Here is a 60,948-nt window from a genome sequence, read left to right on the forward strand (position 1 = left end):
TATAAAACTTTGTTTTCTAGAAAGGTATCTCTTAACTCTTTCATCTTCTTTTCCTGGGACAGTGAGCTCCAGCCCATTTTAGGCTTTTAGCAAAGTCCTGACATCATTGCATGGAGTATGGGTAGAACCATGGTAGGAAATATAAAGGATATTTGCAGAATTTATGGGAGCAGTTTGAAACATGTGATTCTTAAGGTTCTCACAGTCAGTAGAAACCAGATATGTTGAAAATGCATAAAAGGTAGAGTTAAATATTGGTCAGTGTTAAAACTTATTTCAAGAACATGAGTGATCATATTAAAAAGGTGATACTTAGAATTTGATGGTCAAAACTTGTTTGCTTTTGAAAACCACTAACATAAACTGAAGTACCAGAGTTAGGAGAGAGCCTTGAATCCAATCTAGGTAGAAAGATGGCTTTTCCTCCAGTCATTTTTTACACTTTCTCTTGGGCTTTTGTGTTCCTAAGAATGACAACCAGGAGGATTAGAGCTTGGGCTTTAGGACTACTTCTTTAAACATGAAGAAATTTGTGCCAATATAAACTTATTTTTGTGTTGATGTGTAGAATGAAAAAGGGGAACCTCCAAATGGAAGCAGGTAGACTGATAAGTAGTCTACCATTTTAATCTATGTTTGATAGTTTAAGAACCTAGATTCTGATTATCTCCTTAATCCAAACCCTTTTTCTGTTAGAATTCCTAAAACCGTTATTCAAAATTTTTTTGTTTTTTGTTTTTGGTGTTGAATTCATACCATTCTCTGATTTTCTTAATATGAGGACCCAACTCTTCTAAAACACTTACAGTCCCAGTTCACCATTCCTTTCCTTTATACCCACTTCTCTTCCCAAGTTTGGAAATTATATTTTAAGATACTAAATATATATGACATTAATTTTTTGGTTCCATTCCCTTTTTTTCACTACAGGAAGTCCTCCCCACCAAGGAAAGCAAATGTAATGAATATATACTTCGAACTACCATATTGTTGGGAGATTTAGCAAGAAAAAAGTCAACTATATAGTAGGGCATATGTATATAAGCCTTTGAGCATTAAAAAAAGTTGTTTTATATGGAATTTTAAGCTTTCTTCTTTTTAGAAGACTGCCAACTTGATCTTTTAGAGAAGAGCCAAGAAACCTAAGACAAGTATTTCTGTCATCATTTATTCACCAACAACAGAGCATTGACTACAGGTCAAGAGAAAGTTTCAGGAAAATCATTTAATCTAGGCACAGAAATTTTTCCTTCAAGAAAAATAACCTCTAAATGTGATACTGTGGGGCATACATACATGGATCTCTATCCATTGGTCCCATATCGTTACCCAAAAAAAGAAGACTGATGAGTTTAATGCAGCTCATTTCAGTACTAGAAATGAGAGAACCAGTACTGGAAAGAAATCTTTTGATTTCAATCAAAATTTACAACGTTTTAATTATGCAGTGGAACTAATCCAACATCAGATTGTTCAGATTTTGGAGCAGTCTTTTGAATATAGTGTATAGTGAACATGGTAATATGTTCCATGATAAGGTTGCTTTCATTACATGTAAGATTGTCCACACAAAAGAGGGATCTTGTTATAAACTTGGAAAAAACCCTATGTGATAAATCAACCCTTAAGTCTCTCCAGGTATGCACAAAGAGAGGAGTCACTCTGAGTTTAACGAAGATCAGTATAATGAAATTGAGAACAACAGGGTTACTGAACTTCAGAGAACTGATATAAGAAAGAAAACTATTGGTCAAAAAGCACATTTTAGAGAATATCTGAGAACTCACACAGGAGTGAAACCTCTTGAATGCGGAAAAAACTTCAGCTACAATTCAGCCATTACACTACAACAGAGAACTCACAAAATAGAGGTGTCTTATGATAGTAACACATGTAAGGAAACTTTCAGTTCTCCATCAGCCTTCAGTATACATCAGAGAACTCATGGAAGGAAAAAACACTATGAGTTTAATGAATATCAAAATCCTTCTCTAGGAGGTTTTCCCCCACTGTACATCAAAGAACTCACAAAGGTGAGAAACCTTTTGAATGTAGTGAATGTGGGAGAGCTTCTTCCTAGAAATCACCCCTAGCCATACATCAGAGAATTCACACAGATAAGAGACCCTATGAATGTAATGAATGTGGTAAAACTTTCAGCTAGAAGACAAACCTTGGAATACATTGGAAAACTCACAAAGGGGAGAAACCCTATCAATGTAATGAGTCTGGGAGAGCTTTCACCTACAGGTCACAACTCAGAGCACATCAGGGAATTCACACAAAGGAGAATCCCTATGAATGTATTGAATGTGGGAAAACTTTCCTCTGTAAGTCAGCCCTGAAAATACATTGGAGAAGACATACAAGGGAGAAGCCCTATGAATGTAATGAGTGAGGGAGAGCTTTCACCTACAAATCACACCTTAGAGTACATCAGAGAAGTCACACAGGTGAGAAAACCTATGAATGTAATGAATGTGGGAAAACTTTCACCCAGAAGTCAAGCCTTGGAATACATCAGAGAACTCACACAGGGGAGAAACCCCATGAATGTAATGGATGTGGGAAAGTTTTACCTACAAGTCACACCTTAGACTACATCAGAGAAGTCATACAGGGGAGAAACCCTATCAATGTAATGAGTGTGGGAGAGGTTTCACCTATGTGTCACACCTCAGAATACATCAGAGAATTCACAAGGGAGAAAACCCTATGAATGTACTGAATGTGGGAAAACTTTCAGCCAGAAGACAAACCTTGGAATACGTCAGAGAAGTCACACAGGGGAGAAACCCTATCAATGTAATGAGTGTGGGAGAGATTTCACCTATGTGTCACACCTCAGAATACATCAGAGAATTCACAAGGGAGAAAACCCTATGAATGTACTGAATGTGGGAAAACTTTCTTTTGGAAATCAGGCCTCATAGTACATCAGAGAATGCATGCAGGGAAGAAACACTATGAATGTAACTAATGTGAAAAAGCAATTTAACTTTCTAAACTTATGAGACAATTCACATAGGGGATTGTATGTAATGAATTACACTTTCTGCAATGAGTATCACCTACAAAAACATCAGAAAATTCACAAAGATAAGAAATTCTATAAATTTGCTAATGTGGAAAAATTATCAGAGTGTTGTCAGATATAAAAAGCCAAGGGGGGAAAAAATAACTTTTTCTCTACTCTCCTAGGTTCAGTGGTTGAAGCCCTGCAAATTGCAAGTCATTAACAGGGTGAAAATGTTTATTTTTTATGCATATGGAGGAGCTGCACAGAAATGAAATGAAAACCTCAAAGAGGTGGTCAGTCCTGGAGGCTTATATACCATTTTAACAAAGGACAATAAATTTGTGGAGAAGTGACCAAAAAAAGTAAAAGGGTTTTGTGGGTTGTGTTTTTTGTTTTTGTTTCTAGAGGTGGAAAATTGTGGCAAGATAAATATATGGGAAACCAATGGAAGATAAGGGCAGATAAGCGTTATTTCAGTAAGATTTGTTTATACAGCTATTAGTTGGTGCCATCTCCAGTGATAGGAGTTGTCTTCTCTCTCCTCACATGGGAGTGGGGATGGGGAACACCTTCACAAAGTGAGATTTATGTTCTACCTTTAGGCAGATACAGAGAGAGTGGAGAGATTTTTCTGTCTACTGTTTTTCAACGCTTTTAGCTCAAACAAATTCTTATGCCAAATGATATATTTGGGGGGTGGCATATTCTGATCCCTTTTATCACACAAGAGAGAAACTTTATAAATGTGATAAATGGAGGGAAGATTTTCAGCAGAAGTTGAACCTCAGCATCACAGGGAATAAAACATAAGAACGTAATGAATATGGAAAAACTTACATCCAGACATCATATCTTGCATTACATCAGATAATTTACATGAACAGCTCTGCAAATGTCATGGATCTTGGAATGTTTTGAGCCAGAAATCACATCTTTGAGAATATTGGAGAGCTCACAGGAGAGAAAATATGAAGATGAAGAATGTAGGGAAACTTCCAGCCACAAGTCAAGGCTAAGAAAAGATTGTAGAACTTAGAGAAGGGACTAAAGCCTATTAAGCTAATGAGCACAGAAGTTCCTCACTAAACATATGAGAACTGCCATAGTCTGTTCAGGCTGCTCTAACAAAGATACCATAGAGTGGGTGGCTTAAATAACCGACATTTATTTTTCACAGTTGTGGAAAATGGGAAGTCCAAGATCAAGGCACTGGCAGATTCAGTGTCTGGTGAGGATCCACTTGTTGGTTTGTAGATGGCTGTCTTCTTGCCTTGTCCTCACATGGAGGAAGGGTCAAGGGAGCTCTTTGGGGCTTTTTAAAATATAAGGGCACTGATTCCACTTATGAGTCTCTGCCCTCATGACTTAATCACCTCCTAAAGTCCTCCACCTCCAAATAACAGCACACTGGGGATTCAACATATGAATATTGGGAGAACACAAACATTCAGTCTATAGCAAGAACTTAAACTGGAATGAAAACCTTTAAAATATGTATAGACAGTCTTTCAGCCATGAAGGATAAGTTTAGTCCTTATTGGACATTAGAGAATTCTCTGGGTAAAGAAATGCTGTGAAGGTAATGAATATAGGAAATAATCTTTATGAACTCAACCTTCAGTACACTTCCACTGTGGAAAAACACTGAGAAAGAAATGTGAAAATGTGAAAGCTTTTGGTCAAAGACTGAATCTCATTGAGTTAAATACTCATACATGAAGAAAATCTAGAATGCAATAAATGTGTGATAACTTCAGCCAAACCTGCCTTTCTCCATAAAGTAGAAAATGCACAGAGCAGTAGAGACCTCATAATATTTCAGCCAGATGGAAGAAACCTTATGAAGGTAATGAATTTGGGAAAGCATTCCACAAGTCAATCCACAATATATATAAATGATAAATATAATTTAAAAAAGACCCCCTTCATTCCATATACTGCATGTTCACTAATAACCATTTCCTTTTGTACCTAGGTCCACTACTAGTCTAAATTTCCCAACCATTCTTTCATGTACATGAGGTAATGTCACCACCTTCTAGGTAGTGGAGTGTGGGTGCTGGCGTTAAAACAAGCCCCATGAAGGACATTTTTATCCTATATATTATCTGCTGTCCCTGTTCCTACACTGAAGTTGGAAGAGTACCACACAGAGTCAGGGTTCAAGAATTACTATGCAGAACAATTTGCTCCTCTGACAGTTTGACTTTCGTGAGGGAGAAGAAAACATGTTCTCTGCCAAACTCTTACAGTTTTGGGTCTATCTTTTATTGATGTATCCTAGGCATCCCTCAGCTAACACAAGCTATGACTAGGAGCTCTGTGAAAAGTGCCATGTTGGTATATATCAGAAAAGTCACATGAGAGGAACCCCTGATAACATCATAAATGATCATTAGCTGTTAACCACAACTCTTCTTTATTATTAATCATGTAAATAACAGGACTTCTCTGATGTTTCCTTAGATTATATTTAGGTTATGTACCTTTTGTAGCAGTGCTGAGGATTTTTCAATACATCATACCTGCAAGCACATGTTGTTAATTATTCCCGTTAATAGTGATACTAAATTGAATTATTTGGTTAATGTGATTTCTTTCATGCTTCTTCGACCCAAAAGTTGTCATGTAACCCTTTATATTAGTATCTTGGAGTAGATATATTCAGGCTATATATATGTGTCCTCTTAGTCCTCAAGATTTCACCCTCTAATTTTAGCATTTACTTCTGATCATTGCTCAAAGCAATTACCATATTTGGGAAAACTTTCTTTTGGTTCCATTATTCTTCCTGTGCTTATCATGGTATGGAAGAGTTTTCTTTGCTCCAGAATTTTTCATTTATGTCTGTATAGACTAAGAGTCTTTCTTCATTCAGTAGGTCATAATCCTTAGCTACTGGGTTTTGTTTTGCTTTGCTTTGTTTTCATGCTCAAATCATCTGAGATAAGGCCAGTGGAAGTTCACTCAAACTGGCTCCTGTGTCCTTTTATTATGCTTCTGATATCTTTCTGCTTTTACCAAACCATTTTTTTACTTGTTCTGATCATGATAATGTTTAATATGCTTTTGTAATAGTTTTCATTATAGAGCAAGTCCTTTATTCACTTTTTCTCCCAAATTTTAACTTTTCCTTAAAATATTTAGACTTTTAAACCCCCTTAAGTATTTTCAAATTCTGGTTGGAATAACGCTTAATTTGGTCTCAGGAACCCACAAGGTATAAACCAACTCAACCAACTGGCTTAGATTCATTTCTGGGAAACTCAGAGACATAGTCCTAGAGATATAGGACTCAGACATTTCCTTCTTTGCTGGCACATGTCCAGAGGACACTCCCCAACACCACTTAATCCACTTGAGAATGTTATCTGAGCCTTAATCATTAATGTTTCTTTCTGCTCCCTGTCTTTGTTACTTGTCTCTAAACGGTTATTCCAACAAAGGGTAGGATCATCTGGGGACCCTGGAGAAATTAGATTTTCTGTATACCTCTTCTTCGTGCTCTTCATGGTACTACAGGCACATAAGAAGCCTATTTACAGAGGGGTTTTGCACTGTTGTGTGCAGTAATACACTTGATGATGAGCATTTTTATCTTTTCAGAGCTCACCCCAGGTCGCCTTTTCCTTACCTGAATGGTGGTTTGACAGAATGACAATGGATCTATGCTGGTTACCTAACTGCACATGACTAAACTTAATTATTCTATCTCTTAATTACTCTGACTTCTCTGCCTGCTTAGTTAACTAAGTGACAGTCTGTTGCTACCATCAGCCGTTTCTGACCTGATAGCCAGAATGACACGTAATCCAGCTGTATAACCCACCTAGAAGGAAAGAATCCGGGAACTGTTGCCATGGTAGTTGGCTGCCTGCGTCTTTCTCAGACTTAGTCTCCTCTGTATTCTAGGGCCTTGTCCTCCCATCTTGAGCACTTAGTCTTTGTTTTTTGGTAACTAGGAAATGAACATTATGAGCCACTTCCAACCCATTCCTGAGTTCCACAGATGGGTTGCAGGGAGTTCATTAGCTGTCTGAGGTGCATTCAAATTTATGGTTTATGTGGGTTTGCATATTTCTAATATGAGGATTCATGGCTTTTGTTAGATTTTCAAAATGGTGACTATCTTGAACCACTGCTCAGGGAATGCCCCCCCGTGTAGCTCATGAATATGTTTCTGTTATATGTGCATGACTCTAGGAAGAGTGTATAGCTTCCAACAAATTTTCAAAATGTTTAATAATTTAATTACCTATAATTTTCAACTGGTGCTCAGAAGTGACCCCCAGGAAGCTCGTGACTCACGGTCAACCCTCAAGTCACATTTCACAGTCACTCTAGTATTTGATACTGCCATCTTAGAGGTCAAGTGTGTGTGTCGGGGTGTGGCGGGGTAGGAGCAGGGGACGACAGGTTAGGGGTCTGGGCTGCTTATCAGCACCACCAGTCTTGTTCTCATATGCATACTCTGATTCCAGTGATTTCTCTCAGTGTCTGTGAGGGGGAAGTCTGGATTGAAGTCTTCTAGAGACAGACCCAGAGGGGTCTACCAGCTACTTTCTTGTTGGTGGCCTTCCTTACTGCAGGCTGACAGCTTCAGGGTAGAGGCTTTTCACTCTCAGTTATATGGATCTTGGTATAAACACTGTTCTGTGTGGAGCTAAGAAAAAGTGCACCTTTGAAAATGATCTGTGAGAAGGTTACTTAAGTAGATACTGGTCTATGTCTTAGTTAATAAATAAGCTCAATTGTGTATAAAATTGCATTCTGGATGTGCATGCATGGGAATATTTTGTATAGGTGTGTTTTTATCCCATGTGTATATGTATGTAGGGACAGCATATAGTACAGTGTTTGAGAGCAGTTGGATACATTGAATGTACTTAAGCCCTTTATCATTGGGGTTTGTTTTAAAATATGCAATGTTATTTTGTAAAAGAAAAATTGTAAATATATATATATATATATAAAAAACCTTACCTGTATCTGGTTAGCACCAACATGCCTTAGGATACTCAGACAAGAACCACTGAATCTCTGCTCTGTGTGTGTGTGTGTGTGTTTGTGTGTGTGTGAAGAATGCAAGCAATGATGCCAGGGACTTGTTCACAAATAAACATGGGTCCTTGGCCAAGGGTTGGGGTGGATATATGCAGGCCAAGGCATCATGAGGTTTAGCAAACATCACCTCCTGTCTGGCTGAGAGCTAATTGGTTATATCAGATATGCAGTGCTGAGATGTAGGCATTCTTGGCCATCCATAATTGAGAAAACTTGATAAGCATCTCTAGCATTAAGGGAAAATCATGCCTTAGGAGTAAAGACTGTACTCTAGAGCAAGGCTCAACAAATTATGGTCTGTGGGTCACATCTAGCCCATTGCAATTTTTGTACAACTTACAGGCTGAAATGGTTTTTAAATTGTTAAATGATTGAAAAAAATCAAATGAATATTTTTACACATGAAAGTGATATAAAAATTCAGAGTTTTTGTCTTTAATATTTTATTGGAACACAGCTATCTTCATTTGCTTAGTTATTGTCTATGGCTGCTTTAACATTTAACAGCAGACTTTAGTAGTTGCAACACTTTCTTTGTGGCCTTCACATTGTTACAAATATCAAATTACAAATTTCAGTGATATAGTAATAGCTTGACTATTGAGTTTCATTCAAAGTGCCATATGGCAGAATTTTTTAAAAAGTTACTAGTGAATGTCATGTCAAAACAAGAAAGGAAAAATAGACTTTTAAAGTACAATGGGGTGTGGATTTTGTTGAATTAGTTAGTACTTACAGAAATGAAAATAGTGACATTATAGATGTGCCTAAAGTGTACTATATATGTAGACATCATAGTAAGTCCACATTAGAATACTCTCATCTCACAGGTAGGCAATTGCCAGAAAAATTTAAATGGAATATCATCACAGAATTACTTCACAAAATAAAAAAAATTGGCTGCTATCAAACCAAGTTTTCAAATGGCTCATTTGTTAACCAAGCAAGGAAAGCTGTTTAGTAATGTTGAGTTAATTATACTGTGTTTGATTGTAGCAGCTCAAGACATATGTTAAAAAAAAACATGTTATTTAAGATTCTTATTCTTTTGGTGAGAACACTTGCCTTAGGAGTTGAGGCGTTGTGAAAACACAGTATAGCAATATAACTTGAAGTGGAATTTAAGATGTTTTATAACTGATGGTGGTAAAAATATAAAGAGGGCAGAAAAAGGCTTAGTTGGACAAATTTAGAAACCTTGTTATTCGTTGTATTGTTCTTCAAAAGGAACATTACTAAAAATATTTTAATCATGTGTTACTGAATGAATAGTGTGAACAGTAAAACTTCACTTACTCTCATAGACTTAACTACCAGGAGATCCAAAACTTTTTTTTTTAATTTTTATAAATAGAAACAATATTTTGACTTAATCTAAGACTGTTGTTCACACAGGTAGCATCTGGGACCAAGGAAGGAACCTAGGCACCACCACAGTCCTTGGAGAAGAGAGGGGCAAGGACTCTGGGACAACGGTTCTCTCAGCTTTGTCTTCCAAAGTCACGAGATGTGGGCAGGTCTCCCTTGTACATCCCCAGAAGGTGGCCCTGTCACTGTCTCCTGGCCCCAGAAAGGAAATGGGCCTGGAGGACGCTGGCTCCCACTCCCGAGCAGGTTCTGCGACTGCCTTGGCGCAGAAGGGGGTCAGCCCTCACCGCCTTAGCTCAGACTACCGCCCCACAGAAGGCCCTGGGCCCAGGCCAAAGCCAGCCTGGGGCGCTGGGCGTAGACTGGGAGGGGTGGACAGAGATTTCAGGGCGTGAGCTCAGTGAGTGGCTCACGTGACTTGCAGCCGCAGTGGGCGGGACCACTGGGCCTGGTGGGCCTGCACCTACCCAAGCCCGCCTTCGCCCAGGCGAGGTCCCACCACTAATAGGTAAACCGTGTTCTGGTCCTGAGGATACCAAGACACCGGAAGCTTGCGCTTGGCTTCTCCAGCAGAATTGCCATTAGACATTCCGCTCCGGGAGGCTGCCAGACTCGTTTGTTAAGTGATCCTGGCAGATACGCAGGGACCAAGCATCTCCGGAGCGGGGCTTTGCCGGGAGGATCTGCTTCACCCATGAATGAGGTGGGGAGAAGCCAAGGGGTGAAGGATGTAACATGGCGGGGCCCTCTATCACCATCGACAGAACAGCCCCTCAGGAATCCCCCAGCAACAGGCCGCAGTGATTGTGATTGCCGTCAGTATGTGACACTTTTCTCCTTTTGGGGACAATTTATTAAGTAATGGAGCGTCATTGGCCTCAGGCCGAGTAGCCTTCACCGACTCTGCTGCCCCACTCCGCAGGCCGGGAGCCCCGAGAGAAGGCTGGAGACCCTGGGTCAGTCACTGCCTCTGCACAGGAAAGCGTCGTGGGCACTCGATTTGTGGCAGGGCCATGCTAGGCAGGACGTTCTAACGCGGTCGCCCTGGGTCTGTCCCAACACAGAGGGATGATGAGACATGGAAACTGGGACGTGGGCCCCAGCCCTTCATACAACCTGAGGAGAGGCAAGAACTAGGGGCTGTACCCTGACTGGAGATGTTGGGAAGGCCCTGTGAATTCCATCTGGGAGTGTGTGAAAAGCTGCAAGGAAACTAATTTTGATCAATTAAAATGAGTTAAGTCAGTTAATGAGTTAACAAGGTATGAAATTTCATTCTGTTCCTTGGCTCAGAAATTCTGAACCTTGCTGCTTTGACACACACACGTCAAAGCTTATATTATATAAACTAAAAGGAAGAGAGGAACAATGAGAAAATTGCCCAGGGGATTCCTTTCCAACATTTCTGCTCACCCCTTCCCTGTTCCTCTCCCAATTAAAAAACCTGCAGAGACTTAGGGTTTTATTCGTGAATTATTGAGATAAATCTTTGAATTGTTTGCAAGATCCATTTATGAATAATAATAAGTCCCACTGATAGGGCCAGTTAGCTTTTATTTTTTAAGCCTTTTATTTTGAAATAAGTATAGATTCCCAGGCAGTTCTGAGTTAGTACAGAGAGGTCCTTGTACTCTTTACACAGCTTCCCACTTGTTACCTAATGTAACCTAATTGTACAATATGAAAACCAGGAAAATTACATTGGCACAATTCTACAGTCTATAGACTTTTGATTTCAACAGTTATTACATTATGCAATTTTTCCCCATTGATTTTAAAATAGTTTTTTATTGGTATATAGTTGACATATATCATTAGTTTCAGGTGTATAACATGACACATATATTGTGACATCACCACAATGAGTTTGGTTAACATCCATCATCATACAGTTACAATTTTTTTCTTGTAATGAGAAATTTTAAGATGTCTCTTTAAGATCTCTCTCTACTTTCAAATATACAATACAGTATTATTAAGTATAGACACTACACTATTTATTAATTTAACCTTTTGACTCCCATTTCTCCCATCCCTCATCACCTGTCTCTGGCAACCACCAATCTGTTTTCCATATCTACAAGCTTGGGTTTTTTTGTTTTGTTTTGTTTTTTAGATTCCACATATAAGAGAGATCGTATGGTATTTGTCTTTGTCTCTCTGATTTATTTTGCTTAGCATAATGCCCTGAGGTCCATGGCTTTTACCAAAAAGGACAAAAATAACAAGTGTTGGCAAGGATGTAGAGAAAAGAGAACACTTGTGCACTGTTGGTGAGATGTAAATTGGTGCCACCACTGTGGATAGATAGAGCTGCAATGAACATTTTGGTACATGACTCTTTTTGAATTATGGTTTTCTCAGGGTATATGCCCAGTAGTGGGATTGCTGGGTTGTATGGTAGTTCTATTTTTAGTTTTTTAAGGAACCTCCATACTGTTCTCCATAGTGGCTGTATCAATTTACATTCCCACCAACAGTGCAAGAGGGTTCCCTTTTCTCCACAGCCTCTCCTGCATTTATTCTGTGTAGATTTTTTGATGATGGCCATTCTGACTGGTGTGAGATGATACCTCATTGTAGCTTTGATTTGCATTTCTCTAATGATTAATGATGTTGAGCATTCTTTCATGTGTCTGTTGGCAATCTGTATATCTTCTTTGGAGAACTGTCTATTTAGGTCTTCTGCCCATTTTTGGATTGGGTTGTTTGTTTTTTTGTTATTGAGCTGCATGAGCTGCTTGTAAATCTTGGAGATTAATCCTTTGTCAGTTGCTTCATTTGCAAATATTTTCTCCCATTCTGAGGGTTGTCTTTTGGTCTTGTTTATGGTTTCCTTTGCTGTGCAAAAGCTTTGAAGTTTCATTAGGTCCCATTTGTTTATTTGTGTTTTTATTTCCATTTCTCTAGGAGCTGGGTCAAAAAGGATCTTGCTGTGATTTATGTCATAGAGTGTTCTGCCTATGTTTTCTTCTAAGAGTTTGATAGTGTCTGGCCTTACACTTATGTCTTTAATCCATTTTGAGTTTATTTTTGTGTATGGTGTCAGGGAGTGTTCTAATTTCATACTTTTACATGTACCTGTCCAATTTTCCCAGCACCACTTACTGAAGAGGCTGTCTTTTCTCCACTGTATATGCTTGCCTCCTTTATCAAAGGTAAGGCGACCATATGTGTGTGGGTTTATCTCTGGGCTTTCTATCCTGTTCCATTGATCTATATTTCTGTTTTTGTACCAAAACTGTCTTGATTACTGTAGCTTTGTAATATAGGCTGAAGTCAGGGAGCCTGATTCCTCCAGCTCCATTTTTCGTTCTCAAGATTGTTTTGGCTATTCGGGGTCTTTTGTGTCTCCATAAAAACTGTGAAATTTTTTGTTCTAGTTCTGTGAAAAATGCCAGTGGTAGTTTGATAGGGATTGCATTGAATCTGTAGATTGCTTTGGGTAGTAGAGTCATTTTCACAATGTTGATTCTTCCAATCCAAGAATATGGTATATCTCTCCATCTATTTGTATCATCTTTAATTTCTTTCATCAGTGTCCTATAATTTTCTGCATACAGGTCTTTTGTCTCCTTAGGTAGGTTTATTCCTAGATATTTTATTCTTTTTGTTGCAATAGTAAACAGGAGTGTTTTCTTAATTTCACTTTCAGATTTTTCATCATTAGTGTATAGGAATGCAAGAGATTTCTGTGCATTAATTTTGTATCCTGCTACTTTACCAAATTAATTGAATAGCTCCAGTAGCTTTCTGGTAGCATCTTTAGGATTCTCTATGTATAGTATCATGTCATCTGCAAACAGTGACAGCTTTACTTCTTCTTTTCCGATTTGGATTCATTTTATTTCTTTTTCTTCTCTGATTGCTGTGGCTAACACTTCCAAAACTATGTTGAATAATAGTGGTGAGAGTGGGCAACCTTGTCTTGTTCCTGATCTTAGTGGAAATGGTTTCAGTTTTTCACCATTGAGGACAATGTTGGCTGTGGGTTTGTCATATATGGCCTTTATTATGTTGAGGAAAGTTCCCTCTATGCCTACTTTCTGCAGGGTTTTTATCATAAATGGGTCTTGAATTTTGTTGAAAGCTTTCTCTGCATCTATTGAGATGATCATATGGTTTTTCTCCTTCAATTTGTTAATATGGTGTATCACGTTGATTGATTTGCGTATATTGAAGAATCCTTGCATTCCTGGAATAAACCCCACTTGATCATGGTGTATGATCCTTTTAATGTGCTGTTGGATTCTGTTTGCTAGTATTTTGTTGAGGATTTTTGCATCTATGTTCATCAGTGATATTGGCCTGTAGTTTTCTTTCTTTGTGACATCTTTGTCTGGTTTTGGTATCAGGGTGATGGTGGCCTCGTAGAATGAGTTGGGGAGCGTTCCTCCCTCTGCAATATTTTGGAAGAGTTTGAGAAGTATAGGTGTTAGCTCTTCTCTAAATGTTTGATAGAATTCTCCTGTGAAGCCATCTGGTCCTGGGCTTTTGTGTGTTGGAAGATTTTTAATCACAGTTTCAATTTCAGTGCTTGTGATTGGTCTGTTCATATTTTCTATTTCTTCCTGGTTCAGTCTTGGCAGGTTGTGCATTTCTAAGAATTTGTCCATTTCTTCCAGGTTGTCCATTGTATTGGCATAGAGTTGCTTGTAGTAATCTCTCATGATCGTTTGTATTTCTGCAGTGTCAGTGGTTACTTCTCCTTTTTCATTTCTAATTCTATTGATTTAAGTCTTCTCCCATTTTCTCTTGATGAGTCTGGCTAATGGTTTATCAATTTTGTTTATCTTCTGAAAGAACCAGCTTTTAGTTTCATTGATTCTTGCTATTGTTTCCCTCATTTCTTTTTCATTTATTTCTGATCTGATCTTTATGATTTCTTTCCTTCTGCTAACTTTGGGGTTTTTTTCTTCTTCTTTCTCTAATTGCTTTAGGTGCAAGGTTAGGTTGTTTATTCGAGATGTTTCCTGTTTCTTGAGGTAGGCTTGTAATGCTATAAACTTCCCTCTTAGCACTGCTTTTGCTGTATCCCATAGGTTTTGGGTCGTCGTGTCTCCATTGTCATTTGTTTCTAGGTATTTTTTGATTTCCCCTTTGATTTCTTCAGTGATCACTTCGTTATTAAGTAGTGTATTGTGTAGCCTCCATGTGTTTGTATTTTTTACAGATCATTTCCTGTAATTGATATCTAGTCTCATAGCGTTGTGGTCAGAAAAGATACTTGATACGATTTCAGTTTTCTTAAATTTACCAAGGCTTGATTTGTGACCCAAGGTATGATCTATCCTGGAGAATGTTCCATGAGCACTTGAGAAAAATGTGTATTCTGTTGTTTTTGGGTGGAATGCCCTATAAATATCAATTAAGTCCATCTTGTTTAATGTATCATTTAAAGCTTGTGTTTCCTTATTTATTTTCATTTTGGATGATCTGTCCATTGGTGAAAGTGGGGTGTTAAAGTCCTCTACTATGATTGTGTTGCTGTCGATTTCCCCTTTTATGGCTGTTAGTATTTGCCTTATGTATTGAGGTGCTCCTATGTTGGGTGCATAAATATTTACAATTGTTATATCTTCTTCTTGGATCGGTCCCTTGATCATTATATAGTGTCCTTCTTTGTCTCTTGTAATAGTCTTTGTTTTAAAGTCTATTTTGTCTGATATGAGAATTGCTACTCCAGCTTTCTTTTTTTTTTTTTTTTTTTTTTAACATCTTTATTCAAGTATAATTGCTTTACAATGGTGTGCTAGCTTCTGCTTTACAACAAAGTGAATCAGTTACACATATACATATGTTGCCATATCTCTTCCCTCTTGCTTCTCCCTCCCTCCCACCCTCCCTATCCCACCCCTCTAGGTGGTCACAAAGCACCGAGCTGATCTCCCTGTGCTATGCGGCTGCTTCCCACTAGTTATCTATTTTACATTTGGTAGTGTATATATGTCCATGACACTCTCTCACCCTGTCACATCTCACCCCTCCCCCTCCCCATATCCTCAAGTCCATTCTCTAGTAGGTCTGTGTCTTTATTCCCATCTTGCCACTAGGTTCTTCATGACCTCTTTTTTTTTTTTTTTTTTTTTTTCCCTTAGATTCCATATATATGTGTTAGCATACTGTATTTGTTTTTCTCTTTCTGACTTACTTCACTCTGTATGACAGACTCTAACTCCATCCACCTCATTACAAACACCTCCATTTCATTTCTTTTTATGGCTGAGTAATATTCCATTGTATATATGTGCCACATCTTCTTTATCCATTCATCCGATGATGGACACCTAGGTTGCTTCCATGTCCTGGCTATTGTAAACAGAGCTGCAATGAATATTTTGGTACATGACTCTTTCTGAATTATGGTTTTCTCAGGGTATATGCCCAGTAGTGGGATTGCTGGGTCATATGGTAGTTCTATTTTTAGTTTTTTAAGGAACCTCCATACTGTTCTCCATAGTGGCTGTATCAATTTACATTCCCACCAACAGTGCAAGAGTGTTCCCTTTTCTCCACACCCTCTCCAGCATTTATTGTTTCTAGATTTTTTGATGATGGCCATTCTGACCGGTGTGAGATGATACCTCATTGTAGTTTTGATTTGCATTTCTCTAATGATTAATGATGTTGAGCATTCTTTCATGTGTCTGTTGGCAATCTGTATCTCTTCTTTGGAGAAATGTCTATTTAGGTCTTCTGCCCATTTTTGGATTGGGTTGTTTGTTTTTTTGTTATTGAGCTGCATGAGCTGCTTGTAAATCTTGGAGATTAATCCTTTGTCAGTTGCTTCATTTGCAAATATTTTCTCCCATTCTGAGGGTTGTCTTTTGGTCTTGTTTATGGTTTCCTTTGCTGTGCAAAAGCTTTTAAGTTTCATTAGGTCCCATTTGTTTATTTGTGTTTTTATTTCCATTTCTCTAGGACCTGGGTCAAAAAGGATCTTGCTGTGACTTATGTCATACAGTGTTCTGCCTATGTTTTCCTCTAAGAGTTTGATAGTGTCTGGCCTTACACTTAGGTCTTTAATCCATTTTGAGTTTATTTTTGTGTATGGTGTTAGGGAGTGTTCTAATTTCATACTTTTACATGTACCTGTCCAATTTTCCCAGCACCACTTATTGAAGAGGCTGTCTTTTCTCCACTGTATATGCTTGCCTCCTTTATCAAAGATAAGGTGACCATATGTGCGTGGGCTTATCTTTGGGCTTTCTATCCTGTTCCATTGATCTATATTTCTGTTTTTGTGCCAGTACCAAACTGTCTTGATTACTGTAGCTTTGTAATATAGTCTGAAGTCAGGGAGCCTGATTCCTCCAGCTCCATTTTTCGTTCTCAAGATTGCTTTGGCTATTCAGGGTCTTTTGTGTTTCCATACAAATTGTGAAATTTTTTGTTCTAGTTCTGTGAAAAATGCCAGTGGTAGTTTGATAGGGATTGCATTGAATCTGTAGATTGCTTTGGGTAGCAGAGTCATTTTCACAATGTTGATTCTTCCAATCCAAGAACATGGTATATCTCTCCATCTATTTGTATCATCTTTAATTTCTTTCATCAGTGTCCTATAATTTTCTGCATACAGGTCTTTGTCTCCTTAGGTAGGTTTATTCCTAGGTATTTTATTCTTTTTGTTGCAATGGTAAACGGGAGTGTTTTCTTAATTTCACTTTCAGATTTTTCATCATTAGTATACAGGAATGCAAGAGATTTCTGTGCATTAATTTTGTATCCTGCTACTTTACCAAATTCATTGATTAGCTCTAGTAGTTTTCTGGTAGCATCTTTTGGATTCTCTATGTATAGTATCATGTCATCTGCAAACAGTGACAGCTTTACTTCTTCTTTTCTGATTTGGATTCCTTTTATTTCTTTTTCGTCTCTGATTGCTGTGGCTAACACTTCCAAAACTATGTTGAATAATAGTGGTGAGAGTGGGCAACCTTGTCTTGTTCCTGATCTTAGTGGAAATGGTTTCAGTTTTTCACCATTGAGGACAATGTTGGCTGTGGGTTTGTCATATACGGCCTTTATTGTGTTGAGGAAAGTTCCCTCTATGCCTACTTTCTGCAGGACTTTTATCATAAATGGGTGTTGAATTTTGTCGAAAGCTTTCTCTGCATCTATTGAGATGATCATATGGTTTTTCTCCTTCAATTTGTTAATATGATGTATCACGTTGATTGATTTGCGTATATTGAAGAATCCTTGCATTCCTGGAATAAACCCCACTTGATCATGGTGTATGATCCTTTTAATGTGCTGTTGGATTCTGTTTGCTAGTATTTTGTTGAGGATTTTTGCATCTATGTTCATCAGTGATATTGGCCTGTAGTTTTCTTTCTTTGTGACATCTTTGCCTGGTTTTGGTATCAGGGTGATGGTGGCCTCGTAGAATGAGTTGGGGAGTGTTCCTCCCTCTGCAATATTTTGGAAGAGTTTGAGAAGGATAGGTGTTAGCTCTTCTCTAAATGTTTGATAGAATTCTCCTGTGAAGCCATCTGGTCCTGGGCTTTTGTGTGTTGGAAGATTTTTAATCACAGTTTCAATTTCAGTGCTTGTGATTGGTCTGTTCATATTTTCTATTTCTTCCTGGTTCAGTCTCGGCAGGTTGTGCATTTCTAAGAATCTGTCCATTTCTTCCAGGTTGTCCATTTTATTAGCATAGAGTTGCTTGTAGTAATCTCTTATGATCGTTTGTATTTCTGCAGTGTCAGTGGTTACTTCTCCTTTTTCATTTCTAATTCTATTAATTTGAGTCTTCTCCTTTTTTCTCTTGATGAGTCTGGCTAATGGTTTATCAATTTTGTTTATCTTCTCAAAGAACCAGCTTTTAGTTTCATTGATTTTTGCTATTGTTTCCTTCATTTCTTTTTCATTTATTTCTGATCTGATCTTTATGATTTCTTTCCTTCTGCTAGCTTTGGGGTTTTTTTGTTCTTCTTTCTCTAATTGCTTTAGGTGCAAGGTTAGGTTGTTTATTCGAGATGTTTCCTGTTTCTTGATGTAGGCTTGTATTGCTATAAACTTCCCTCTTAGAACTGCTTTTGCTGCATCCCATAGGTTTTGGGTCGTCGTGTCTCCATTGTCATTTGTTTCTAGGTATTTTTTGATTTCCCCTTTGATTTCTTCAGTGATCACTTCGTTATTAAGTAGTGTATTGTGTAGCCTCCATGTGTTTGTATTTTTTACAGATCATTTCCTGTAATTGATATCTAGTCTCATAGCGTTGTGGTCGGAAAAGATACTTGATACGATTTCAGTTTTCTTAAATTTACCAAGGCTTGATTTGTGACCCAAGGTATGATCTATCCTGGAGAATGTTCCATGAGCACTTGAGAAAAATGTGTATTCTGTTGTTTTTGGGTGGAATGCCCTATAAATATCAATTAAGTCCATCTTGTTTAATGTATCATTTAAAGCTTGTGTTTCCTTATTTATTTTCATTTTGGATGATCTGTCCATTGGTGAAAGTGGGGTGTTAAAGTCCTCTACTATGATTGTGTTGCTGTCGATTTCCCCTTTTATGGCTGTTAGTATTTGCCTTATGTATTGAGGTGCTCCTATGTTGGGTGCATAAATATTTACAATTGTTATATCTTCTTCTTGGATCGGTCCCTTGATCATTATATAGTGTCCTTCTTTGTCTCTTGTAATAGTCTTTGTTTTAAAGTCTATTTTGTCTGATATGAGAATTGCTACTCCAGCTTTCTTTTGACTTCCATTTGCATGGAATATCTTTTTCCATCCCCTCACTTTCAGTCTGTATGTGTCTCTAGGTCTGAAGTGGGTCTCTTGTAGACAGCATATATACTGGTCTTGTTTTTGTATCCATTCAGCCAGTCTGTGTCTTTTGGTGGGACCATTTAATCCATTTACATTTAAGGTAATTATCGATATGTATGTTCCTATTCCCATTTTCTTAAATGTTTTGGGTTTGTTATTGTAGGTGTTTTCCTTCTCTTGTGTTTCTTGCCTAGAGAAGTTCCTTTATCGTTTGTTGTAAAGCTGGTTTGGTGGTGCTGAACTCTCTCAGCTTTTGCTTGTCTGTAAAGGTTTTAATTTCTCCATCAAATCTGAATGAGATCCTTGCTGGGTAGAGTAATCTTGGTTGTAGGTTTTTCTCCTTCATCACTTTAAGTATATCCTGCCACTCCCTTCTGGCTTGCACAGTTTCTGCTGAAAGATCAGCTGTTAACCTTATGGGGATTCCCTTGTGTGTTATTTGTTGTTTTTCCCTTGCTGCTTTTAATATGTTTTCTTTATATTTAATTTTTGATAGTTTGATTAATATGTGTCTTGGCGTGTTTCTCCTTGGATTTATCCTGTATGGGACTCTCTGTTCTTCCAGGACTTGATTAACTATTTCCTTTCCCATATTAGGGAAGTTTTCAACTATAATCTCTTCAAATATTTTCTCAGTCCCTTTCTTTTTCTCTTCTTCTTCTGGGACCCCTATAATTCGAATGTTGGTCCATTTAATGTTGTCCCAGAGGTCTCTGAGACTGTCCTCAGTTCTTTTCATTCTTTTTTCTTTATTCTGCTCTGCAGTAGTTATTTCCACCATTTTATCTTCCAGGTCACTTATCCGTTCTTCTGCCTCAGTTATTCTGCTATTGATCTAATCTAGAGTATTTTTAATTTCATTTATTGTGTTTTTCATCGTTGCTTGGTTCCTGTTTAGTTCTTCTACGTCCTTGTTAAATGTTTCTTGCATTTTGTCTATTCTATTTCCAAGACTTTGGATCATCCTTACTATCATTATTCTGAATTCTTTTTCAGGTAGACTGCCTATTTCCTCTTCATTTGTTAGGTCTGGTGTGTTTTGACCCTGCTCCTTCATCTGCTGTGTGTTTTTCTGTCTTCTCATTCTGCTTATCTTACTGTGTTTGGGGTCTCCTTTTCACAGGCTGCAGGTTCGTAGTTCCCGTTGTTTTTGGTATCTGTCCCCAGTGGCTAAGGTTGGTTCAGTGGGTTGTGTAGGCTTCCTGGTGGAGGGGAATAGTGTCTGTGTTCTGGTGGATGAGGCTGGATCTTGTCTTTCTGGTGGGCATGTCCACGTCTGGTGGTGTGTTTTGGGGTGTCTGTGGCCTTATTATGATTTTAGGCAGCCTTCTGCTAATGGATGGGGCTGTGTTCCTGTCTTGCTAGTTGTTTGGCATAGGGTGTCCAGCACTGTAGTTTGCTGGTCGTTGAGTGAAGCTGGGTCTTGATGTTGAGATGGACATCTCTGAAAGATTTTCACCGTTTGGTATTACGTGGAGCTGGGAGGTCTCTTGTGGACCAGTGTCCTGAAGTTGGCTCTCCCACCTCAGAGGCACAGCCCTGACACCTGGCTGGAGCACCAAGAGCCTTTCATCCACACGGCTCAGAGTAAAAGGGAGAAAAAATAGAAAGAAAGAAAGAGGATAAAATAAAATGAAATAAAATAAAGCTATTATAAAGCAAAGCTATACAGACAAAATCTCACCCAGGAGCATACACATATACACTCACAAAAAAAGGAAAAGGGGAAAAATTAATATATCCTCCTCCCAAATTCCACCTCCTGAATTTGGGATGATTCGTTGTCTATTCAGGTATTCAACAGATGCAGGCTCATCAAGTTGTTTGTGGAGTTTTAATCCACTGCTTCTGAGGCTGCTGGGAGAGATTTCCCTTTCTCTTCTTTGTTCGCACAGCTCCCGGGGTTCATCTTTGGATTTGGACCCGCCTCTGCGTGTAGGTCGCCTGAGGGCGTCTGTTCCCCGCCCAGACAGGACGGGGTTAAAGGAGCAGCTGATTCGGGGGCTCTGGCTCGCTCAGGCCGCGGTGAGGGAGGGGTACGGATGCGGGGTGAGCCTGCGGCGTCAGAGGCCGGCGTGACATTGCACCAGCCTGAGGCGCGCCGTGCGTTCTCCCGGGGAAGTTGTCCCCGGATCACGGGAGCCTGGCCGTGGCGGGCTGCACCGGCTCCCGGGAGGGGAGGTGTGGATAGTGACCTGTGCTTGCACACAGGCTTTTTGGTGGCAGCAGCAGCAGTCAGCGCCTCATGCCCGTCTCTGGGGTCCACACTGATAGCCGCGGCTCGCGCCCGTCTCTGGAGTTCGTTTAGGCGGCGCTCTGAATCCCCTCTCCTTGCGCGCCGTGAAACAAAGAGGGAAGAAAAAGTCTCTTGCCTCTTCGGCTGCTGCAGACTTTTTCCCAGACTCCCTCCCGGCTAGCTGTGGTGTGCTAACCCCTTCAGGCTGTGTTCATGCACCAACCCCAGTCCGCTCCCTGAGATCCGACTGAAGCCCGAGACTCAGCTCCCAGCCCCCGCCAGCCCCGGCGGGTGAGCAGACAGGCCTCTGGGGCTGGTGAGTGCTGCTCGGCGCCGAGCCTCTGTGCGGGAATCTCTCCGCTTTGCCCTCCGCACCCCTGTTGCTGCGCTCTCCTCCATGGCTCCGAAGCTTCCCCCCTCTGCCACCTGCAGTCTCCGCCCGCGAAGGGGCTTCCTAGTGTGTGGAAACCTTTTCTCCTTCACGGCTCCCTCTCACTGGTGCAGGTCCCGTCCCTATTCTTTTGTCTCTGTTATTTCTTTGTTTTTTTGCCCTACCCAAGTACGTGGGGAGTTTCTTGCCTTTTGGGAGGTCTGACGTCTTCTGCCAGTGTTCAGTGGGTGTTCTGTAGGAGCAGTTCCACGTGTAGATGTATTTCTAATGTATCTGTGGGAAGGAAGTTGATCTCCGCGTCTTACTCTTCTGCCATCTTGCCCTATCTCCACCTTAGGTTGTTTTTTGAGTTATTTTTTTGTGTATGTTGTAAGAGAGTGGTTGAGTTTCATTCTTTTGCATGTGACTGTCCAGTTTTCCCCAAACCATTTATTGAAGAGACTCTCCTTACCCCATTGTTTATTCTTGGCTCCTTTGTCATAAACTAATTGACCATATATGCATGGGTTTATTTCTGGGTCTCTATTCTGTTTCATTGATATACAGGTCTATGTTTATGGCAATACCATACTGTTTTAGTCACTATAGCTTTGCAATATACTTTGAAATCAGGGAGTGTGATGCCTCCAGCTTTGTGCTTCTTCCTCAAGATTGCTTTGGCTATTTGGGGTCTTAAGTGTTTCCATGCAAATTTAAGATTATTTGTTTTATTTCTGTGAAAAATGCCATTGGACTTTTGATAGGGATTTCATTGAATCTGTAGATTCCTTTGGGTAGTATGGTCATTTTGATAATACTGATTCTTCCAATCCAGGAGCACAGAATATTTTTCCATTTATTTGTGCCTCTTTCAATTTCTTTCATTAATATCATGTAGTTTTCAATATACAGGTCTTTAACTTCCTTGGCTATGCTTATTCCAGGTATTTTATTCATTTTGATGCAATTGTAAATGAGATTGTCTTCTTAATTCACAATAATGATTAGTCTATAGAAATGCAACACATTTTTGTGTATTGATTTTGTATCCTGCAACTTCACTGAATTTATTAGTTCTGCTAAAAAATAGACAATAGGCCAATAATGGAGTCACTTACGCTAAGCTGCATGTCTCCAAACCAAAACTTAATATTGATATGTAAGTTAAGTACAGTTTCAGCCTCTCTTAGGAACAGAATCTTAAACTAGTCAATCTGGAATTACCTGGTCAACACTAGTGAGGTAATCTGTCTGATAGACCTGTGCTGTCTCCCAAAGGAAGGTGGCCTTGCCACAAATGATCCACTTTTTGCTAGAATAACCCTTGTCCTGCTCATTTCTGCCTATAAAAGTCATTTTTTCCAGCTCCTCAGGGCTCCCTTCTGTTAGATGGGATGCAGCCTGATTCATGAATCATTGAATAAAGCCAATAAGTTCTTTAAAACGTATTCAGTTTTGCTTTTTAACAGTTCTAACGGATTTTTCTTTTGGATGGAGTCTTTAGAGTTTTCTATATTTAATACCATGTCATCTGCAAATAGTGATAGTGTTATTTCTTCCTTTCCAATTTGGATGCGTTTTCTTTTTCTTGTCTAAGTTCTCTGGCTAGGACTTCCAATATTACGCTGAATAAAAGTGGTGAGAGTGGGCATCTTTGTCTTGTTCCTGATCTTAGAGGAAAAGCTTTCAGCTTTTTACTTTGAGTATGATGTTAGATGTGGGTTTGTCATATATAGATTTTATTATGTTGAGGTACATTTCTTCTTTGCCTGCTTTGCTGAGAGTTTTTATTATAAATGGATGTTGAATTTTGTCAAATAATTTTTTCACATCTGTTGAGATGATCATTTGATTTTTTTCCTTCATTTTGTTAATGTGGTGTATCACATTGATTAATTTGTGGCTGTTGAACCATCCTTAGATCCCTGAATAAATCCCACTTCATCATGGTGCATAATTCTTTTACTATATTGTTGAATTCAGTTTGTTAATATTTTTTAAAGCTTTTAAAAATTGAAGTATAGTTGAAGTACAATATTGAAATACAATAAGTTAGAGATGTACAACATAGTGATTCCAGTTTGCTAATATTTTGTTGTGGATTTTTGTATCTATGTATGTTAGGGATATTTGCCTGTGATTTTCTTTTCTTGTAGTATCTTTGTCTGGTTTTGGTATCAGGGTAATGTTAACCTTATAAAATGAGTTTTTAAGATTTCCCTCCTCTTCATTTTTTTGGAAGAGTTTGAGAAGGATTGATAATTCTTTGTTAAGTGTTTGGTAGAATTCACCAGTGTAGCTGTCTGGTCCTGGACTTTTGTTTGTTGGGAGGTTTTTGATTACAAATTCAATTTCCTTAATAGTAATCAGTCTGTTCAGATTTTCTATTTCTTCATGATTCAGTCTGGGTAGGTTGTATTTTCCTAGGAATTTATCCACCTCTTCTAGGTTGTCCAATTTGTTGGTGTATAATTGTTCAAAGTAATCTCTTATGATCTTTTGAATTTTTGTGGTATCACTTGTAACATCTCCTCCTTTAATTCTGATTTTATTTGAGCCCTCTCTCTCTTTTTCCCCCTGGTGAGTGTAGCTAAAGTTTTATCTATTTTGCTTATCTTGTCAATTTTAACACGTTTAGATTCATGTAACCACCACCACAATCAAGATACAGCACTCTTCCATCAGGTATCCATTCCTATAATTTTGTCATTTCATATAAGTAGAAACATATGGCATATAACTTTTCCAGACTGGTCTCTTTCAGCATAATTCCCTTGAGATTCATTAAAGTTGTTGTATATATTAATATTTCATTCTTTTTTTTATTACTGCAGAGTATTCACAATACATAATATGGATGTACTACAATTTGTTTAAACATTCACCCATTGAAGGACATTTGAGTTTCTGGTTTTAATTGTAACAAATCTGATATGAACAATATGTACAGGTTTTCGTGTGAACATAATTTTTCATTTTTTCTATGATGAATTCCCAGGAGTGAGAATGCTTGGTTGTATGCTAAGTTTATGTTTAATTTTGTAAGAAGCTTCAAAAGTATTTCCAGAGTGACTTTCCCATTTTTCATTGCCATCACCAATATATGAGAGATCTACTCGTTCTGTATCCTTATTTGTACATGTTATTGTAAGTATTTTAAAGTTTAGCCATTTTAACAGGTACCTCATTGTAGTTTTAACTTGCCGTTCCCTAATTTCGTATAATGCCTTGAATATATTTTCATTTGTTTATGTGCCACTGTGTTCTGTGCCTAGATCTTAACTTTATGGAGGTGGCTGAGTGACGACATGGAAAGGTCAATGCCATTGAGAGAAAAGTTTAATAGTACCCACAGTTCCCCTAGAAATGAGAGGTGCAGCACACCACAAAGGACCATGGGAGAAATGCCAAATTTGGTAAGGTAGCAGAAGATAGGAGCAAGGGGGAAAGACTAGGTCAGAGACTTTATTGGAGTTTCCATGGGAAAGGCAAGGCTGGGCAGAGTAAACAGCTTAGCATTGCCTAATTTGAATAATCTGGTAGTCTTTATAGGGGAGGTTCCAAGTTGCCTGGTTCCTGGCCCTGTGATTATTAAGGGTGAGGAATACTGCCTACTGGGGTGTACTTAACAGAGAGAGGTATAACTCTAGATACTTTGCATATCAAACGCATGCTCCCAGTTGAATCATTCGCTATTTAAGAATTGGCTTGTCCCAGGAAGAGCAGTGTCTCCCCATCCAGAAAGCATTTTTTAAGATGTCAAGACATCATTATATACAGAAATTTTAAAGTTATGCAGTACACATGAGCATATTCTCATTGGTAGAAATTCTTTTCATGCCTTTTGTCCTCTTTTTTATGGGGGGAACACTCTTTATTCTTTTTTTTTTTTTTAACATCTTTATTGGAGTATAATTGCTTTACAATGGTGTTAGTTTCTGCTTTATAACAAAGTGAATCAGTTAAACATATACATATGTTCATATATCTCTTCCTCTTGCGTCTCCCTCCCTCCCACCCTCCCTATCCCACCCCTCTAGGTGGACACAACGCACCGAGCTGATCTCCCTGTGCTATGCGGCTGCTTCCCACTAGCTATCTATTTTACATTTGGTAGTGTATATATGTCCATGCCACTCTCTCACTTTGTCACAGATTACCCTTCCTCCTCCCCATATCCTCAAGTCCATTCTCAAGTAGGACTGTGTCTTTATTCCCATCTTACCCCTAGGTTCTTCATGACCTTTTTTTTTTCTTCTTAGATTCCATATATATGTGTTAGCATACAGTATTTGTTTTTCTCCTTCTGACTTACTTCACGCTGTATGACAGACTCTAGGCCCATCCACCTCACTACAAATAACTCAATTTCGTTTCCTTTTATGGCTGAGTAATATTCCATTGTATATATGTGCCACATCTTCTTTATCCATTCATCTGTTGACAGACACTTAGGTTGCTTCCATGTCCTGGCTATTGTAAATAGAGCTGCAATGAACATTTTGATACATGACTCTTTTTGAATTATGGTTTTCTCAGGGTATATGCCCAGTAGTGGGATGGCTGGGTCGTATGGTAGTTCTATTTTTAGTTTTTTAAGGAACCTCCATACTGTTCTCCATAGTGGCTGTATCAATTTACATTCCCACCAACAGTGCAAGAGTGTTCCCTTTTCTCCACACCCTCTCCAGCATTTATTGTTTGTAGATTTTTTGATGATGGCCATTCTGACTGGTGTGAGATGATATCTCATTGTAGTTTTGATTTACATTTCTCTAATGATTAATGATGTTGAGCATTCTTTCATGTGTTTGTTGGCAATCTGTATATCTTCTTTGGAGAAATGTCTCTTTAGGTCTTCTGCCCATTTTCAGATTGGGTTGTTTGTTTTTTTGTTATTGAGCTGCATGAGCTGCTTGTAAATCTTGGAGATTAATTCTTTGTGAGTTGCTTCATTGGCAAATATTTTCTCCCATTCTGAGGGTTGTCTTTTGGTCTTGTTTATGGTTTCCTTTGCTGTGCAAAAGCTTTTAAGTTTCATTAGGTACCATTTGTGTATTTTTGTTTTTATTTCCATTTCTCTAGGAGGTGGGTCAAAAAGGATCTTGCTGTGATTTATGTCATAGAGTGTTCTGCCTATGTTTTCCTCTAAGAGTTTGATAGTGTCTGGCCTTACATTTAGGTCTTTAATCCATTTTGAGTTTATTTTTGTGTATGGTGTTAGGGAGTGTTCTAATTTCATACTTTTACATATACCTGTCCAATTTTCCCAGCACCAGTTATTGAAGAGGCTGTCTATTCTCCACTGTATATTCTTGCCTCCTTTATCAAAGATAAGGTGACCATATGTGCGTGGGTTTATCTCTGGGCTTTCTATCCTGTTCCATTGATCTATATTTCTGTTTTTGTGCCAGTACCATACTGTCTTGATTACTGTAGCTTTGTAATATAGTCTGAAGTCAGGGAGCCTGATTCCTCCAGCTCCATTTTTCGTTCTCAAGATTGCTTTGGCTATTCAGGGTCTTTTGCATTTCCATACAAATTGTGAAATTTTTGTTCTAGTTCTGTGAAAAATGCCAGTGGTAGTTTGATAGGGATTGCATTGAATCAGTAGATTGCTTTGGGTAGTAGAGTCATTTCACAATGTTGATTCTTCTAATCCAAGAACATGGTATATCTCTCCATCTATTTGTATCATCTTTAATTTCTTTCATCAGTATCTTATAATTTTCTGCATACAGGTCTTTTGTCTCCTTAGGTAGGTTTATTCCTAGATATTTTATTCTTTTTGTTGCAATGGTAAATGGGAGTGTTTTCTTAATTTCACTTTCAGATTTTTCATCATTAGTGTATAGGAATGCAAGAGATTTCTGTGCATTAATTTTGTATCCTGCTACTTTACCAAATTAATTGAATAGCTCCAGTAGCTTTCTGGTAGCATCTTTAGGATTCTCTATGTATAGTATCATGTCATCTGCAAACAATGACAGCTTTACTTCTTCTTTTCCGATTTGGATTCCTTTTATTTCATTTTCTTCTCTGATTGCAGTGGCTAAAACTTTCAAAACTATTTTGAATAATAGTGGTTAGAGTGGGCAACCTTGTCTTTTTCCTGATCTTAGTGGAAATGGTTTCAGTTTTTCACCATTGAGGACGATGTTGGCTGTGGGTTTGTCATATATGGCCTTTATTATGTTGAGGAAAGTTTCGTCTATGCCTACTTTCTGCAGGGTTTATATCATAAATGGGTGTTGAATTTTGTCGAAAGCTTTCTCTGCATCTATTGAGATGATCATATGGTTTTTCTCCTTCAATTTGTTAATATGGTGTATCACGTTCATTGATTTGCATATATTGAAGAATCCTTGCATTCCTGGAATAAACCCCACTTGATCATGGTGTATGATCCTTTTAATGTGCTGTTGGATTCTGCTTGCTAGTATTTTGTTGAGGATTTTTGCATCTGTGTTCATCAGTGATATTGGCTTGTAGTTTTCTTTCTTTGGGACATCTTTGTCTGGTTTTGGTATCAGGGTGATGGTGGCCTCGTAGAATGAGTTGGGGAGTGTTCCTCCCTCTGCTATATTTTGGAAGAGTTTGAGAAGGATAGGTGTTAGCTCTTCTCTAAATGTTTGATAGAATTCGCCTGTGAAGCCATCTGGTCCTGGGCTTTTGTTTGTTGGAAGATTTTTAATCACAGTTTCAATTTCAGTGCTTGTGATTGGTCCATTCATATTTTCTATTTCTTCCTGGTTCAGTATCGGAAGGTTGTGCTTTTCTAAGAATTTGTCCATTTCTTCCAGGTTGTCCATTTTATTGGCATAGAGTTGCTTGTAGTAATCTCTCATGATCGTTTGTATTTCTGCAGTGTCAGTGGTTACTTCTCCTTTTTCATTTCTAATTCTATTGATTTAAGTCTTCTCCCTTTTTCTCTTGATGAGTCTGGCTAATGGTTTATCAATTTTGTTTATCTTCTCAAAAACCAGCTTCTAGTTTTATTGATCTTTGCTATCGTTTCCTTCATTTCTTTTTTATTTATTTCTGATCTGATCTTTATGATTTCTTTCCTTCTGCTAACTTTGGGGTTTTTTATTCTTCTTTCTCTAATTGCTTTAGGTGTAAGGTTAGATTGTTTATTTGAGATGTTTCTTGTTTTTTGAGGTAGGATTGTATTGCTATAAACTTCCCTCTTAGCACTGCTTTTGCTGCATCCCATAGGTTTTGGGTCGTTGTGTTTTCATTGTCATTTGTTTCTAGGTATTTTTTGATTTCCTCTTTGATTTCTTCAGTGATCTCTTGGTCATTAAGTAGAGTATTGTTTAGCCTCCATGTGCTTGTATTTTTTACAGATTTTTTTCCTGTAATTGATATCTAGTCTCATAACATTGTGGTCAGAAAAGGTACTTGATACAATTTCAGTTTTCTTAAATTTACGAAGGCTTGATTTGTGACCCAAGATATGATCTATTCTGGAGAATATTCCATGAGCACTTGAGAAGAATGTGTATTCTGTTGTTTTTGGATGGAATGTCCTATAAATATCAATTAAGTCCATCTTGTTTAATGTATCATTTAAAGCTTGTGTTTCCCTGTTTATTTTCATTTTGGATGATGTGTCCATTGGTGAAAGTGGGGTGTTAAAGTCCCCTACTATGATTCTGTTACTGTCGATTTCCTCTTTTATGGCTGTTAGTATTTGCCTCATGTATTGAGGTGCTCCTATGTTGGGTGCATAAATATTTACAATTGTTATAACTTCTTCTTGGATCGGTCCCTTGATCATTATATAGTGTCCTTTTTGGTCTCTTGTAATAGTCTTTATTTTAAAGTCTATTTTGTCTGATATGAGAATTGCTACTCCAGCTTTCTTTTGATTTCCATTTGCATGGAATATCTTTTTCCATCCCCTCACTTTCAGTCTGTATGTGTCCCTAGGTCTGAAGTGGGTCTCTTGTAGACAGCATATATATGGGTCTTGTTTTTGTATCCATTCAGCCAGTCTGTGTCTTTTGGTGGGAGCATTTAATCCATTTACATTTAAAGGAATTATCGATATGTATGTTCCTATTCCCATTTTCTTAATTGTTTTGGGTTTGTTATTGTAGGTCTTTTCCTTCTCTTTTGTTTCCTGCCTAAAGCAGTTCCTTTAGCATTTGTTATAAAGCTGGTTTGGGGTTGCTGAATTCTCTTAGCTTTTGATTGTCTGTAAAGGTTTTAATTTCTCCGTCAAATCTGAATGAGATCCTTGCTGGGTAGAGTAATCTTGGTTGTAGGTTTTTCTCCTTCATCACTTTAAATATGTCCTGACACTTCCTTCTGGCTTGCAGAGTTTCTGCTGAAAGATCATCTGTTAACCTTCTGGGGATTCCCTTATGTGTTATTTGTTGTTTTTCCTTGCTCTTTTAATATTTTCTCTTTGTATTTAATTTTTGATAGTTTGATTAGTATGTGTCTTGGCGTGTTTCTCCTTGGATTTATCCAATATGGGACTCCCTGTGCTTCCAGGACCTGATTAACTATTTCCTTTCCTATATTAGGGAAGTTTTCAACTATAATCTCTTCAAATATTTTCTCAGTCCCTTTCTTTTTCTCTTCTTCTTCTGGGACCCCTATAATTCGAATGTTGGTGCATTTAATGTTGTCCCAGAGGTCTCTGAGACTGTCCTCAGTTCTTTTCATTCTTTTTTCTTTATTCTGCGCTACAGTAGTTATTTCCACTATTTTATCTTCCAGTTCACTTATCCGTTCTTCTGCCTCAGTTATTCTGCTATTGATCCCTTCTAGAGGATTTTTAATATCATTTATTGTGTTGTTCATCATTGTTTGTTTTCTCTTTAGTTCTTCTAGGTCCTTGTTAAACTTTTCTTGTATTTTCTCTATCCTATTTCCTAGATTTTGGATCATCTTTACTATCATTAGTCTGAATTCTTTTTCAGCTAGACTGCCTATTTCATCTTCATTTGTTAGGTCTGGTGGTTTTTACCTTGCTCCTTCATCTGCTCTGTGTTTTTCTGTCTTCTCATTTTGCTTAACTTACTGAGTTTGGTGTCTCCTTATCGCAAGCTGGAGGTTCGTAGTTCCCATTGTTTTTGGTGTCTGTCCCCAGTGGCTAAGGTTGGTTCAGTGGGTTGTGTAGGGTTCCTGGTGGAGGGGAATAGTGCCTGTGTTCTGGTGGATGAGGCTGGATCTTCTCTTTCTGGTGGCCAGGTCCACGTCTGGTGGTGTGTTTTGGGGTGTCTGTGGCCTTATTATGATTTTAGGCAGCCTCTGTGCTAACGGATGGGGCTGTGTTCCTCTCTTGCTAGTTGTTTGGCATAGGTTGTCCAGCACTGTAGCTTGCTGGTCATTGAGTGAAGCTGGGTCTTGGCGTTGAGATGGAGTTCTCTGGGAGATTTTCACTGTTTGATATTATGTGGAGCTGGGAGGTCTCTTGTGGACCAGTGTCCTGAAGTTGGCTCTCCCACCTCAGAGGCACAGCCCTGACACCTGGCTGGAGCACCAAGAGCCTTCCATCCACACGGCACTGTAGATCCTGGTGTCCTCAGCCAGGGAAGGACACAGCATCTGATAAGATGGAATTAGCACTTGGGCGAAGAAAGCAGTGTATGAGGGGTGGTCAACAGTCCATCAAATTCATGGCATCATTACATTTGAGCAGTGAAAGTACTCCATTGCTTAATCTCCTTGAGTCTCAATATTCTCACCTCCCAGGCAAATGAAGAGACACTGTAGAATAATGAAGCTTACACTGAAGATAAATTCTTCTCATTCCTGCTGGGCCAGTCACCTGAAACTGCTTATATCACAATCATTGGTCAGTCAAATCCACAGGGCAATTCTCCTCAAACAGCAATCGGGGATCCATGGAAGCTGCTAGTGTTGGAGGGTCTCCTGCAGAGGTGGGGGGTGGCTGTGGCTCACTGTGAGTACAAGGACACTGGCAGCAGTTCTGGGAAGTACTCCCTAGTGTGAGCCCTCCCAGAGTCCTCCTGTCCATTTTTAAATTGAGTTGTTTTGTTACTGTTTAAAAAATTCTTTGTATAGTTGGGATACAAGTGCTCTGTCAGATATATAGTTTGCAAATTGTTTTCTGTCTGTAGATTGTATTTATTTTTATCTTATTTATTTATTTATTTATATTTATTTATTTGGCTGTGCCAGGTCTTAGTGCAGCACGTGGGATCTTTGTTGCGGCATGTCGACTCCTTAGCTGTGGCATGTGGACTCCTTAGTTGCAGCATGCGGACTTCTTAGTTGTGGCATGCATGTGGGATTTAGTTTCCTGACCAGCGATTGAACCCAGGCCCCTTGCATTGGGAGCACAGAGTCTTACCCACTGGACCACCACGGAAGTTCCTATTTCCATCTTCTTGCTTTTGTGTTTCTCAGAGTAAGTGTTTTATTTTGATGTTCAATTTATTAGTTTTCTATTCTATATTTATCTTCTATTTATTATGAGTATCCTGTCAAGACTAAGTTCTGGAAGAATATTTTCCCTTTTTCTTCTAAAATTTTATAGTTTTACATTTTATATTGAAATCTCCGATCCATTTTGAATTAAATTTTGCATAGGGTTTTAGGTTTAGATATGTGTGTGTGTGTGTGTGTGTGTGTGTGTGTGTGTGTGTGTGTGTATGGTAGATAGATATATAATTTATTTTTTGTGTTGATCTTGTAACCTGCAAACTTGAATTAATTTATTAATTCTAGGAAGTTTTTATTTTTTTCTGGATTCTTTGGGATTTTTGTACATACATAGACAATTATGTCATATGTAAATAGGTATAAATTTATGTTTTTCTTTTGTAATCTATATGCCTCCTTTTCTTTCTTTCTTTTTTTTTTTTTTGCCTTATTGTGCTGGCTAGACTTCCAGTACTATGTTGAATAACAGTGATGAAGGTGGGCATCTTTGCCTTGGTCCGAATTTTGAGGAAGATATTCAGTCTTCCATTATTAAGTACAATTTTAGCTGTGTTTTCAATTAATTATCAGGTTGGTGACATTCTCTATTCCTAGTTTGCTGACTTTAAAGAAAAAATCATAAAACGGAAATGATTTTGTCAAATGCTTTTTTGCATTAATATGATCATGTCATTTTTCTTCTTAGTTTAATATGTTGGATTACATTAATTTATTTTCAAATGTTGAATGAGCCTGGCATTCCTGGAATAAATTCCACTTTGTTGCGATGTTAGTTTTTATATATTGCTGGATTTGATTTGCTAATAGGCTTTTGAGGATTTTTTAATGGAAATTCATGAGAGATATAAATATTTAGTTTTTTTTTCTTATTGTCTTTGTCATGTTTTTGTGTACAGGCCTCATAAAATGAGTTGTAAAGTATTCCCTCCTATTCTGGAGGAAGTTGGGTAGAACTGGTGTTAATTCTTTAAATGTAGAAGAATTCTTCATTGCAATCAACTGAGCCTGAACATTTCTTTTCGGGAATGCTTTTTGCTATGAATTCTATGTATTTAATAGTTATAGAAAAATTTAGATTTTGTTTTATCTTGAGTTTTCACAATTTGTGGCTTTGTGATATTGACGTCAGTATTGGTTGGTTTCACATAAAGTGTCAAAGTGACACACACAGAGTTTTTGTAGTGTTCCTTGATTATCCTTTTAGTATTTGTGTAGTGATATCATCTTTCTCATTCCTGAATTAATTTGTATCATTTTTCTTCAGTCATAGTAGAGTTTTATCAATTTTATTTCTCTCTTCAAAGGATTAAGTTCAGGTTTCTTAGATTTTCTCTTCTCAACATGATTGAATCTTGCTCTTACATTATTTCTTTGCTTCTGATTGCTTTGGGTTTTTTTACTCTGCTCTTTTTTGTTTCTTGAGATGAGAGATTAGACTATTGATTTGAGATCTTTCTTTTTTTCTAATGTAAGTTTTTGGTGGTATGAATTTCTTGCTCAGCACTGCTTTAGCTCCAGTGCACCAATTTTGACAAGTTTTTTCCTTTTTGTTCACTTCAAATTATTTTCTCATTCCCTTTGTAACTTCCTCTGTCCCATGAAACATTTAAAAGTGTGTTGTTTAATTTCCAAGTGTTTGAAGATTTTCTTTTTCTTTTATTTTGTAAAATTTTTATTGGAGTAGAGTTGATTTACAATGTCATGTTAGTTTCTTGTGTACAGCAAAGTGAATCAGTTATACATATACATATAAGCACTCTCTTTTAGATTCTTTTTCCATATAGTTCATTACAGAGTATAGAGTTCTGTGTGCTATACACTAGGCCCTTATTAGTTATCTATTTTACATATAGTAGTGCATGTATGTCAATCCCAATCTTCCAATTGATCCCTCCCCCACTCTTTCCCCACTGGTAACCATAAGTTTGTTTTCTACATCTATGACTCTGTTTTGTAAATAAGTTCATTTGTACCATTTTTTAAGATTCCACATATAAGCAATATCATATGATATTTGTCTTTCTCTTACTTCACTCAGTATGACAATCTCTAGGTCCATCCACGTTGCTGCAAATGGCATTATTTTGTTCTTTTTTATGGCTAATATTCCAAGTAGTTTCTCAGTTTATTGTGTATCAAGCTAGTCAGCTGATAATAAGCTAATTATGCTTTTGTCAGTTGGCAGTCAGTTCCTTAGAAAACTGGAAGATCACTAAAATAGCCAGTTGGTCAGGCAGGTTAATGGTACTTGGAGACTGTGCAGTCTCCACAAAACAAATTTGTTTCACCCCCATTATAGTGTGAAGTTGCCTTGGTAGAAGGACAGAGTATACTATTTCTGCTTGGCTTCTAGGGAGACCTTTAATGTGAGAGAAGAGGTATTATATACCTGGCAAGGAAAAACAAAACATGGAGGTAGGTCAGAGCAGATGTTATACCTGTTCTTTTGGGGTCAGACATGTCTCCTAGGAGATAGATTCTTGGACCTGAGAAAATAAAAAACTTTTCCTTGTAACAGTCAGGAAGTTGATTGGGAAGTAAAAATGAGCAGAAATAATGGTATGATGAATTAAAGACATGACCCCAAGAACTAATTATTTTGCCTTCCCATTTGGTTGATCCTGAAAATCTGATTTATCATTGTTATTGTTATGCACAATTTTTTGGATTGGTACTTACAATATATTTGTGTGGAAGCACCCCCCCCAAAATAGCCTGTACTCTCCAATGCTAATAAAAAACCGATAGCTATGCAGACATAATTTTGAACTGGGAATACTAGCTTATTGAAAATAAATTTCGTTTTGACTGAAAGAGATCTGAAGAACACTTCTGAATATTAAGAATGAGTTTTCTCTTAGTAATTTTAGAAAATATCCAAAAGAGAAGAGTCTGAGTGGGCGCTTAGAGCAATAATTTCCTTAACTATTTATAATAATGAATAATCTCAAAATATAATTTGAAGCATCAAAAGGAAAAATTTTCAGATATTCAGATTTTCTACCTTCAACAAGTATTTTTTAGTGCCCAATATGTAGAGGGACTCTTCGTAATTTTTTAATGCCCAATACATAGAGGGACACGTTATGAACAAAACAGATAAAAATTCCTGCCTTCATGGAGGCTTCTTTTATTAGCTCGAAGACCCTTAGTAGGCAGGCAGACAGAAAATTGACTCTGCCAGTGTCTCTAGATAAGGCACCCATCTGTTGGAATAAAAGTTAATACTTGGAAAGGAGATAAACCAGGCAGGGAGAATGGAGCGTTCGTGACTACAGCATAGACCATGGTCTCCAGTTGATAATGTATTATCTGGAGAGGCTTCCCCACCACGGGGACAGCAGATAAAGCCTGAGTGCCATCAGGGGACTTTGTCACCTGGCCTCCCATTCAGGCCACTTGGGTGAATTGGTTCCATCTTGGAGGGTAGATGGTCCTGCACTTAATAGCAAATCCAATCATAATCCTAAAAGATGATATATGAAAGGGGGTGTAAAGGAGATGATTCTACATATCTTAAGAAACAGAGAAATTTTATGAAAGAATGACTTTCTTTATATTACCAACAATTATAAAAACAGAGTAAACAGTAATCTCTTGATTTTCAGGGAATATAGTACTAACTGGACATTATTTTCTCTTATTGCAGTTGAATCTTCTTCACAATGCTGCTGGCAGCTCTGGAGTAACAATGTAACTGGTCTGTGATGTTTCATTTCCAAAGTCCTAGGAGGTATTCTCCTTTTCTAAACTTGATTCAAATACCCTTCAGTGAAACATTCAGTATCAGGCCAGAAAGACAGGGTATTTTGGCACATATGAGGTATGTGCCATCCCTGTTCATAAAAGGAGAATCTGTTACTAATATGGTCACGAGTAGTCAGTCATATGCAATATGTTTACAAATGACAAGTTAGTATATGAAGATATTTAAAATCAGTAGGAAAAGGATGAATTAATCAAATGGCATATGGAGCACTGGCTACTAATCCAGAAGAAAAAAACTACATTCTTGTATCAAATGACATCAAAGGAAACATTGGATATATACACAGACCTTTACTTTGTATCCAGGGTAAGATGGTAAATGTTTTGCCATCAGTATGATATGGATTCAGGTAGCAATGCTGGCAATCATGGTAGTGGGGGCTTGATCAGCAACTTGATTCCAGTCAGTCTTATCAGAGAATAGTCTCTTACCATATGAATCTAGTTGAACAACCCAGACGTTGTGCTCAGCAGCTGTGATTTCCCTCCCACAGTTCACAGTGCCAAACAGGGGTGCTTTTATAAGCCTATAGTTTTACAACAGGCATGTCAGATAGCTAGGTACAGTAAGAACCCAAGAGTCCATCAGAACGCACCAAGTTTCATCAGAAGGAATACTGGCTAGAGTTGAGAACATCTTTGTGTTCTGCCCAGTGACAGGAGCAGCCACATTAGTTTTGTGGTCTGCATAATGGCACTGAGGTTCAACAGTCACAGTGTCCAAGTGGTTTCAACTAGCAAAACCATCAGTGAAACAGGCCCAATTAGAGTACCTATGAGTTGAGGGTCCTACTGAGCCAGCAGCTTTGCTTCAGGCAGCAAAGTGGGGGATACATTTCCTCTCTAAGGGATAGTTGCTACTATTCCATGTATGACTGAGATACTGCTGGGACCAGGGAAGTCAGAACTAGGTGTGGCATAAAACATGAGTATTCTCAGTCTACTAGCCAGTCACAAAGCCCCACTTAGATGAAAGGGAGATAGGGAAATTTAGTTTAGCTATGAAATTCTTACTAATGAGATTACCAGCACATGTATGAGTTATCTAACAAGGCATGACTCCATCCAACAGGGTTTCCATAGCACCTTGAAAGAAATCCTGTGTGAATTCTCTGATACACTCTCGGAGTTGCCTTTTGGGCAAAATTCTTCCTATATTCATACTTATATGGTTTTTCTCCTTTGTGAATTTTCCGATGTCAAATAGGTTGGTCTCTTAGTCAGAAGAATTTTCCACAGTTATTATATCAATATGGTTTTCCCCCTCCCTGAATTCTCTGGTATATACTTAGGGTTGACTTCTTAGGCAATTTTCCATATTCATTACATTCATAAGATTTCTCCCCACTGTGAGCTCTCTGATGTATTCTAAGGTTTGATTTCTGTCCAAAAGTTTTCCCACATTTATTACACTGAAAGGGTTTCTCCCCTGTATGAATTCTCTGATGATCACTAAGGATTGCCTTCCGGACAAATTTTTTCCCACATTCATTACATTTAAATGGTTTCTCCCCAGTGTGAATTCTCTGATGAACTCTGAGGGTTGATGTCCGGGCGAAAGTTTTCCCACACTCATTACATTTAAATGGTTTCTCTCCTGTGTGTGTTTTCAGATGTTGAATGAGATGGTCTTTTCGCCAGAAGGATTTTTCACATTCTTTACAGTGATAAGTTTTCTCACCACTGTGAGTTCTTTGATGAATTCTGAGGTTTGACTTCTGGCCAAAAGTTTTCCCACATTCGTTACATTGAAAGGATTTCTCCCCTGTATGAATTCTGTGATGATCTCTGAGGGTTGACTTTTGAACAAAAGTTTTCCCACAATCACAACATTCATAGGGTTTCTCTCCTGTGTGAATTCTCTGATGTCCCCTGAGGGTTGACTTCTGGACAAATGTTTTCCCACAGTCATTACATTTATAGGGTTTCTCTGCTGTGTGAATTCTCTGATGTGTACTGAGGTGTGACTTCTGGGAGAAAGTTTTTCCACATTCATTACATTCAAATGGTTTCTCTCCTGTGTGAGTTCTCTGATGTTGAATGAGATGTCCTTTTTGACAGAAGGATTTCCCACATTCATTACATTTACAGGGTTTTACTTCATAGTGAGTTCTCTGGCGTACTTTGTGGGCTTTCTGGTAAGACTTCCTATTTTCATGACATTCAAAGTGTTTATCTCCAGTTTGTGTTCTGTCATTACATACCAATGGATTCTCCTCTGTGAGAGTTCTCTGAGGTTGAGTAAGGTATGACTTCCTGCTGAAATTATTCCCACTTGTAATACATTCACAGTGTTTCACAGTCATGTTAAATTTATTGTATTCCTTGATAGCTGACTTCTCACAGAAGGATTTCCCACACTGGTTAAGATGAGAGTGTTTCTCTCCTGTCCCAGTTCTTTCGTGGTCAAAGAGAGGTGTCTTGTCATAGTTTTTCCTAAACTCTTCATCTTTACAGGATTGTTGTCCTGTATGAGTACTCTTATGTTTAACACAGGCAGCCTCAACATAGAAGGCTTTTCTAATCCCATTAAATTCAAAAGCTTGCTTCAATGTTTGACACTTTTGATGTTCAGGAAGATTTTCCTTATAACTGAGAGTTTCCTGATTTTTATTATATTCATAAAATTTCTCTCCAATATGAGCTCTTTCAAGCTTAATTTTGAAAGACAAATTTTCACGTACATTATAACAATCTGTTTTTTTTGTTGAGTAGGTTCTACTATTAATGATAAATTGAGAAATACTTTGCGAATTCACTCCCCATGAGTCACATTTACAGGACATTTTTGATGAAGAAACAGGAACTATGCGCAGATTAAATGGTTTACTCAAAACTTCTTCTTCCTCTCTAGGCAACTGTTTATTATTTATAAATGTTACTTGCTGCAGGTGTTTGTCTTTGATTTTTTTGTGTCTCTTGATTAGATTTTCATCTCTGTAGTCTTCTAAAACAGAAAAATTGAAAACACTTTGAATCTTACAATTCTTATGGATGGGGCTTATAAACATATAGCCTATGTTGCATTTCATTTTTTGGTTTCTCAAGATTTATTTGTGGGTTTGTGTGTATGAGAGAGAGACACCCTCCTTTAAAAAATAATATTGATATAGTGAAAATGAGAGAGGAAACTGGTTATAAATATATATCTGTAGTTGGATTGTGATAAATTGGATTTTCCTACCTGGGTGGAGAAGGGAGAGAAATTAGACTTTTATGGGAGTGATGATTTTAGGGAGCAGGAAAACCAGATAATTAATACAACACGGGGGGTTACAAACTTAAGTAGAGTCACAAGAAAATTAGGAGATAATAAGCATTGATGGGCTAGGCCCAACAGGAGAATGGTTTGGTTTGAGGAAGTAAATTACAGTAGAGGTCCAACATTATCTAGGCTCTACTGGTAGAATCCTCAAGAGTCTTCATACTTCAATTTGATATCATTCCTTATTTCCATTCAGTCTTTCAAAATCAAATTAAATTGACAGCACCAACCTCCTCATGATTAAATGAAGAAGTTTATAGCTCAGGATAAAACCCATCTTGCAGCTGTGAGTCACAGAAATACAAACAAGTATAAGACTGATAAAAGGAAAATCAATTCTTGTAATTAAATTAGATTCACTGCTCAATTCTGGCTGTGATACCTTTGACTTATTCCATCTAACAAAACTGCAGATAAGTGAACCTGATTACTTCATTCTAAATTTCCACATTTCAGTTTCATATGAGGGGTGCAATTTTAAATGAGGTATCATGGAAGACCTTACTGCAAAGATCCAGATTCCTTATGCATTCTAGATGCCCATCCTTTCTGGCTTATATGAATTGTGAATACTATTTTACTTTTGGCTCATCTTGTAACTTTCTGTTAAGCATGGAACAATTTATATTTGCATAAAACTTATATGTGCAATTTAACAGTATAGAGTGAACACTCATCGAATTAGAAACCATGTCAAGAAACAGAACATAAATGGCTCTGCAAAAATCCCTGCCTGGTAACAATTTCCTCATGCTTAAGAGTTTATCACTCTCCTGATATTTACTTCCTTGATTTTCTTTGTAGTTTTACCACCTATATATTAATTCCTAAAAATGTTATTGAGTTTTGCTTGTTTCTGACATTTACATAAATGTAACCATACATGCATATTTATATTTTTTGTTTAATATTATGTTTGCAATCATTGTATAAGATTTCATATAGCTGTATAATTCTCCCTTAAGAAATACTATTCCTTTATTCTATTGCTGATGAGCCCAATTTTGGCAAAAATAACCAATATTGCCATAAATATTGTTTTATTCATTCTAGAGAATACAATCATGCCTTTTTATAGGGTATACAGTTGGGAAAATGATTACTTGGTTACAGGTGTGTAAAACTTTAACTATTTGATAACATCTTCCTGATTTCATAGTGGTTTTATCAGTTTACATTTTCAGTCAGTAAATAAGGTCTTTAATATTTTACATCCTCCCCATGACTTGCCATTGCCAGATTTGTTAATCTCAGTTCATGTTATACATATTACTTATCTCACCTTATACTCTATTTTGCATTCTGTGAAAAGTAATGATATTGAACACATTTTCAAAGATTTACCAGCTGTTTGAAAGCTCCTATATATAAAGTCTTTCACCTACACTGAGTTGCTATACTTTCCTATATAGACTTGCAGAAGTTTTTACATTTTCAGGATGCTTATCATTTCCAGGTTACTTGTATTGTATATCTATTCTGCTACTCTGTGGCCTGTCTTTTCATCCTTTTAATGGTATCATTTATGAACAAAATTCTCAATTTTAATATAGTCAAGTTTATTAATCATTCTCTTTTGACTGGTGCTTTTTGTGCCTTTGGGACTTATAAGAAAGGTCTTGAAATATGAAGGTGTTCACTGCTAAACTGACCTTCTGGAGTCTAAATACCCCACAGAATTCTATTAGTGCTCAGTAACTCACCTTTATGGCTCTGGTTTGAGAATTCTTCCTCTAAGAACCAAGGCTCTTCTCCTTGCTCCAACTTGAAGATCACCTCTGGTTTGAAAATGCAGTTCCCTGTAAACAGGCAACAACTGAGTACTTAGGCCAGATGATGAGCTTTTTAGTCTCCAGAAGTGGAAAAAGCTTCAGGAACAGCATCCTGAAGGCCCTCAGCTGAATTTATCATTGGCAGTTGGCATTGGCAGTCAAACACTTTCTATTCTTCAATAGGGCTTGGTTACATTATATTCCTGAATAAAAAGCCTAAATGACATTAAAATCTAAAGTATTCATGTGTACTGATGCATAAAAAGGAAATGCCTTCTGTATGGAGTTATGAGGGTAAGTTATGCTTATATGCTCACCCACTGAGACTAGGTTGTTGTAGTTCTCTAGCATCACATCTCTATAGAGGGTTTTCTGAATAGGACCCATTTGCTGCCACTCCTCCTGGGTGAGTTCGACAGTTACGTCCTTGAATGACACTGATGCCTGCAAGAGTACATTTCTGTTTAATCTGGGTTTAGAATTAGATGACATAGAAAATACGCATGAAAACAGTTCTTATGTTTACGGTAAAGAGGTTAAACAAATGAATATAAAGGATGCCCATTTTGGATCTAATTTTAGCTTATACTTTGGAGGTGCTCAACTAGTAAAAATATTAATAACTTAATTTGTATGTATTTATGAGTTATATACTTGTACTCTCAATAAGTATATTAGTAAAACTTTTGTTTTTTTAATTTATTTTTTAGCAAAAAAATATAAATACACTTCCTACAATTTTCATCCCACTCTACTACCCTGGGCATGCTCCAGGGAAGCAGTCAGCAAATTATGACCTGTGGCCAAATCTAGCTTGCCACTTTTTAAAATAAAAGTTTTATTGGGACACAGCAACCCCCCACCCCCAATAATTTTGTATTGTCTATGGTTGCTTTTATGCAAAAACAAGCAGAGCCTAGCAGTTTTATCAGAGACTTTATGACTAACAAAACTGAAAATATTTACTACCTGACACATTACAGAAAAAATGTGCCAACCTCTGGACTAATGAATACAATTAAAGACTGACAGCATAAAAATAACAACAAAGGGCTTCCCTGGTGGCGCAGTGGTTGAGAGTCTGCCTGCTAATGCGGGGGACACGGGTTCGGGCCCTGGTCTGGGAAGATCCCACATGCCGCGGAGCAACTGGGCCCGTGAGCCACAACTACTGAGCCTGCGCGTCTGGAGCCTGTGCTCCGCAACAAGAGAGGCCGCAACAGTGAGAGGCCCGCGCACCACGATGAAGAGTGGCCCCCGCTTGCCACAGCTAGAGAAAGCCCTCACACAGAAATGAAGACCCAACACAGCAAAAAATAAATAAATAAATAAGTAAAAAAACAAATAAACAAAAACTAACAATTCATGCTAAAAAAAAAAATAACAAAGAAAACACAATTTATAGAGGTGGATGTATGAAGATTGAAAGGAAAAGGATGGAAAAAGATATATACATAATCACTAACCAAAAGAAAATTGATGTGGTTATATTAACATGAGAAGCAGTAGACCTGAATGTAAGAAAGTATGAAATATTTATATATATATATATACACATATACATACACATATATATAATGATAAAATGATTCTTTTAACAGAAGGTGTAACATAAATTGATATGCTTCCAAATACAGCATACCAACACAGCTTCCAAATACAGTCAATTCTCATTTTTCAGATTCTGTATTTGCAAATTCACCTACTCACTAAAATTTACTTTTAACTTCCAAATCAGTACTTGTGATTTTGCAGTCATTTGCAGACATTCACAGAATGATAAAAAATTTGCCCAATACACGTTTTCCCAGCTGAGTTTGAACAAGATAATGTCTTGCCTTCTTGTTTCAGCTGTTGTACTGTAATCTTATCCTTTTTGTAATCTAGCACTTTTTTTTTTCATTTTTGTGCTATTTCTTGGTTTCACATTTTAGAATGGCCCCATTGTGTAGTACAGAAGTGCTATCTAGGGACTTCCCTGGTGGCACAGTGGTTAAGAATCCGCCTGCCAATGCAGGGGACACGGGTTCAAGCCCTGGTCCGGGAAGATCCCACATGCCGTGGAGCAACTAAGCCCGTGCGCCACAACTACTGAGCCTGCGCTCTAGAGCCCGTGAGCCACAACTACTAAGCCCGCGTGCTGCAACTAATGAAGCCCACGTGCCTAGAGCTCATCTTCTGCACAAGAGAAGCCACCCCAATGAGAAGCCTGTGCACCGCAATGAAGAGCAGCCCCTGCTTGCTGCAACTACAGAAAGCCCGCGCACAGCAACAAAGACCCAATGCAGCCAAAAATAAATAAATTTATAAAATTCCATATTAAAAAAAAAAAAAGAAAAAGAAGTGCTATCTAGTGTCCCTAAGTGCAAAAAGGTTGTGATATGCCTTATGCAGAAAACAAGCATGTTTAATAGGCTGTGTTCAAGCATTAATTATGGTGCTGTTGGTTGTAAGTTCATGTTCATGAATCAACAATATTACTAAATAAGATGTTCTTAAACAGAAACACACATAACCAGGTTACATATTGATTGGCTAACCAAAATGTTGTGACCAGGAACTTGCAGGAACCTAATCCTGTATTTCCCCTGGGAGCAATGATTCAGTATTTGCTAATTCAGTGTTCATGGCCACTTTACAGAACATAACTACTGAGAACAATGAGTATTATTGTATACATATAAACAATAGTTGAGAGAAATTAGATATACAGACACACAATTATAATTAGTGTTTTTAATACAACTCTCTCAGTAACTCACAGGACAAGCAGACTGAAAAACCAATAGAGATTTAGAACAGGGGTCAGAAAATTATGGGCCAAAGACCAAATCTGGCACACTACCTGTTTTTTTGAAAATAAAATTTTATTAGAACACAGCTCATGTTCATTTGTTTATGTATTATCTATGGCTGCTATAAGACTAAAACTGTAGAGTTCAGTAGTTCCAAGAGAGACCATATCTCCCACAAAGCCTACTACCTGACATTTACCAAAAAAGTTTGCTGACCACTGATACAGAAGATTGAAATGATGTAATTACCCAACTTGACTAACTGAAATATAAAGGATAATCTGATCATAACATAAATTATTTTCTGGTACACTTTGCATGTTATAAAACAAAAACAGTAAGTCTCGCCAAATTAGAAAAAGTTACAATCATACAGTGTGGCTTTAGATTTTAGCTCAGAGATGTAGAGAGCTGAAAAGAGCAATACTAACATCTTACAAGAACAAAGCTTGGCGAACTGAAAATTAATGTCTTTTTGAACTCATTAGAGAAATGAAATTGCATGGCAAACAAACAATCTGAAATCAGGAGAGAGATAGGTACCTGTAGGGAGAATCAGGACCCATTCATTTGCTTACTGAACCATATGCTAAACTCCATATAAGAAGATAGGAAGCTTAAGCTATAAAAACCACATGTATGCAAATGTGAAGAGTGTGAAGTCCTTGGGGAGATGGTATGTGTCACAGACATAGGGTAATTTCTACCTTTGTGAGATTTTCTCAAGGGAGCCAATCTGTCATAGAGAGGATTGGGGGAGAATTCAGAAGAAGCCCCTTTCTGTCCCATGTGGTGATAGCTAGTGTAGAGGAAGAACAGTCAGTGCTTAAATCCACTCAGACTCATGCATATCTCCACTAAAGAATACTTAATCTGTAAGGGGAAAGTCATCAGAACACATATGTGATTGGTGGGATCTCACTGCAGTAGGGAGAGAGCAGTAGCAGACACTACCAAAACTGCTGCCTAGACCCATCTGCCCTATCTCTTCTAAGTAATAAAATGCTGAGACCCAAGTTCTCAGTACCTAAGACTGAGGTTCAATTAGAAGATAAAACCCATTCCCAGAGAACTGGCATTATTTGGCCTGTCCGGTGGTTTCCTAGACCACCCCTCTTCATTTGACATGACTCAAAGCTGTAAATAACATTTTCCCTGGGGACATGACATTACTTTTTTAAAAAAATCATGGGATATTGTTTACCATCATGGCTACTTGACTACTACAGGCAGTTTTTAACAGTTAAGGGAAACAACAGTATTACTAAAAAGCTTAAAGGGAAAAGCTGGAGAATGAGATATCCAGAAGGGGCTTTGAAAAGCTCAGGTATATTCCTGATGATCTAAAAGGTGACACACAATCCCTGGGCTGTGTGCACATTCAGGAAAGACCTGAGAAGGTGCTAAACCCTTGCCTCTCACTAACCTTGAGGCTCTATGAAAGAAAAGTGAAGGCTAATGTGGAGTAATAAAATGCTGGGCTAATTGTTGAAGGCATGCCCCAACATACACACAGAGTAACTTAGCAAATATTGGGAGCCTTATTGGTTACAGGTATTTAAGGAAATCATTGTCCAATTATTAGCTGGCTATTTAATTAATGGAGCAGTGACTTCAGTTGGCCACACATGACAAAGAATACAGATTCTACAGAATTAGTTCAAAAGAGTCACCAGACAAATACATAACAACAGCTGCAGTTGTTGAGATTCTGATTACACATTACACATTATATTTTAAATGTCCAGTTTTCAACAAAAATTTGAGATGTAAACAGATGAGAAACTATTACTCATATACAGGAAAACAAACAGACTATGTATGAAACAGTGTAAAAACTGTCTCTGAGTAAGTCCAGACATTGGACTTACTAGACCAAGACTTTTCATCAGCTGTTTTAAATATGTACCAAGTACTAAAGGAAACCACATCAAAAGAACAAAAGGAAAGTATGGGAACAATGTCTCACCAAATAAAGAATATCAATAAAGAGACAGAAATTATACATATATTGAAAAAGCAAACTGAAATTCTGGAATTGAAAGTACAATAATTGAAGTGAATAAGTCCCTAGAGGGCTCAAGAACTGAATAGGCAGAAAAATCAGCCAATTTGAATATAAATCTATTGAGAAGACCCAACCGGAGAGCATACAGTAAAAATAATGAAGGAAAATGAACAAAAAGCCCCAGTGATTTGTGGGTCACAATCAAACATAGCAACATTCACATACCAGAAGTAGGAGAGAAGAGAGGAAAAAGGGCCGAAAGACAAAGAATAAAACTTGAAAGCAGCAAGAGAGAAGTGACTCATTGCCTCCAAAGGCTCCCAAATAAGATTAATAGCTGATTTCTCATTAGAAACCAGGGAAATCATTAGGCAGTTGTATGACATATTTAAAGTACCAAAGGGAAAGACTGTCAACCAAGACTTGAATATTCGGCAAAACCATCTTTCAAAAACGAAGAAGAAATTATGACACTCCTAGGTAAATAAGGACTGGGAAAATGTCATTAGTATACCTGCTGTATAAGAAATATTAATAAGGGAGTCATTCAGGCTATAATGAGAGTACACTGGACAATAACTCAAAAATCCATATGAAGAAATAAAGAAAACTATGTAGGTAAAAGTAACTACACAGGTAAAAATATAAAAGACACTATAAATGTATTTTTTTGTATTTATTTTTCTCCTGTATGATTTCAAGACCACTACATGAGGCAGTAATTAGAAATTGCTACTAGTATACACACAACATATATAAAAATGTTAATTTAGATGACAATAACAGCATAAAGGAGTGAGGAGGGTGTGAAGCTATAGAAGAGCAAAGTTTTAGTATACTGTTGAAATTAAGTTTGTATTCATCTGAACAATACTGTTATACTTGTTAATTGTAATCAACAAGGTAACCACTAATAACTGGGAAAAAATGTAGTAAAGGCACAACAAGGTAACTGAAATGGTATACTAGGAAATATTGACTTAACACAAAAGAAAGCAAAAATTGTGAAGTAGAAAAACAAAATGGACATATCACATACTCAGAGCAAATGTCTAAACAGAAGACAAATGCTTCTTACATTAAATGTTAATGGTTAAATATGGTTAAAAGGCAGAGACTTGCAGAATGGATTTAAAAAACATTATCCAATTATATTCTGTCTACAAGTAACACTTCACATTCAAAGACACAATAGTTTGAAAGTAAAAGACTAACACAAGATATATCATGTAAACAGTAACCAAAATAGACCTGGATTGCCTATACTAGGATTAGACAAAACAGACTTTAACTCACTATTGACTGGGGGATTTTTGCAAAAACTAACGCCTGTGGCCGGCAATTTTTATTTCGGCTGGCCAAAAATTAATTCTGTTATTTCACTGACACTTTGCAGGTTATTACATTTAATAGTTACACCTGACACACATGTAAAGTCTTCTAATTTTTGTGAAATGTTGTCTTCAATCCACTCTTCTGTAGAAGCAAAGGAGCAAGTCGAGTTTCATTTTCACTTTTCATATCAGAATCAATGATTCTGTTGGTCTAATATTCACATCATCTGAATCAGAACTATATTCTGAAGAACTATCATCTTCTGAGAGACTAGTATATATGTTGCTCGGACAATCAGAGAAAGTATCTGCATAAAATTCACCAAAAAATTCTTCTTCACTCAAAATTTCACGATGTGTCATTTTTGAAAATTTTACGTTTATAATATACACAAGGTTGGAACAAAAACCTAACGGAGCAAAATGTGAATGATAATGACAATCATAAGTTGTATAATGAACCCTTGATCAATTTTAAGGTCTAACAACTTCACACAGTGATGTTAATTTTATCACTCTCTACAAACGTATTGATACATCTCCGGTCAATAACGTTCGGGTAACAAAAGACTAAGTATTAATACATCTCTGGTCAATAATGTGTTAAGACCAAAAAAAAAAAAAAAAAGAGAGAGAGAGAGAGAAAGGACATTTTACAATGGTAAAAGGATCAATAAATCAAGAAAACAATACAGTTATAAACATACATGTACCTAACAACAGAACTTCTGTTGGCAAAAACTGACAGAATTGACAAGATAAACTATTCAACAATAATAGTTGGAGATTTTATTGCCCCACTTTCATAATGGATTGAACTACTAGACAAAAGATCAATATTGGAAGAACACACTTGAACAAAGCTGTGAACTGTAGATCACAGATATCTACAGAAACACTCAGGCCAACACCAGAAGCATACACGTTCTTCAGTAAACACGGAACATTCTCTGGTATAGACCATATGTTAGGCCATGAAACAAGTCTCAATATATATTAAAGGTTAAAATCATACGAAGTACCTTCTATGACCAAAATATAATGAAACCAGAAATCAGTAGGAAAAGGAAAACTGGAAAATTCAAAAATATGTGGAAATAAAACTACACACTCTTAAAAAATCCAAAAGATCAAAGAATAAATCAAAGGGAATCGAAGGGAAATTAGAAAATATTTTTGAGATAACTGAAAACAAAAACACAACATACCAAAACTTATGAGATGCAACTAAAACAGTGCTTAGAGGGACATTTATAGCTATAACACCTACATTAAAAAAGATTTCAAATCAATTACCTAGCTGTATATCCTAAGGAACTAGAAAAATAAATGTGAACTAAACCCAAAACTAGCAGAAGGATGGAAATAATGAAGATTAAAGCAGAGAAAAACCAAATAAAGAATAAAAAACAATATAATCAACTGAATGTTGGTTCATTGAAAAGATCAACAGAATTGATGAACCTTTAGGCAGACTGACTAAGAAAAAAGAAGATTCTAATTTACTAAAATTGGTAATGAAAGTGGGGTCATTACTACCGACTTTACAGAAATAAAAATGACTATAAGAGAGCACTATAAACAACTGTACACCAACACACTAGATAACCTAGATGAAAAGGACAAATTCTTAGATACATACAAACTATGAAAACTGAGTCAAACAGAAATAGAAAATCTGAAGAGTTCCATGTAAGGAGACTGAATTAGTAGTTAAAAACCTCCCAACAAAGAAAAGCTTAGGACCAGATGGATTCACTGGTGAATTTTACCAAACATTTAAGAAGAATGAACACAAACCCTTCTCTAACTCACTCCAAAATAGAAGAGGGAACACTTCCTAACTCATTCTATGAGTTACTTTTAACCGAAGTCAGACAAAGAAATCACAAGACTAAAGATCAATATTCCTTAGAAATATAGATGCAAATCTCCTCAGCACAATACAAGCAAACCAAACCTAGCAGTATATTAAAATGATTATACACCATGACCAAGTAGGATTTAACCCAGGAATGTAAGAGTGGCTCACCAAAGGAAAATCAATCAATGTAACAGCACAGTAATAGAATGAAGGAAATAAACCACATGATCATCTCAACTGATGCAGAGAAAGCATTTGACAAAATCCAACACAAATGATAAAAACACTCAACAAACTAGGAATAAAAGAGAACTTCCTCAACACAATAAAAAGCACTTTTTTTTTTAACATCTTTATTGGAGTATAATTGCTTTACAATGGTGTGTTAGTTTCTGCTTTATAACAAAGTGAATCAGTTATACATATACATATGTTCCCATATCTCTTCCCTCTTGCTAAAAAGCACTTTTGACAAATCCCAGCTAACGTCATACACAATGCTAAAAGACAGGAAGTTTTCCTCCAAAGTTCAGGAATAAGACAAGGATGTCCACTGTAACCAATTCTATCATTGTACTGGAAGTTCTAGCCAGAGCAAATGAGCAAGAAAAAGAAAAAAAGATGAAAGTGGAAAGGAAAAAAGTAAAACCACCTCTAGTCAGATGACATAATCTAATATATAAATATATATAACACATAAACACTAAATCTACAAAAAGTTATAGCTAATAAACAAACTCAGCAAATTTTGAGGATTCAAGAACATACAAACATTTGTATTTCTAAACATTAGCAATGAACAATAAAAAAAATTAAGAAAACAATTCCATTTAGAATAGAATAAAAAATACTAAGCATAAATTTAACCAAGAAGGTGCATGATATATGAAAGGGATAGTACTTCAGACCCAGGTGTGAGACATCCCAGGAATGCAAGATTGGTTAAACACTGATAATTCAATCAGTATAATCCACCCCTTTAACAGAATAAAGAAATAAAATTATACTGTTATCTCACCAGATGCAGAAAAAGCACTTGACCAAATTAATACCTCTGTGTAATAAAAATTCTCAGCAAACTAAAAACAGAAAGAGAACTTCCTCATTCTAATGAAGGGCATGTACAAAAACTCTAAAGTTAAAACCACACTCAATGGTGAAATATTAAGTATTTTCCCCCTCAGGTGAGGTAGAAGAAAAAGATTTCTATTATCATCATTTGTATTCAACATGGTACTAGAAGAATAAAAAGATATTAAAGACATAAAGATTGAAAAGGAAGAAGTAAAATTTTCTTTATTTGCAAAAGACATGATGTGCATTTAAAATCCAAAAGAATCTACCAAAATAAGCTATTAGAATAAGCGAGTTTAACAAAATAGCTAGATATAAGATATTTAAAAATCCATTGTATTTTGATAAACCAACAACTAAAAATGAAATTTAAAAATATTTACAATATCAAAATAGATAAAATACATAGGAGTAAATGTAATGAAATGTCAGACTTCACCTCTACTCTTAAAAAACCCCAGCAGGATTTTCAGTGGAAACGAAATTTCTATGAAAACACATAGGATCAAAATTAGCCAATAAGTTTTTTAAGAAGTAAAACTTTAAGGCCTACCCTATTTCATGACTTACTGAAATACAACATTAATTATGACAGTGAAGTACCAGTAAAAAGAGAAATAACTGGATCAAAGGAAGAGAATACAGTCTAGATATAGACCACTTGACTGGTTCACTTGATTGAACAACAGAGGCCCTGCTGCAATTCAGTGGACAGAGGATGGTCTTTTCAACAAATGGTGCTAGGGCAACTGGATATCCATATGGAAATATGAACCTTGACACTTACCTTGTACCATACACAAAAGTAATTCCAGGTGAATCAAGCTCAAATAATCAAGCATCCACTAACAACACAGGAGAATATCTTCATGATCTCGGAGTAGGGAAAGATCTTTCAAACATGACACACACTACCATTAAAGAAACATTGATACTGAGCTTTATTAAATTTCATAACTTAGTTCATCAAAAGACACTAGAAATAGTCAAGTCACAGAATGCAAAAACATTAGCAATACATACATCTGGCAAATGACCTGTATTGATAATATAGACATAACTCCTACTAATCAATAAAAGCAAATAATTCAATTAAAATAGAGAACTGAACAGGTATTTTACATAAAAGATATCTACATGGCCAAAACACAAATAATGGTGCTCAATGCTAGTATTTATCACAGAAAAGCAAATTATAAATTTCAATGAGAGACCACTACACATGGCTAAAATCAAAAAGGCTAACAGTAGTGAGAATTTGGTACAGATAGAAGTATAAATTGGTTCAACCACTTTAGAAAGCTACTTGTATAACCAAGAGAAATGAAGATATGCCAAGAGACACAAAGGAATGTTCACAGCAGCTTTATTCATAATAGTCCCAAACTGGAAAAAACACAAATGAAAAACCAACAAGAGAATGAGCATATCATCATACATTCATATAACGGAATGCTGCTCAGCAATAAAAAGTATTAAAATACACAGCAACACTGATGATCTAAAAATATGTACAGAGAAAAAAGCCAGACCGCCCCTTCCCCTGAAAAAGTGCACGCATCGGTATGGTTCCATTTATATGGTGTTGAAAATGAATTTATACTTTTTTTCCTGATAAGTGAGGTTAGATTAGTGGTTACCTCTGCAGAAGGGGGCAGTTATTATTAACTGAAAATTGGAAGGAAGGAAAGAAACTTCAGGAATGATGGAAATGTTTTCTCTCTTAATCTGGGTGGTAAATTATATGTATATACCTATGTAAAAATCCACTCAGTTCACAATTAGAGTGCACTTTACTAGTATTAAAACTGTACCTCAGTTAAATAAATAAGTAAAAAATTTTTTAAGATTTAAAAAAATTTTATAGTTGATAATTAGGGAAGGTTTATTACATTATCCCTTTGTATCTTTCTATATTTTAACAATTTCTCAAAATGTCACTAGTAAAAATGAAAGAACTTGGTCAACTCTGGACAAAAAGTGTCCAAAGACAAATAATGAAATAGTAAAAAATATCTGTCATGTATGTCAGAATAAAAGGATAAATTCTTTAATAATTAAAGAATTCTTTAATAATTAAAAAGCCTTTAAAATTAGAAAAAAAGAAGACTGATTCACAAAAAAGAAATATAAATGACTTTAAAAATATATGAAATTATGCACAATCTCAGCTCTCATACACTTCTACAACAGGGATCACCATTCTTCCCTCCTATCAGAAAAACTCTGGAGTCACATGGACTCTTACTTTACCCCTTTCATGTCTTTCCCATTCTGCTAGTACTTCCACATTAAAAACAAAATTGCTTTTATTACATGAATTTCTTCCCCATATCATATGCTAGAACTCATGACGACATCAAACCCTTAAGGATGGCATCCAAGGACTTCTAGTGTTAGGGGCTTTAGTCCAACTCAAAATTCATACACTGAAGTCCTAATCCCCAGTACCTCACAGTAACTGTATTTGGAGATAGGCTTTTTATTTTATATATAATGAGGTCATTAAGGTAGGCCCTAATCCAATTTGATTAGTGTCCTTATAAGAGGAGGAAATTTGGACACAGATATGTACAGAGGGAAGATTATGTGAAGACAGCTATCTATAAGCCAAGGAAAGAGGCCTGGAACTGATTCTTCCCTCACAGCTCTCAGAAGGAACCAAGCCTGTCTTTACCCTGATCTCAGACTTTCAGCCTCGAGACCGTGAGAAAATAAATTTCTGTTGTTTAAACCATCCAGTCTGTGGTACTTTATCATAGCAGCCAAAACAAACTAATACACCTAGTCTGGTCCCAAGATTTCTCTATCTCTCTTAGTGTTCCCTGAGAGGAAGTCCAAAGTGTAATAGGCAAAGATTCTTACTGGACCTTGTATCCCTTGTTTAGTCCACTTGATGTTATTCTTTCAAGATGTAGTAACCTGCCCATACTCTGCAACAAAATTCCACCCATTCTTCAGGACTGACACAATTCTTTTCAACTATCCACCTTTGATCAACTGAGCCTATACCACCAGTCTGTCCTTTCTTTGACAAACTGCAAATCCTGATACTCACTGAATTTAAATGATCAATCAATCAACTAATTCCTTTAATCCTGACTTTGTTTCCCATGTATGAGGAAGAAATCTTCACATTATTCCTAGTATCTCCTGTGTATTACCTCCTTCAAGGGGACTGTATTTGTCCACAAGAAGTTTAGTCCTTCTTATAAGCACGAAAAGAATCCAGAGGCGATATGATCTTAACGGTTCAGTGGCTAAATGACAACATATTAGAGGAAGCACAATACAGAGGGAAAGTCAGAAAAACCTCCTCTTGGAAAGCCCTTCATTCAGAAGAACAGGCCTATTTGTCACAAGCAGAACAAGTGTGCACAGGTTTGTAAAAGAGAAGATAATAACGGAATGGGCTCTATCTTGTAAGAAATGAAGTGGTGGTCTGAGAAGAATATAAATCCATATTCTCTTGGTGGCCCAGTTCCATATACATAGGGGATGATCTTTTATTTGGAACAGAGTTTAATGAGCAATCTCAACTAGGAAAGCTGAAAGCCTATGAAGATGAACCCATGGTGGTTCCAGATCTTGAAGCTAATGGTCTAACCAGACAGACAAACACATATCAGGTAATTTCCACTAATGTATGAAGTGCAGATAGGTGAAAGACAGAGGGCTATGCAGATTCAGAAGAGGACTGGAAATTAGCCCAGAGGGAGACAAGGGGAAAAAAAAGAGCATTGTTTCCTGGATGAGGCAACCAAAGCTTACTCATGATAGGTCAAAAGCAAAGAGCCAGACCGCCTATCCATTAAAATGGCTACTATCAGAAAAACAGAAAATAGCAAGTGCTGACAAGGATCTGGAGAAACTGAAATCCTTGTGCACTGTTGGTGAAAATGTAAAATGGTGCAGCCACTGTTGAAAACAGTATGGCAGTTCCTTGAAAAATTAAACATAGAACTGTCACATGATCCAGCAATATATCCACAAGAATTAAAGGCAGAGTCTTGAAGAGATATTTGTACACCTATGTTCATAGTAGCATTATTCACAATAGCCGAAAGGTGGAAGCAACCTAAGTGTCCATCACAGGATGAATGGATAAACAAAATGTGGTATATTCATACAATGCAGTATTATTCAGCCTTAAAAAGGAAGGAAATTCTGATACATGATTCAACATGGATGAACTTTGAGGACTTTATACTAAGTGAAATAAGACAGTCACAAAAAGACAAAAACTATATGATTCCACCTATTGCAGCAGTGAAATTCACAGAAATAGAATGGTGGTTGCCATGAGCTGAAGAGAGGGAGGAGTGGGGAGTTGCTGTTTAATGGATATAGAGTTTTAGTTTTGCAAGATGAAAAGAATTCTGGAGATTGGTTGCACAACAATATGAATGTACTTAACACTACTGAACTGTACACTTAAAAAATGGTTAAGATGTTAAATTTTATGTTATCTATATTTTACAATTAAAAATAAAATGAAAAAACAGAAAAAGAAAAACAAAGTAAAGAGCCAGGTGACTCAGTTGCACTGGCTGCCATAATGAAATACCATAGACTGGATGCCTTAAACAACAGTAATTTATTTCCTCACAGTTCTAGAGGCTGGAAGTCCGAGATTAGGGTATCAGCATGGTTGGGTTCTGGTGAGGTTCTCTTCCTGGCTTACAGGTGCCACCTTCTCAAGGTGTCCTCATATGGCCTTTCCTCAGTGCCTGTGTGTGAAGTCTCTCTCTTTTCCTCTTCCTATAAGGTCACCAATCCTATCGAATTAGGATTCCCACACATAACGACTTCAGTTAACCTTCATTACCTCCTAAAAACCCTGTCTCCAAATACCACCACATTGGGGGTTAGGGCTTCAACATATGAATTTGGGGGGGACCCAAATCAGTCCACAATGCCAGGTGAATGAAATGAAGACTTGGTCAATCCAGAGAAGATAATGAGAATGGGATATGAGGCAAGAGTCAGGAACAGTAGGATGTGTTTAAGAAACTAAATGAGGTTTGGTTTTGCTTTAAAGTTATATACTGAATTTTTTAATGTCATATTTCCCACTAGATTGTAAATACTATTAAGAAAGAAAAGTATCTGTATTATTTAAGCTGTAACTATAGCACATGTCACCTCCTTGCAACATCTTGGCTACTCAATAAATAGCTGTCAAGAAAGTCAGAGCAGCAATAAAGTAAAAAGACGAAATGAAATCTGTAATGCCTCCAAAGCCTGAATGTTATTCTGAGAAATTGGGAATTTTATTGTTTAGGGATGAGAGGTCACTGAGGTGATTTACAAATGCATGATACATTACCTCATTAGCATTTAGATGAACTACCCATGTGGAAGATGTGCCTGAGTAGGTGAAGAAAGAGGTGGGACAGATCAGTAAAGAAGCTATATTCCACCAGTTCAGTTGAGAGGAGGAATAAAGTAGAGGAATACATTTAAAATACATTAAATTGAACCATATAAAATTGCTGTTATCTCTGACCTACACAAATAGGAAAAGTACCCAGACGTGATATTGGCCAGATGTGGCAGGAGTTAAGAGAGTGAGAGAGAGAGCAACAGGAGTCAAGCATGCATTCCATTTTTTGTGGCTTGGGTGCCTGGCTGAATGGGGTGGTACCATCTACAGGGAAAGATGAGGAGGATTAGTTTGGGAAGGGCTGTGAATGTTGACTTTTACTTTGAATCAGTTGAGGTGGAGATACTTTTAGATACCTACAGAGAAATGTTGAGTCAACTAGGTCCTGTACGGTAGCCACATATGACTATTTAAAACTTAAAAATTCAGTCCCTCAGCCACTCTAGCCACATTTCAAGTGCTCAAGAGGTGCATGTGGCTACCGGTCACCATTTTGGAAGTGCAGATATAGACCACTTCCATCATCACAAAAAGTGCCATTGGTCAGGGTGGGCTGCAGAGCCTCATTTGGGAGACTAGCAAATACATCATTGTTAAAACCAGAAATGGGATGAAATGAGTCAAGAAAAATAGTTAGAAGAATAGTGAGAAGGAATAGAAACTTGTGGAGGAGACATGTGAAAGGGCAGGAGAAGGAAGATGACTCCATGAAAGAAACAAGAGGCAGGGCAGTGGCAGAGGAGGGTGTCACACACACTAATGCAGGAGACCTTCCAGAGACACAGAGACGGGGGAGTCAGGCACTGAGACAGGTCTAGTGAGGTAAGGACTACACAAGACCCATTAGATTTGACTGTAATTAGGTCACTGGTGAGTGCAGGTCACAGGCATATGAAGAGAGACACCAAGGCTTCATGCAGTGGACTGAAGTATGAACGGAAAGTGTGGTAACATTTGCCAAAGAACAGGACTTTAAACTGTCTGCTAAACAACTTGTTTATGACAGGTACTTGAGAGGAATATTTATGGAGAGCTATTTTTAAGGACATGAACGTACAGCCATTCATACTGACCTCTAGTTAGTCTAAGAATTATCCCTGGATCCAACAGGATAACTCAACTTCTGTTTTACTTATCCGAACACCTGTGTTAACAAAAGCCCTGCTTTGGCAATATGCCCTTTACTTTCAGTGGAATTCTTTTCAGGGTTGTCATTGAAAAGATCTGCACTATCACCTACATGAAGACCAATAAAGATATTTCTCCTGACTTTAAATTCCATGAGGAATGTCTGGTTTAAGCTTCTCATCAACGCAATTCTTTAAACAAATATTGTCTGTCTAACTCTCTGCCATGGCTATCAGAAGGGTCAGAAGAAATTTGAAGCTGCACTTTGGAAAATCTGTAATATCAGAGGACCTTTATCTATCCACATGACAACTCTGCTGTGCTATTCATCTGCTTTTCTATTATCTTCCTTGAATAATTCTGATCCGTTTCTATATCTACTTTGCCATGTTAATTAACCATCTATACAATCCATTATAAAAAAAGGTGTTAATGAACAACTCACCTGAGATATGTTCATTTTCTGCTGCTCCTGGGAGAATGCAGAGAACTGTGAAGAATAAGCTGGGGGTAAAGAAAAGAGGGATGGAGTCAGGAAAGGTCTGGTGAGCTTCTGTATTCACTTGCCTAATCTCATCACACCAGTTGGGAAAAAAGTCTCTCTATGGAAAAATGTTCTGTTGATCCTTGAGGAGCAGGAAGCACCACATAGAGACAGCACTCCCTGAATATGTACATTTCTGATATGATCATGTGGATATAACCCTGCTGTTTTTCACTGGGTGACTGTAAATTATTTTCCTATTGATTTAAAAAAATGTATGTCCTCTCTGACTAATTCACAAAAAACTAAAACAGAGGATTAATATTAATATCTGTTTACACCTTGAGGAGAAAATCAACAGAAAACTCTGAACAAAAAGATAATGACAAAATATTTTTAAATCTTTTTGTTCTAATTTGTTGCAATTTCTCAAAAAGACTTTTGATAAGACATGTGACTTACCTGTGACAGAATGAACAGTGCTGTGCTTTGAACAGCACTGAGCTTTGCTCCTAGCTCTGTCCTGGGTGACCAGGGGACATACATCTCAAGCTCAGTATTTTGTTTTAAGGTTTTAAGAGTCAGAAGTAGAAATCTTTTCCTATATTATCACTTTGTGATTCTATATGTTCAGGATAAAGGAAGCCACAGTCTACCTCTAGATGCCACGTGTGATGAACATGGCATGAGAGTGGCTCAGAATCTGGAAAGAATGAGAGAAGAATGAAGAAAGTGGGGGGTTATTTAAGGACTGAAGACAGAATTTCCTTGACTCTGGCTGTGGCTTTACCTGTGCAGTCTATCAGTCATCCATCCCTTTCCACCCCTGCTCACCACCTTCTGCAAGCTGATCCACAGTTTCCATGGTCACACAGTCTGTGACGGTTTCTGGATGTGGTGACATCACCAAGTCTGGCTCTCTCTAGGCAAGGTGATTAAGACCTAGTTCTTAATCACCTTGGAGCGAATCACAACCTGCTCTTTTCTGGGTTTTTCTGCATCTGTTCTGAAGCTCTGATGAGGGTGGTCCCTCTGAGATGGGACTCCTGTCCCCGCCTTTCTGCCACAAAAGAACTGCTTTGTTCCAGAGATGCTGAGACTTAGGCCTAGGAAACAAATGCATTTTAGTTGAAACTTTCATATAGAGCAGTGTTTCTCAACTTCAGCACTAATGATATTGTGGGCTGGATAACTCTTTGTCATGGGGGTGAGGGGTGCTGTCCTGTGCATTGTAGGATGTCAAGCAGCATTTCTGGCTTCTACCCACCAGGTGCCAGTAGCACTTCTCCCAGTTGTGACAACCAAAAATGTCTCTGGACATTTCCAAAGGTCCTCTGGGGAGCAAAATCACCCTGGTTGGGAACCACTGGTGCAGGGCCTTAAACTTGATTCTCCTGGAATTCATTAGAACTGTTTTATCCATTATGGTAGCCACTAGCCACATCCCACTATCGAGCACTTGAAATGTGGCTCCTGCTACATGTTGAAGTAACATTTTTGATATATTGAGACAGACACAATGTGTTCTTACAATTAATTTCACTTGTTTCTTTTTAGTTTCTAGCGTGGCTATTAGAACATTTAAAATTACATACGTGGCACACCTTCTCTTTCTATTGGACAGCACCGCACTAGAACATCAGACTGTGCTTTCTGAAGACAGAGACAGCCTAGACAGTGCAGAAGTTTCCAGGAGCCTTAGTCTTAACCCAGAGGCTCTGGAAACATTCCACAAATCCCAGAGTAAACACACCTGTCACAGAGTGAGATTCAGTTCACACTGACTTTACAATCACAGTCCTGGGGATCTGGGGACAAGTCACTCTGCTAGTGCTGTGATAGCTGCAACACTGGGTTTTGGGTAGGCAGGATATTAGGAACAGCTTGAATTTGGGAGGAAAGTATACCTGTTTTTACATCCTAGCTTCCTCACCTTTGTGACCTTGAGTCTGTTATTTCACTTCTCTGAGACCATTTTCTTCTTCTTTTTTAATGATAGAGTTATACCTATAAATAGGGTGGCTGTGAGGATTAAATACTAAATGAAAAGAACAAAGTGTCTCCTAACTATGATGCGAGCCAACATTATATGTTGGCTTATTAACTACTACTTATTAGTGCTTATTGCCTAGCACTTGGCTGAATGCTTTACCGGTGAAGATTTATCTCTCTGAACAACGCCACGAAACAGTTATTAATAATCTTATTTTTAGGTGAGAAACCTGACTTATGCCCAAGTAACAGAGAAGGAATTTACTCGATCTGTTTGGCTCCTAAGCTCGGGAGCTCAACGCAAACCCACCGCCCGCGCGCGCTTCGTGGCAGGTTCACGGTCAATATTATAAACGTGCATTGCCCTTCCACTGCTGGCAAGGGACTTTCCCGGGTCCGGCTGCGGTCAGCTCCCACACCCGTGCCGCACCGAGCATTTCTGACCAGCACTCAGCCCCACCTACGGCCCCGGAGCCCGCCCCCATTCACCTTTCCCAGGTTTACCCACCGGCCGGGCTCGGAGACAGGCGGTGGGAGTCCCACGTTGGGGCACGAGGGGTTTCCGGGACTTGCTGTTCCTTGACCCTGGGCACAAGCCTACCCTTCCAAGCTGGATGTCCAGACCTAAAACGTCCTCACCTCAGGCGCAAAGCCTCCGCGCCCGCCAGTCGAGAAAGGGCGGAAGTAGAAAAGTTGGGTTGCCTCACCAGCACGGAGAAAAGCCCAGGACATCCGTTCCCAGAATGCTGCGCGATAACCGGCAACGTTCAAGACTACGTTTCCCATAAACACTGCAGTCACTCGCAAATTTTGGGGGTGGGTGTGGGTGTGTGTGTAGAGGGGGTGGGAGTTAGGGAGCAATAAGATATTGTTAACAGTCTGTACTGATGAATGGCGCTCAAATTCTACCAAAGCCCCAGAGGTTATGGGTTAAACTCTGATAGTACAGCAAATCCAGTGTGTGGTCCTCGATCAGTGATCCTCTTTGGAGAAAACAGGCCGTTTGGGAACAACTGTGGAAATTTGTATATGGACAGGATATTGGAAACATTAAGGGAAGTTATCATTACCTTTGTTAATTGTTATAATATTGGGATTATGTAAGTTTACTTTTTTTTTTTAGAAATGCATGTTAAAGTACTTAGGATTGTATTATATATTTGTAATAAAAAATAACTAGAAAAGGCAAAAATAGTAAAAAGTTGAGAATGTCTACCTCTGGATACAAGCAGTGGAACACTATTCTGAGGGGTTTTGGGCAAGAGGCAGCATAGACACAGGACATCACTGGCTAGGAGGTCGGAGATTTTCGTATAAGGCAGGTCCTATTTTCTAGGTTAAAGTAAGCTAGTCAAAGTTGAGTTGGAGGATTGTGATTGGTGCATGTTAAGTTTCCTCGACTGTGATATGTGTCCCATAAGTGCAGGCCAACTTAGGTTTAGATTTGCAATGTGGGCCCCCATTTTGTGGGTCCTGATAGACAATTAACTTTATCATATATAAACAGCTTTTGTAAATAAAACTGAAAATGTAACAAATGCTGGAAAATGGAGCCTATGATTAACATAAAAGAATAGGATCTGTAATCCTCAGAGTTTATTTCTGAGGAAAAAAGAAAAAGCAATACCTGAAAGTACACATAACTCAAATAAGGAAATGATTATCATGCAAATTATGCATCTCCTAGGGATGAACTTGCTTAAAATTTGTGTGCACACTTCTGAAATTAGAACCAAATTAGAAACCTCTGCTTATACTTGTATATAGATACACACACGCACACTTTTCTTGGTTGATATTTTGTAACACTGATTAT

At 37.6% G+C, this 60,948-nt stretch overlaps 1 protein-coding gene across 2 annotated transcripts; it reads right to left on the bottom strand.

Moving 5' to 3' along the window:
• Nucleotides 1-36,325: 36,325 nt before the first annotated feature.
• Nucleotides 36,326-59,842, bottom strand: ZNF510 (zinc finger protein 510). 2 transcript variants are annotated; one of them, XM_061199320.1, is made up of 7 exons: nucleotides 59,641-59,842; nucleotides 59,074-59,147; nucleotides 57,975-58,246; nucleotides 57,102-57,160; nucleotides 41,385-41,511; nucleotides 40,999-41,094; nucleotides 36,326-38,977 (listed from the first exon to the last, which is right to left on the bottom strand). In XM_061199320.1, exons 3-7 carry the CDS (start codon nucleotides 58,042-58,044, stop codon nucleotides 37,278-37,280), a joined length of 2,052 nt encoding a protein of 683 aa, XP_061055303.1. In that variant the 5' UTR covers nucleotides 58,045-58,246; nucleotides 59,074-59,147; nucleotides 59,641-59,842; the 3' UTR covers nucleotides 36,326-37,277. The 2 variants fall into 2 exon arrangements, with proteins under 2 accessions (XP_061055303.1, XP_061055302.1); XM_061199319.1 differs by lacking the exon at nucleotides 59,074-59,147.
• Between the last annotated feature and the right edge of the window lie 1,106 nt (nucleotides 59,843-60,948).

The sequence above is a fragment of the Eubalaena glacialis genome, chromosome 9 (assembly GCF_028564815.1).
Source record: "Eubalaena glacialis isolate mEubGla1 chromosome 9, mEubGla1.1.hap2.+ XY, whole genome shotgun sequence".
NCBI classification, from domain to species: domain Eukaryota; kingdom Metazoa; phylum Chordata; class Mammalia; order Artiodactyla; family Balaenidae; genus Eubalaena; species Eubalaena glacialis.

Excerpts from the sequence above, each read along its gene's own strand:
- ZNF510 (XM_061199319.1), bottom strand. The coding sequence starts at position 58,044 with ATGTCACCACATCCAGAAACCGTCACAGACTGTGTGACCATGGAAACT. Across the intron at positions 57,161-57,974 it reads GGATCAGCTTGCAGAAGGTG|CTTATTCTTCACAGTTCTCT; the intron begins GTGAGCAGGGGT and ends CTTTACCCCCAG. Across the intron at positions 41,095-41,384 it reads CAACAACCTAGTCTCAGTGG|GGAACTGCATTTTCAAACCA; the intron begins GTGAGCATATAA and ends GCCTGTTTACAG.